General features: G+C 42.6%; 1 protein-coding gene, 1 long non-coding RNA gene and 1 pseudogene across 5 annotated transcripts in view; all 3 read left to right on the plus strand.

The window, feature by feature from the left end:
* Positions 1-11,099: 11,099 nt before the first annotated feature.
* LOC140611113 (uncharacterized) lies at positions 11,100-34,949 on the plus strand. 4 transcript variants are annotated; one of them, XR_012012452.1, is made up of 5 exons: positions 11,200-11,395; positions 15,718-15,922; positions 16,563-16,666; positions 33,392-34,110; positions 34,667-34,949. It is a non-coding gene; the product is annotated as an uncharacterized lncRNA (long non-coding RNA). The 4 variants fall into 4 exon arrangements; XR_012012451.1 differs by having other exon boundaries at positions 11,100-11,395; positions 33,392-34,949; XR_012012454.1 differs by lacking the exons at positions 11,200-11,395; positions 34,667-34,949 and adding an exon at positions 13,477-14,847 and having other exon boundaries at positions 16,560-16,666; positions 33,392-33,562.
* A 67-nt stretch (positions 34,950-35,016) lies between these two features.
* Positions 35,017-37,959, plus strand: LOC140611112 (uncharacterized; annotated as a pseudogene).
* Positions 37,960-69,830: 31,871 nt separating this feature from the next.
* The window catches only part of LOC140611114 (uncharacterized), a 9,534-nt gene continuing 7,275 nt past the window's right edge, over positions 69,831-72,089 (plus strand). The window contains exon 1 of the mRNA XM_072787925.1: positions 69,831-69,972. Within this exon, the coding sequence (XP_072644026.1) occupies positions 69,970-69,972 (3 nt within the window). The 5' untranslated portion in view covers positions 69,831-69,969. The remainder of the gene's footprint in view (positions 69,973-72,089) is intronic.

Raw genomic sequence — 72,089 nt, forward strand, 5'->3', positions numbered from 1 at the left:
TCGATCCCTGGACCCCAGGATCACGCCCTGGGCTGAAGGCGGCGCTAAACCACTGAGCCACCCGGGCTGCCCAAGAATGGTCTTCAGTGAGCAATAGGCTGATTTGAGAACCCGTAAGTACAGAGATTTTTTTTTTTTAATTTATGATAGGCACACAGTGAGAGAGAGAGAGAGGCAGAGACACAGGCAGAGGGAGAAGCAGGCTCCATGCACTGGGAGCCCGACATGGGATTCGATCCTGGGTCTCCAGGATCGCGCCCTGGGCCAAAGGCAGGCGCTAAACCGCTGCGCCACCCAGGGATCCCTAGAGAGATATTTTGATGTAGTCCTTCAGCCAGTGAAAAGTAAGAGACTGTCATTGGTTACAATGCATGTCATATTTAAGTATAATTCAGAAGACTTTCCTGGGAAACATGGGTAGCATCTTCTGCTTAAGTAAAATATCAGGGATATCAGTGGAAATAGGAAAGTGGAACAGTAACTTAATGATTTCAGGTAACACGGGAGGTTGATAGCAAAATTGATAAGATATACGCAGTACAGCCGTACACATCCTCTGGGTTCCGGATTGTCCCCCCAGATTTCATGCCCAATTGGAACCTCAGAATACAACCTCATCTAGAAGTAAGTTGTTTGGGATGTAATGAAGATGAGGCCATACCGGATTAGGGCAGGTCTTCGTCCAATGATGAGTATCCTTGTAAAACTGGAAAATTTGGGCACAGGGACCTTCCCTTCCAGCCTCCTCTACTCCGAGAAATTCAATGCCTCTCGTTTCCACCGTCCAGTGTGTGGCACTTTCTACTGGCAGCCCCAGGAGACGAATGCAGTTATCCAGGAGTGAGGGTGCCTGTGATACCCAAAGACAGCTGGAGGCCAGTGTGCCTGCAGCCCAGTGAGAGGGGGAGGAGGAACAGCAGAGGTGAGAGGACAGTCATGGGCTGGGTCGCATGTGCTGCACAGCAGAGATGACTGACTGGTGGCGGGTGGCCTGGACCATCAAGATGAGCTGATGAGGCAGCCGCACAGCATCCCTCTGTTACCATGACAACAGGCACTAGGTTGGGGACGTTGGCCAAGGTTGTGATCACACTGGGTTGGTAGCAGTGGCAATGATGTGGAGGTTGAAGCCTAGATACAACTGATGTTGGAGCCATCGGAATTTCCTGGCTTGGAGGCGGGCTGAGAGAGCGTCAAGGAAACATTCGCAGGATGTCAGTATTTACACCAAACAGCTGAAGCGTGTTAACAGAATCCATCAATACTATAACCATGTTTTTCCTGGAACCTTGCAAGTCCCACTTCAGAATTATATAAATAACAACAGATGTTCCCTAACAGCCATGCTTTTCTAAACAATGAGGTGCAGCGACTTACCCTAAAATGATCGGTCATCAAGAACTTATACGTTGGAAGCACAATGATGAAGGTCTGGAAGCATAAAAGTATATTCGCAGAGGAGTCTAAGGTCATCACTTAAAATAAAAACTTCCTTACCTTAACTTTCAAGGCCTTTCACATTAACCAATTATTTAGGGGTGTTTGTTATAGGAGAATCTCACTTCCAGACCTTGGAGACAGCTCTGCTGAGAACCCCCCAGCTCTGAAGACGCTGTCCTGGGTAAGCCAAGAGCGAAAAAAACACAGGGAGAAGTCTTCATGACCTTGCATTGAGTAAGGTTTCTTAAATGTGACCGGAAAATCACAACACAAGAAAAAGTAGGTGTATTAGGCTTCAGCAAGGTTAAAATCTTTTATGCATCAAAGGTCACTATTAAGAGAATAAAAGGACACAGCAACACTGGGAGATCATATAGGTGAGTCACATATGTAAGATTTATTATCCAGGATACACAGTGAACCCTTATATCTGAATATCAAAACTCCACCTCGTTAATGAACAAAACATTCAATAGATTTTTTGTTTTAAGGTGACACACAAATGGCTCATAAGTACATGAAAACGATCTTCAGGTTCAGGGGAAATGTAAGTCAAAACCAGGATGAGATACCACTTCCCACTCACTAGGGTCGCTAGAGTCCAGGATGCGGGAAATAAGTATCGGTGAGGATGTGGGGCAATAGGAACCCCTGTGCGTGGCTGGTGGGAACGGAAACTGAGGCAGCTGATGGGGGAAAGTTTGCTTGTTTCTCAGAAGGTTAAACACAGAATGACGGGGTTACCTGGGTCTTCCAGTGCTACCTCAACTGACTCACACACCCAGACAGGGCGTGGGAATGCTGGTGCGACCCCGTTCAAGATCCGCAGAAGAGGGAGCCGGCCCTGGGCCCCCAGGGCGTGGACGCGAGCAGAGGGCCGCTCACGCAGGGCGGAGGCTTATCGGGGCACACGAGGGGGTGAGGCGGGACACATGCTGCGTCCTGAATGAGTCTTGGAAATACACTACGTGAACCACCCAGACGCACAAGGCCATGTAGTGTGAGTCCTTAGATATACAGAAGAGGGACACCCGGGCTCAGCGGTGGAGCGTCTGCCTTGGGCTCAGGGCGTGACCCCGGGGTCCTGGGTTCGAGTCCCGCCTCGGGCTCCCTGCGTGGAGCCTGCTCCTCCCTCTGCCTGGGTCTCCGCCTCTCTGTCTCTCATGAATAAATAAATAAAATCTTAGGGATCCCTGGGTGGCGCAGCGGTTTAGCGCCTGCCTTTGGCCCAGGGCGCGATCCTGGAGACCCGGTATCGAATCCCACATCGGGCTCCCGGTGCATGGAGCCTGCTTCTCCCTCTGCCTGTGTCTCTGCCTCTCTCGCTCTCTCTGTGTGACTATCATAAATAAATAAAAATTAAAATAAATAAATAAATAAATAAATAAATAAATAAATAAATAAATAAATAAATAAAATCTTAAACACCATCCAATCAGGTCGCAGGGCCCACTTTATCGTCCAATCGGAGCGCGGAGGCCTGTAGCGCGGTGCAATTAGCTCGTCGTGCAGAAACCGTCCAGTCGGGCCCCGGGGCGGATTCCAACCTCGAGGTCGAGGCTCACCTGCCCGGCGCTGCCCCAGGTGTGGGGTGTGCGGGGCGTCCACCTGTCCCGGCTGCCAGTGGCCGCGGCCGGGTCTCGCAGACCCCGGGGTCCCGTCCGGAGCCTCGGCCCTTGGTCGTGGGGTGGGGTCCCGACGCCCTGTTCCCGCCCCGCGTGCCAGTGTCCCTGTGACCCCCCACCCAGGCCCTGGCTGCCGGAAGCTGGCGGGGCCCACCTCCCGCGGGGGCTGTGAAGTCGGGGAATTGGGGTCGGGGGACCCGTGGTGACCCGGGGGTTGACCTCGCTCAGAGCTTGGCCGAGGACACTTGATTGCAGAGAAGGCCCAGGGGCCGAGACCCCCCGGCGTGTCCAGGGACACACAGCCTGGGCTTTGCTCCTTGGGTGACGGGGGCGGGAAGCCCGTGTCGGGAGGGCTCGTGGCCCAGTCCCAGGGCCTGGCCGCCCAGCTCCGTGGGCCCGTGGGGAGGCCGGAGGCCTGGGGGAGTCGGTGACCCCGCGGGTGCGGCGAGCAGAGGAGCCGGCGCGGATCTGGGGGTCGGGGCGCGGCCCTGGTGGGGACGGGCCGCCTCCCTGGGGGTCGTGCCTCGGCCGGGGCCGGGCCCTCTCTGCAGCCTGCTGTTGTCCAGGCCCACGGGCCGCTCGCCTGCTGTGTGCCCAGCAGCACAGGCTCGGGGGGGACCCGCAGGCCCCCCGCCCCCGGTGGCAGCCTGGTCCCCGTCCAGCTGCCTCCCGGGCCAGCCTGGGCCTCAGCAGGTGGAGGTGGAGCGTGACCGACCCCTTCCTGCCTCCCCTCTTCCCCTCGGGGTGGAGGGCGGAGGGCGTCAGGTCTGCCCTCCTCCTGCTGACTGTGTGGCTCTGGGGCTTCTCCAGGGAACGTGCCCGGGGCGTGGGGGGCAGGTGTCCCGGTCCTGACACTGTCCCTGTGCACGAGGGTCGGGCGCGTGTGGGGGTCCCCGCCTTCGCAGGTGGCCCCAGGGCTCGCAGGCCCCGCCTCCGCCTGGTCCGGAGCAGCGCAGGGCCCGCTGCAGAGGGGCCGGGGGTCCTCGGCCTGACGCAGTCTCCCCCTTACCAGGGACAGGTCTGGCTTGTCATAGTGGAGGCCCAGCCTGTGGCAGTTTCCTGCCGTGTGCCCACCTGTGCTTTGTGTACCTACCCTGGACAGGCGTCCTCTGGCGTCCTCAGGTGTGCAGGCACTTTCTCCTGGAGGCTGGTTTCCCTTTTCAGTCTCTCTATTCAGTGCCACTGAGTGGACTCCTCTGAATTTTAAGAGCATCGTGATTGTCGCTGCTTTCCCTGGTAACCTGCTCTTTTCCACTTTACATTGGAAAACCCTGTAACACCAAGCCCTAGAACAGTTGTGTTTACCTCCTTCTGAACGTGTTCTACTTGTAAAATCTACATAAATTGGTTCTTCTGCATGAAGTTGGTATGAAGGACCTTCTGCACCCCCGTAGATAAGGTCTGGCAGCCCCTTCTGGGTTCAGGTGTCCAGCATTTCCACCCTGGGCACTGCCTGCTGTCGCCGAGCCTGTGCTTCAGGAGCAGCGGAGCTGTCTCAGGGCTTCCCTTCGTCCCCTGACCCCTGCCTCTGCTGTTTCACACTGTCCCAATTCTCTTGTGATTTACATACCTTGATTTAAAAAAAATTATTTATTTATTCATGAGAGACACAGAGAGAGGCAGAGACAGGCAGAGAGAGAAGCAGGCTCCCTGCAGGGAGCCCGACGTGGGACTTGATCCTGGAGTCCCATGATCAACCACTGAGCCACCCAGGCGTCCCCGTGCCTTGATGTGTTTTAGGGAGAGTCTCTTCCCCCTTGTTTTGTTTTGTAGAAAACTTGGCTGTTCATAGACCCTGCCTTCAATTTCAGTTTTTTGAAGCAGTTTTTCATAAATTCAAAACTAACAAACAGCCAGATGTAGAAGTACATAGGGGGAAGGTCCTGAGCACAGACAGAGAGCCTCAGTCCCTGTGGAGTTGGGGTGCATCATCCTCCTGGTGTGGATCAGATCACCTAGCTGGAGGCTTTCTGCACACCATACTATTGGGATTTTAGAGGCGTCCTCACCTAGGCATAGTCAGTGACTAACTATGATCCTAGACCCTCTCCTGAGATGGAGTGGTAGGGTGTGGGGCTGAAAAGTCTAAGCTTGCGGTCATGGCCTTATCTTTCTGGTGACCGGCCCCCACCCACGAGCCACCTAGAGTCACCTTATTCAGCACAAAAGATCCTCCTGGTGCTCTTATGACTTTATAATTTACGAAGACTTCAGGAGCTCAATGTTAACAACTGGGTGCAGAGACCAATATATATATTTTCTCTTACCTCACAGACATACTTTAGGACTTAAAAAAGGTGTAATAAGTTGAAAAGTTGTTAAAATTAGTTACATATATTCTAGAATAGACTCTAAAATTTATTACTTTTTAGTTTTAATCACCTGGTAGTCATCACAGGTGCCTCCTTAACCCCCATCCCGTATTTCCCCCAACCTCCCCCACCTCCCCTCTAGTAACCATCTGTTTGTTCTCTATGGTTAAAAGTCTGTTCTTGGTTTGTCTCTCTCTCTCCCCCCCACCTTTTGTTGGTCTTGTTTCTTGAATTCCACATGAGTGAGATCATATGGTATTTGTCTTTCTCTGACTGATCTCACTAAGCATAATAGCTTCTAGCTCATCCATGTTGTTGCAAATGGCAAGATTTCATTCCTTTTGATGGAAAATATTCCATTACACACGCACACGCGCACATATCTTCTTTATCCATTCATCAGTGGCTGGCCACTTGGGCTGTTTCTATATCTTGGCTATTGAAAATAATTCGGCAATAAATATTGGGTACATGTATCGCTTTGATTTAGTGTTTTTGTATTTTTGGGGTAAATACCTAGTAGTGCAGTTGCTGGATCATAGGGTAGCTCTATTTTTAACTTTTTGAGAAAACTCCATACTGTTTTCCAGAGTAGGTGTGCAAGTTTGCATTCCCACCAACAGGGCAAGAGGGCTCCCCTTTCTCCACATCCTCGCCAACACCTGTGAGGTGATATCTCATTTTGATTTGCACTTCCCTGATGATGAGGGATGTTGAGCCTCTTTTCAGGTGTCTGTGGGCCATCTGTATGTCTTCTCTGGAGAAATGTTTGTTCATGTCTTCTATGTTTTTTTTAAAAGATTTTATTTATTTATTCATGAGACAGAGGGGCGGGCAGAGACACAGGCAGAGGGAGAAGCAGGCTCCATGCAGGAAGCCCAATGCAGGACTCGATCTCAGGACCCGGGGACCATGCCCTGGGCCAAAGACAGAAACTCAACTGCTGAGCCACCCAGGCATCCCTCTGTCTTCTATTTTTTACTTAATTTAGTTTAATTTAATTTATGTATTTAGAGACAGAGAGGGTGAGTGGGGGTGGAGATGGGCACAGGGGGAGGGAGAGGGAATCTTAACCAGGCTCCTTGCACAAAGGTGATGTGGGGCTCAATCTCATGACCCTGAGAACATGACCTGAGCTGAAATCAAGACTCAGATGATTAACTGACTGAGCCACCCAGGTGCCCCTGCTCATTTTTTAATTAGATTTTTTTAATTGGATTTTTTTTGGGTGTAGTGTGTTATACATTCTTTTTTTATTTTTATTTATTTTATTTTTGTTTTATACATTCTTTATATATTTTAGATATTAACCTTTTTTATTGGATGTATCATTTGCAAATATATTCTCCCATTCTGTAGGTTGCCTTTTAGCTTGTTGGATTGTTTCCTTTCCTGTGCAGAAGCTTTTTTTTTTAAAGATTTTATTTATTATTTATTCATAGAGATACAGCTAGAGAGAGAGGCAGAGACACAGGCAGAGGGAGAAGCAGGCTCCATGCAGGGAGCCCGACGGGGGGCTCAATTCCGGGTCTCCAGGATCACGCCCTGGGCTGCAGGCGGCGCTAAACCGCTGCGCCACCGGGGCTGCCCTGTGCAGAAGCTTTTTATTTGGATGTAGTCACAATGGTTTATTTTTGCTTTTATTTCCCTTGCCAGCAGAGACATATCTAGAAAAAAAGTTGCTATGGCTGATGTCAGAGAAATTACTCTGTCCTCTTTTTTTTTTTTTAGGATTTTTATGGTTTCAGATCTCACATTTAGGTCTTTAATCCATTTTGAATTTATTTTTATGTATAGTGTAAGAAAGTGGTCCAGTTTCATTCTTTTGCATGTTGCCCAGTTTTCCCAACACCATTTGTTGAAGAGACTGTTCTTTTCCCATTGGATATTCTTTCCTGCTTTTCAAAGATTAATTCACCATATAGTTGCGGTTTTATTTCTGGATTTTTAAAAAATATTTTATTTTTTTATTCACGAGAGGCACAGAGACATAGGCAGAGACACAGGCAGAGGGAGAAGCAGACTCCATGGGGACTTCATCGAGTCCCGATGTGGGACTCGATCCCAGGGACTCACGCCCTGGGTCGAAGGCAGACGCTCAGCCGCTGAGCCACCCAGGCGCCCCTATTTCTGGATTTTCCATTGTGTTCCATCGATCTGTTTGTGTGTGGGTACTACCCTGTTTTGATTACTACAGCCTTGTGACATAACTTGAAGTTCAGAATTGTGATATTTCCTGCTTTTCTTTTTCTTTTTTAAAAAGATTTTATTTATTTGCTCATGGGAGAGGCAAGAGAGAGAGAGGCAGAGACACAGGCAAAGGGAGGAGCAGGTCCCCACAAGGAGCCCAATATGGGACTCGATCCTGGACCCCAGGATCACGCCCTGAGCCGAGGGCAGATGCTCAGCCACTGAGCCACCCAGGTGTCCCTGCTTTTCTTTTTAAAGATTGCTTTTGCTAATTGGGGTCTTTTGTGGTTCCACTGAAATTTTAGGGTTGTTGTTTCTAGTTCTATGAAAAATGCCATTGGTATTTTGATAGGGATTGCATTAAATGTGTAGATTGCTTTGGTTGGTATAGATATTGCAACAGTGTTTGTTCTTCCAGCCCATGAGCTTGGAATGTCTTTCCATTTCTTTGCATTGTCCTCAGTTTCTTTCATGTGTGTTTTATAGTTTTCACAGTGCAGGTCTTTCACCTCTTTGGGTAACTTTATTCCTATGTATCTTTTAAAAATTTTTTTATTTATTTGAAAGAGAACAAGAAAGTGCATGTGCAGGGTGGAGGGGCAGAGGGAGAGGAAGAAGCAGATTCCATGCTGAGCGGGACATAGGACTTGATCCTAGGACCCTGGGATCATGACCTAGCCAAAAGCAGACACCCAATCAACTGAGCCGCCCTAGTGCACCCCCATGTAGCTTATGTATCTTATTTGTTCCAAGTGTAAGTGGGATTGCTGTTTTGTTTTTATTATTTATTTATTTATTTATTTATTTATTTAGGGGATTGCTGTTTTAATTTCTCTTTCTGCTGTTTCATTTGTGGTGTATGAGAATGCAACAGATTTCTGTACATTGATTTCATATCTTGCCACTTCACCGAAATTGCTTACCAGATCTAGCAGTTCTTTGGTGGAGTCTTTTATAGGTTATAGTAATATAGAGTATCATGTCATTTAACAAATAGTGAAGGTTTTACTTTTTCCTTACTGATGGATGCCTTTTATTTCTTTCTCTTGTCTGATTACTGTGGCTGGGACTTCCAGTACTATGTTGAATCAAAGTGGGGAGAGTGGACATTCTTGTCATGTTCCTAACCTTAGGGAAAAGGCTCTTACTTTTTCCCCATTGAGGATGATATTAGCTGTGGGATTTTTATTTTTATTTTATTTTTAAAAAGATTTTATTTATTTATTCATGAGAGACAGAGAGAGAGAGGCAGAGACACAGGCTCCCTGTGGGGAGCCTGATGTGGAACTCGATCCCAGGACAGGGATCACACTCTGAGCTGAAGGCAGATGCTCAACCATTGAGCCACCCAGGCGTCCCAGCTGTGGGATTTTTAAAAAGATTTTATTTATTCATTTGAGAGAGAGACCATGAGAGCACTTGAGCACAAGTCGGGGGAGGGAAGGGAGAGCGAGAAGCAGACTCCCCAGTGAGCAGGGAACCCAATGAGGGGCTCAATCCCAGGACTTTGAGATCATGACCTGAGCTGAAGGCAGATGCCCAACTGACTGAGCCACCCAGGGTCTGTGGGTCTCTCATATATGGCCTTTATTATGTGGTGGTATGTTCCCTCTAAATTACCTCGTCGAGGCTTTTATCATGAATGGTCGTTGTACTTTGGTAAATGCTTTTTCTGCTTCCATGCAGATGATCATATGGTTCTTGTCCTTTCTCTTATTAATGTGATAGATCACGTTGATTGACTTGTGCATATTGAACCATCCCTGAAATCCCGGAGTAAGTCCCACTTGATCGTGGTGAGTGATTCCTTTAATGTACTGTGGGACATTTGCTAGTACTCTGTATCTGCATCCATGTTCATCAGAGATATTGACCTTTTAGTTCTCTTTTTTTTTTTTTTTTCTTTTAGTTCTCTTTATTTGTGGTGTCTTTATCTGGTTTTAATGTCAGGGTAATGGTGGCCTCATAGGGTGAAGTTTTCCTTCCTCTTCTATCTTTTGGAATAGTTTGAGAAGAATAGGTATTAAGTCTTCTTTAAATGTTGGGTTGAATTTGCCTGTGAAGCCATCTGGTCCTGGATTTTTGTTTGTTGAGACATTTTCTTAAAGATTTTATTTATTTATTCATGAGAGACACACACAGAGAGAGGCAGAGACACAGGCAGAGGGAGCAGGAGGCTCCATGAGGGGAGCCAGACGTGGGACTCGATCCCAGGTCTCCAGGATCACATCCTGGGCTGAAGGCGGCGCTAAACCACTGAGCCACCGGGGCTGCCCCTTTTGAGAGATTTTTTTTTTTTTTTGAGAGAGAGAGTTTTGATTACTGATTCAATGTCTTTGCTGGTTATGGGTCTGTTCAGTTTTCTGTTTCTTCTGTTTCAGTTTTGCTAGTTTCTATGTTTCTAGGAATTTATCATTTCTTCTAAGTCGTCCAATATGTTGGCATATAATTTTTCATAATACTCTCTTGTCATTGTATTTCTGTGGTGTTTGTTCCTTCTCTCATTTGGGATTTTATTTATTTGGGTCCTTTCTCTTTTCTGGACAATTCTGGCTAGAGGTTTATCAATTTTATTGATCTTTTCAAAGAACCTCCTGGTTTCATTAATGTGTTCTATTGTTTTTTAAGTTTGTATGTCATTTATTTCTGCTCTAATTTTTCCCCCTGCTCTAATCTTTATCATTTCCTTCCTTCTGCTGGCTTTAGGTTTTGCTTGTTCTTGTTTCTAGCTCCTTTAGTTGTAAAGTTAGGTTGTTTTTCTCTGAGATTTTTTTGTGCTTCTTGAGGTAGGCCTGTTTTGCTATAGACTTCCCTCTTGGAATCACTTTTGCTGTTTCCTAGAGATTTTGAAACATTGTGCTCTAATTTTCATTTGTTTCCATGTGCTTTAGTTCCTCTTTTATTTCCTATTTAACCCACTCATTGTTTACTAACAAGTTATTTAACCTCCACATATTTGTGGTCTTTCCAGGTTTTTTCTTGTGGTTGACTTCTAATTTCATAGCACTGTGGTCAGAAGACATGCATGGTATGACATCAGTCTTCTTGAATCTGTGGAGACTTGTTTTGTGGGCGACTATGTGATCTATTTTGGAGAATGTTCCATGTGCACTTGAAAATAACGTGTATTCTACTGTTTAAATATGGAATGTTCTTTTTTTAAAAAAAGATTTTATTTATTCATGAGAGAAACAGAGATAACCAGAGACATAGGCAGAGGGAGAAGTAGGTTCCCCACGAGGAGCCTGATGCAGAACTAGATCCCAGGATCCTGGGATCACCAGGATCAACCACTGAGCGACCCAGATACCCCTCCAGTGTGTCATTTGAACCCATTGTTTCCTTGTTGATTTTCTGTTTAGATGATCTATCCATTGATGTAAATGGTGTGTTAAAGTCCACTACAGGTATGGTTTTATTATCACTGGTTAGTTCCTTTATGTATGTTATTAACTGTTTTATATATTTGTGTGCTTCCACGTTGGGCGCATAAACATTTAAAATTGTTATATCTTGTTGTATTGTTCCCTTTATTATTATATAGTGTCCTTCTTTGTCTCTTATTACAGGCTTTGTTTTTTTTATATTTTGAAATAAATCCTTTCTGTTTTTATTTACTTATGATAGTCACAGAGAGAGAGAGAGAGAGAGAGAGAGAGAGGCAGAGACACAGGCAGAGGGAGAAGCAGGCTCCATGCACCGGGAGCCCGACGTGGGATTCGATCCTGGGTCTCCAGGATCGCGCCCTGGGCCAAAGGCAGGTGCTAAGCCGCTGCACCACCCAGGGATCCCCAGGCTTTGTTTTAAAGTCTATTTTGTCTCATACAAGTAAGTATTGCTGCTCTGGCTTTCTTTTGACGTCCATTGGCATAATGTTTTTCCATCCTCTGTCTTTCAATCTGTAGTTATCTTTAGGTCTAAAAACAAGATGAGGTGCCTGAATGGCTCAGTAAAGCATCTGCCTTTGGATCCCAGGATCCTGGGATCAAGCCCCACATTAGGCTCCCTGCTCAGTGAAGAGTATGCTTCTCTCTCTCTCTGCATGCCACCCCCCCGCCACAAGCACAAGCTTGTGCATGTGCTCTCCTGCTCTCTCTCAAATAAAATCAGAAAAAAAAACTTAGTCTCTTGTAGGCAGCATATAGAGGAGTGTTGTTTTTATCCATTCTGTCACCCTGTGTATTTTGATTGGGGCATTTAGTCCTTTGACATTCAAAGCAATTATTGATAGTATGTACTTATGCCATTTTATTGCTTGTTTTGTGGTTGTTTCTGAAGATTTTTTTTTTCCTGATCCTTTCTTTGTTTTGTGGTTTGCTGGTTTTCTTTAGTGATATATTTGGATTTTTTCTATTTATTCTTTGCATATTTATTAGTGGATTTTCATTTGTGGCTACCATTAGGTTTGTATATATCCTCTTCCTCTTAGTTTAAGTTTGGACCCACTCTTTTTTTTTTTTTAAGATTTTATTCATAGAAACACAGAGAGAGAATGAGAGGCAGAGACACAGGCAGAGGGAGAAGCAGGCTCCATGCAAAGAGCCTGACGTGGGACTCGATCCAGGGTCTCCAGGATCACGCCCTGGGTTGCAGGCGGCACTAAACCGCTGCGCCACTGGGGCTGCCCTGGACCCACTCTTTACTCCTCTTCTCCCCATGTTGGAGGTATATGGTGTCATAATTTATATCCTTTTATTTTGTTAGTTCCTTAACTGATGTTTTGCAGAAATACTCATTTTTTTATTGCTTTTGTGTTTCCCACCTTCATATTCTCATTTTTGGGCTTTCCTTTCCTGTCAGAGAGCCCCCTTTAATATTTCTTACAGGGCTGGTTTAGTGGTCATGAACTCTTTGAGTTCATCTGGGAAACTCTTTCTCTCTCCTCCTATTCTGAATGATAGCTTTGCTGGATAGAGCGTTCTTGGCTGCAGGTTCTTCCCTCTCAGCACTTTGAATATATCATGCCACTCCTTTCTAGCTTGGAAAGTTTCTGATGAAACAAAGGAAGACTTATGGGGTTTCCCTTCTGTGTAACTGTCTTTTGTCTTGCTGATTTTTTTAAATTTTTTTTAAATTTTTATTTATTTATGATAGTCACACAGAGAGAAAGAGAGAGAGGCAGAGACACAGGCAGAGGGAGAAGCAGGCTCCATGCACTAGGAGCCCGATGTGGGATTCGATCCCGGGTCTCCAGGATCGCGCCCTGGGCCAAAGGCAGGCGCCAAACCGCTGCGCCACCCAGGGATCCCTTTTTTTTTTTTAATTTTTTTTTAATGTCTTGCTGATTTTAATATTTTTTCTTTATCACTATATTTTGCCTGTTTAATTACAACATGTCTTGGTGTAGATTTGCTTTTGCTGATTTTGTTGGGGGTTTTCTGTGCCTCCTGGGTCTGGATATCTGTTTCCTTCCTCAGATGAGGGAAGTTTTAAGGTGTTATTTCTTCACATATACTCTCTGCCCCCTTCCTCTCTCTCTTTCTTCTGGGACGCCTATGATATGAGTGTTATTATATTTGATGGGTTGCCAAGTCTGTTCTCACTCTGCAAAATTCTTCTCTTTTGTTTAACTTGGTGACTTTCTGTTACTCTGTCTTCTAGGTCATGAGTTCATTCCTCTGCTTCTTCCAGCCATCAAGTGTGTTTGTTTTGTTTACTGAGCCCTGTATCTCTGCTATGTTATTCCTTATCTCTGTATTAACAGCCTCACTGATGTCCTTAACAATTTTTTCAAGTCCAGTGAGTATCTCTAGGATGAGTATCTTTATTTTTTTTTTTTTTTTTTTTTTTTAGGATGAGTATCTTTAAATTCTGTGTCAGACATGTTACTTTATATCTGTTTTGCCTAGATATCTGGCTATGGCCTTGTTCTGTTCTTTCATTTGGGACAGATCCCTGTGTCATCTCATTTTGTCTAAGTCTCTGTGCCTGCTTCTGTGTGTGAGGAATGTCAGCTACATCTCCTGTTCTTGATGGTAATGGCTTTATGAAGAGGAGATCCTGTAGTGCCCGCCATGTAGTGTCCTGTTCCCCAGGGCCTGGCGCTTCTAGGAGTGTCTCTGATGTGTGCTGCTTGTGCTCTGCTGTTTTGTCCTGGCTGCTCTATCCTTCAGGCCAGTCGTCTGCAAGGCTCTTTGACTTGTGGGCAGTGTTTGGTATCTTGCCTGAATGTGGTGAGTTTTAACTAGGTATGCTCTGCTTGTGAAATGAGCACCCATCACCACTGCTGTTGGAACCCAGGCTCCTCAAAACTCGTGAGTGGGGAGATGGGGTATGAGCAGGGGTTTGGGCCAGTCTTCCAGGTCAAGGGGCCCGCCTCACTGGAACTCAGGAAGTATTATTGTGAATGCTGGTTCCACCAGAGCACAGGGTGGGAGGCTTGGTGTAAGCACGTTAGGCGGCCACTGTCAGTGCTGTGCTGGTTCCCGCAGATGGCTCTATGCTTATGCTGAGGGGCAGGGAAGGAAATGGCATCAGCCAGTTCCTTTGTTCTTCGATGTGTTTCTCTGTGAACACGGCCTCTCTGGGACGTGCTCCAAGATGAGCACCTGACCTCCCCCTGTGTGTCCCCAGAGTTCTTCAGATCACTGTTTCCATGCTGTTTGTCTGCAGTCTGCCTGGCTTTTCTCCAAGAGCAGCACCCATGTCCTCTGAACTCTTGCCGAGCCAAGCATGCTGACCTTTAAAACCCAAGCTTTACGCCCCACTGGTTGCAAGAACTCATGAAATTTGGACCCACTCACTTTCCAAGCCAATTGCTATGGGGATTCTTCTTCCCTGTGCACTCTCCTGTGTACTGGTCTGTCTCTAGCTCTCCTCTGTGACAGCAACTCCCTCCCCCCTGTAGCGGCCACCATCTCTCCCAAACCACAGCTCCACACTTTCTGCCTCTTCCTATGTGGCCTCTTTTCTCCCTTTAGTTGTGGAGTTTTGCTAGTCTTCAGGTCAATTTCTGGGGTATTCAGGATGATTTGATAGTTATCTGGTTGTATTCCTGGTACAAGGTGAGCCTAGGGTCCTCCTACTCCACCACCATCTTCTAGTTTCTTTTTAAGTGCTGTTGCTTGCAATTTATTTATTTTTTAAAAGATTTTATTTATTTATGAGAGAGACAGAGAGAAAGAGAGAGGTGGAGACACAAGCAGAGGGAGAAGCAGGCTCCATGTAGGGAGCCCGATGCGGGACCCGATCCCAGGACCCCAAGATCACACCCCGAGCCGGAAGGCAGGCGCCCAACCGCTGAGCCACCCGGGCGTCCTTGTTGCTTGCAATTTAAATGGGTGAGATTTACTTTCATATTGTGCTTGCATTCTGGAAACTTAACAAAAATCTTACTCCCTGCTTATCTTCTAGTTCTTTATGGATCTTCCATAATACTTTTAGCTCTGAATAAAGGTAACTTTTTTCTTTATAATTCTGATTTTTTTTTTTTCTGGTGACTCTGGATGGGATGTCACCTAGAAGTGAGGTAATGGGATTCCTTTTCACCAAGATTAATTGGGAAAAGGTTCCACTTTGTATTCTTTGTATATTCTTTAATGAACATTCCTTTCTGATGTTTTCCTCATCAGGCTCTGCAAGTTTCCACCTATCCTTAAATTGCTAAGATTTTCTGTTTGGATTCATGTTGAATAGGATACATCTATTCAGATATTTTGACATTTTTCCTTTAACATGGTATTGTGATAAGTTATAACTGACTTCATGGAATTTAATCGTAAAATACAGTGTTTGTATAAAATGCATAGGTGGTTGCACAACCATCTAAATATTCTAAAGGACACCCAGGCCAAGACCTGGAGGAAGCCTTCATACCAGACATCCCACTTTAAATGACTCCAAAGGCAGGCCTCCTCTCTCTGGGTGAGTAACACTGTATGCATCTCTAAGTCAGCTGATTTTATTTTTGCATATTTTCTTTTGAGGAAAGCAGAAAAATTCAGGATCCAGTCATTTGTTGCTTTCAAATAACAAAGACAATTACTCAGAACTAGAATCTAACATCCACAAAGATGTGTTGCTGACACATAGCTACAGCAAGACTAATTAGTAAACCAGTAAACTTAGCCTGATTATTTACAGAAATGTAGAGAGCATAGTGACTGACCATATAAGCTTCTTTAAATCTGCCTTGCTAATCTTTTCTTCAGGAGTCTCCGATTGAAAATTTTAAAAGTTTCTCAAGGCTAAGAAGCCACGTCAAGGACATGCCATCACGCTTTACCTGCAGTACACAAAAATTCAGGTGAATTCCTCTCTTTCTGAGGTCCTCAAAATATCTTGAGATTTCTGCTCCTGCCAGGAAGTGGCCAACCTTACTGACCTGGGAAGGAAGCTGAGAACCCTGTAAGCAAGGTATCATTTCCAAGTGACCTCATTGACTCCATAAAGCCAATCCTAGTTGACTGGTCTGGTCATATCTGAATATATGCATCTCTCAAATATCTCAATTATGACATTCCATTCCAGCCTTAATAGTATAATGAATGTTTCCAGTTGTGCCCTGTTATAAGGAGAACAGATTCTTACTGAATTTATGCAAATAACTATATTGTCATGAAAATACAAACACAGTTGACGCTTTGAAAAACACAAGTTAGAACTGCTTGGGTCCAATTATGTGTGGATATTTAAAAAAAACAGATACAGTGCTATAAATTTTCTCTCCTCATGATTTTATTAAAAACATTTTCTTTAGCATACTTGCTATAAGAATACAGTATATAATATACACAACACACAAAATATATGTTAATTATTTGTTATTGGTAAGGCTTTGGGCCAATAGTAGGCTGTTAGTAGTTAAGTTTTAGGGGAGTCAAAAGATATACTTGGGTTTTTAACTGTGCAGAGGGTCGGTGCCCCTAATCCCTGCATTGTTCAAGGTCAACTATACTCGTTAAGTTTCCAAGTTCTGGAGGATTAGGTAGAGAGAAAAAAAATTTTTCCCCATAATCCAATGAGACCAACGTGAATCTTTCCCTGGTCCCAGCAGAAACCAGAGAACCAGAGGGCACAGCCTCAGGAGGACAACAGTCCCATCTCGGTCACCAAATTTACAGCTGAACCTTGGTGACTCACACATAGAAACCACGCCAGGTGAGTTGCTGCACAAAGCAGACATTATTTGTAGCAAATAAGATCACAGGGAATACCTTCTGAATCTGTACCCCCCTAAGCAAGGGTCAATATTTGGATAGGGACACCCTGTCACTGTATGGAGAGGCAGGCATGAGGTCATGTGTTCGCACTAAGGCCACAGGCCTGTACCTACATTCTATGTTATATAAATGAGGCTCTGCTCCTTCTTGGGTGGAGATTTTAGTATTCTAATGAGGTAAAGGTAATTGTTGGTCATTCCAGAGGTCACTCCTTGGTTCAACTGTGCAGGGGGAGTCCGGGGTTCAGCTCAAACTGGTCTGAGCCCGCTGGAGGTCTTGTCAGGGCAGTCACTAGCACCTGAGGGGTGGTTCTGGGTTTCATTTGCTTGAGTGAAGAGCTAAGCCAGAAAGAAGAACTTAAGGAAGGAAGTGAATACAAGCAGGTGGACAGTAGAGGTGTCAGGTCTGGGGTGTAGCTGGGACAGTATTTGTTTGCAAAGGTCTATATTTTTATTTTTTCAAATTAAAAAATATTTATTTATTCATGAGAGACAGAGAGAGGCTGAGAGAGAGAGAGGCAGAGACATAGGCAGAGGGAAGAGAAGCAGGCTCCATGCAAGGAGCCCGATGCGGGACTCGATCCCAGGACTCTGGGATCATGCCCTGAGCCCAAGGCGGACGCTCAACCACTGAGCCACCCAGGTGTCCTGCAAAGGTATATTTTGGTTTAAGAGAAAGTTCCTTTCTATCTGGAAGAGCAACATTAAACAATAGTGTTTCAAACAAGAGTCATAAAACTATAATGATCCTTCTCTGTTCATTCAGTTATTCTTGTTCTGTTTGAATCTGGTTTTCCTGCTAGTTTCAGGAATGCTCACACAGTTCAGTTCCATGATCCTAAGGTTATCAGGAACCTGTTTTGTCAAAACTCCTTTTCACGAATCTTGAAAATGAAATACTTTTGCAAAAGCATCAGAGGAAAACAATAGCTGTAAATGACAAGAGACTCAAAAGTGGCCATGGTTAAAGATCTGACGAGAGTTCACTGTAATGTAGTGGACACAGAGATTTGGTTATTTCTGTGAAACTAAACACTTCAGTAACTAGAATTGCAAGTGATAACATACCAGGACATTTCTATTTCAGATTTCTAGGAGTTTCATATAATTTCTAGAACATTTATGTATCTACACAAATACAACCTAAAGAAAGCTTAGTATTCCTTCTTTCTTTTTAAAAGATTTTTAAAAAATTTATTTATTCATGAGAGAGAGAGAGAGGCAGAGAGAGAAGCAGGCTCTATGTCAGGAGCCCGACGCGGGACCCGATCCCGGGACTCCAGGATTGCGCCCTGGGCCAAAGGCAGGCGAAACCGCCGAGCCAGGGATCCCCTTAGTATTCCTTCTTGTTTGACAGAGTTTTCCGTGTAGTTTAACATATTTAGTAAGCCTAATTAGCTACATAACAAATCCTCTGGAATGTTCTAGGGATCCTTCTAGGAGAAATCCCAAATTCCTTTCCAGGTCAAGAAGACTTCATTTAGAATTTGATTTTGGGAAGTTTGTCAGAAAAATCAAAAGGAGTTTTAAAGCACTTGGTCAAATAGGACCATAGGTCACTGTGAAACAACACTTTGGTTATGAACCAAAGTGACAATAAGAGTTTTGAAAGGTAAATATAACAGGTTACATGGTTGTTGGCAAAACTTAACTTTTGATATTGAACAGATTCAGTTTTCATAAGTAATCAAAGGCCTGATAAACACAGGTAATTATGTTGGCAAAACAGAATCCTGTTTTTCTAGGCATAGACCATTAAAAGAGCATACCAACAGTTCAACTTTATCCTTTTAACAGATGAAAGAAAATTAAGTTCCATTTTTACCTAAGTACACTATTGATATTAAAACTTATTTTAAAATCCTTATAAGCTTATTTTTAAAAACACTTTAAGAAACACATTCTCGGGGATCCCTGGATGGCTCAGCGGTTTGGTGCCTGCCTTTGGTCCAGGGCGTGGTCCTGGGATCTGGGATCAAGTCCTGCGTCGGGCTCCCAGCATGGAGCCTGCTTCTCCCTCTGCCTGTGTCTCTGCCTCTCTCTCTCATGAATAAATTAAGAAAAAGAAATCCATTCCTTATCTCTTGATCACACATAAAATTCCTTTCCCAAGATTCCTTTTTCATAAACCTACAACTTTCTCTATTTTAGTTTGCCCCTTGTTCTCTTTCCCATTCAGAAATAATCAGCTTTACTTTGAAGTAAAATTACCTTGTTTTCTCTCAATAAAAATGGATCTCCATTCCTCATACTTTTTATCACCAAAATATCCTTTCCTTATATACGGAATTGATGCTGTTATTATTTGTAGAAGCTTTTTTTTTTAAAGATTTTATTTATTTATTCATGAGAGACATAGGCAGAGGGAGAAGCAGGCCTCCCTGCAGGGAGCCTGATGTGGGAGTCGATCCTGGGACTCGAGGATTGTGCTCTGAGCCAACTCAACTGCTGAGCCATCCAGGCGTCCCATATATGTAGAAGCTCTAATTGTATATGCTAATTATAATTTTTAACTTTTAGATATTCCAGTTTCTAGTGAAAACTAAGTAGTCAGCACTTGTGAGCTGCTTATTACATTGTATTCTTTAAATTGACAAACTTATGAATACATTTCATAATTTCTAGAAGCATGGTCCTTCTTAACAGTATGGTCCTTCAGTGAAGCACAAGATGTGTTTACCAACAGACCTAAATTTATCTTTTTGTAATATGTCAAAAGTAGGTAAACTTGGATTTGTTTAGCAATTAAATGCTTCAGTATTTAGTTTATTTGCATTTATGTGTTATTCAGTGAACTCGTCATTTAACTTAACATAGCAAAATTATTAACTTCCTTAATTCATTTATTATTTATTTATTTAATATGGCTAAATTCTAAGAATAGGAGTTACCAAAGAAATTTGGGAAGCTATTTAAGTGGACATACTATAAAATTACTAAAAAGTTCACATAAAAACTGTTATTTACATCTATCTAGATAATTTGCTTCTGGCAATTATGTTTAGATATCTCAGGAATTCTTCACGAAACATTAGCAAGAATTAGCCATCATTCTAAGTTAGTTTTGCTGGCAAATTTTGCAACAGACTGAACATGAATTTATTTGATTATTAAACCTGGGTAGGATAAAAGCTTTATATTTATTTATTTTTTATTTATGATAGTCACACAGAGAGAGAGAGAGAGAGAGAGAGAGAGATTGGCAGAGACACAGGCAGAGGGAGAAGCAGGCTCCATGCACCGGGAGCCCGACGTGGGATTCGATCCCGGATCTCCAGGATCGCGCCCTGGGCCAAAGGCAGGCGCCAAACCGCTGCGCCACCCAGGGATCCCAAAAGCTTTATATTTAATACTGTCAGCTAAAGACATGCCTATTTCAATTAGCAAACTTCAACTAGCTTTTATGTATTAAAGGTTAAGTCTGTATCATATGAAGCTGAAAAACATTTGGGTCAATTTTTATATTTCTGAAAGTTTTAGAACAGCCAGCCCTTACTAGTGCTTGCCTTCAAACCAGATAAACAGAGCTCTTCCACAAATTAATTTCAGCAATACCAGCCAGAGGTAGAAAAATACCATACAACACCTATATAGACATATATGAGGAGATGCAAACAGAGACTTTCTTTACAGTCACCAAGATTTGTGGAGATTTGTCCAATTTCCAATTACTTCCTCTCCTCTCCTTTTTTGTGATAAGAAACATCTCCCTAAAGTTTGTATTTCAAGGAATGGCTCTTATATCCTAGAGAAGATGTGGGTGGGAAGTCTACATTACAGAGGCACAGAGAAGGTATCCAAGTTTCTCCAAGGACTTGGGTTTCTCAGGACAATACTCTACAAGCCTTTTGAGATAGAGGGGGAGGTTTTGAGGTTTGTCAGAAGGACAAACTGAAAAACCCTGATTTGTTTCTGGATAATTCTGGGGCCATATTTCTAGTTTTGCAAAGATTTTTAAAGATAAAGATAGTTGCTCCCAATTCTTCAAAGCAATTCTTCAAAGAATTGACATCATAGGGTTATCTATTCAACCAACTGAATTATCCTCAATTTATTTCTTTCCCTTCGTGTACCTAGTTTTATTTTATTTTTAAATATTTTATTTATTAAAAAATAAATAAATAAATAAATATTTTATTTATTCATGAGACACACACACACACACATAGAGACAGAGAGAGAGAGAGGCAGAGACACAGGCAGAGAGAGAAGCAGGCTCCATGCAGGGAGCCTGATGTGGGACTCCATCCCAGGACTCCAGAATCATGCCCTGGGCCGAAGGCAGGTGCCAAACCACTGAGCCACCCAGGGATCCCCACTAGTTTTATTTTAGCGTAGGAGAGAAACCCCCTACATTCATTCCTATCAGGCTCAAAATATCAGCTTCTGATATGGCCAAACTTGACTACAGAGCTGCTTAAAAACAAAATTCTTTTGACTATTTTGTCAGTTTTCAGCCAAGAGAAACAGGTCAAACTGCTGGAAGTACTGAATAACCTACCCCCCTCCCAAGGAGGGGGCAAGGATACTACCTTCCCAAGATACAGAGTCACTCCCAAGGATAGCTTTGAGGAAGACCTGACAAGCTGCATGTCCCCGGCAGGCAGACAAGATGAGCCAAGCAAGAAAGCAACAGGGAGAGTAAAGATCAATAACTAGTGACTCTGGATTTGGAAAGGAGGGGGCGTCATGGAATTTCATTTTCCTCTTCTATCTGCCCCTGAACATCAGCCTTCAGCCAGGCATTTGTGGGACAGCCTAGGAGAAATTCTGGTTATCTGTTTCCTCTGTGATGCAGGGGAGGGGACTTGTGAATGGCCACTGATCTTTCTAATTCTTTAAATTTGGTATAATTTGCTGAAAAGATCTGCTGTCCATGGGACAAGAATTCTTTGGCTGGGGACCTAGGATAGATCTACAAAGAACATTACACAATGGGCACCTGGGTGGCTCACCTGAGTGTCTGCCTTTGGCTCAGGTCGTGATCCAGGGGTCCTGGGATCAAGTTCCGCATCAGGCTCCTGCAGGGAGCCCGCTTCTCCCTCTGCCCTATGTGCCTGCCTCTCTCTCTGTGTCTCTTGTGAAATAAGAGATAAATAAATAAAAATTAAAAAAAAGAACATTACACAGGAAGACCAGAAGCTGGCAAGCCCTGCCTGTCCCAGGTACTTCTGACTTCCTGCATTTACATGAGTAATCCCTAGGCCTAGAGAATGAAAGGAAGCTAAAACAGGCAGATGGGGCCAGATTTTGAGAAGGGAAATTTATACTGAATTGAAATTTTGTTCTAATCTCCCTTCTTTCATCTTATTAAAGGGAGTCCCTAAGGCTAATCATTACATTTCTTTTTTTTTATTTATTTATGATAGTCACACAGAGAGAAAGAGAGAGAGGCAGAGACACAGGCAGAGGGAGAAGCAGGCTCCATGCACCGGGAGCCCGACGTGGGATTCGATCCCGGGTCTCCAGGATCGCGCCCTGGGCCAAAGGCAGGTGCTAAACCTCTGTGCCACCCAGGGATCCCCTAATCATTACATTTCTTTGTACTAGGTGCCAAGAAATCAATTGTTTAGAATGACAACTCTCTAAACTTTTAAAAAAGATTTTATTTGAGAGAGAGAGTGGGGGAGGAGCAGAGGGAAAAGCAGGCTCTCCGATGAACAGGGAGCCTGACATGTGGCTTGATTGCAGGACTCCGGGATCGTGACCCAAGCCAAAGGCAGATGCTCCACCAACTGAGCCACCTAGGTGCCCCTAAATTTTTTTATTCTTTTCTCAAATATAGCCAATTCAGAGGATCCATCATCTGGCCAGAGAGTGGGGACCAGACAGAATGTTTTCACTGGTCACAAAGCCATGTTCTCAGGATATAGAACAAGACAAGAGTTTTTCTTATGTGCACATGAACGGCTTTAGCTAAGCCTTGGGTCTCTCAGAGCCAAACAAATACCCCCTTGTACGCATCAATTTTGTGGCTTTGGCTTCCACCTGTCCCTTAGCCAGTAGCCTTTACCTCATGTGCATGTTAACCCAAAGCAAAATTTGTCTAAAAAAATACTGGTCTGCTGAGAGCTGTGAACTCACCAGTCTGTGAATCTGGCTTGAACGACAGGCGTATACGTGGTGTTCTGCACTATGGTTTCCGTTTTTATGACAACACAACACAACAAAGAAAAAGTATGGCCGTCTCTGAGAGAAAAAGGACCACTAGAGTTGCTAAACCCAGGGAACTAGTTCTACTAATATTTTCTCCTGCTAATCTAAATTTAGAGAAGGGATGCCTGGGTGGCTCAGCGGTTGAGCGTTTGCTCAGGGCGCGATCCTGGAGTCCCGGAATCGAGTCCCACGTTGGGTTCCCCGCATGGAGCCTGCTTCTCCCTCTGCCTGTGTCTCTGCCTCTCTCTCTTTGTGTCTCTCATGAATAAATCAATAAAATCTTTTTTAAAATAAAAAAATAAATTTAGAGTAGAGAAAAAAAGGGCAGGAGTACTCATCACTGCTTCCACTGGACTGTGCAGGTAGACATGCAAGGCTCTGATGTAGGAATTCTTACTTTTTGCCAGCTCTTGTTAAAAATCCCAGAATCTTTCCACTGCAACAGCTTTGGGGCAAGCAGTGCCCAACTAGTGAGGTCTCATTGCTGGCTTGCCAAAAGTCTCAGGGTGGAAAAATTTTCCTGTATCTTTCAAAGGTTCTTCTGGATGATCTAAAAATTACATTGACATAAGACCGATGAATAGGAAGAAATCAAATTTAATTGTGTTAACATAATAATGAAAGGGAATAGAGGGAAGGGAGAAGAAACAGGTAGGAAATATCAGAAAGGGAGATAGAACATAAAGACTCCTAACTCTGGGAAACGAACTAGGGGTGGTGGAAGGGGAGGAGGGTGGGAGGAGAGGGTGAATGGGTGACGGGCACTGAGGGGGGCATTTGACCGGATGAGCACTGGGTGTTATTCTGTATGTTGGCAAATTGAACACCAATAAAAAATAAATTTATTATTAAAAAATAATAATAAAAAATTGTAACATATTGGAACCCAACATACAAGAGAAGTTCAAAGACCAGTAAAATGAGGCATTTATGCCATCTGGAGCATAGGAACGGGATAGGGACCTGGGGCTTCAAAGGAGAGGAGGGCAGTTCACAAGGCAATAAGAAGAGCAGATGTTTGGTAATCAGACGTTGGCCCTGCTATACACATGGGTCACTCAGATAAAATTTATCTCTGGTAGTAACTCTTATTCTGGGAAAGACCCCCAACTTGGATTTTCCTAGGTAGTTAAAGGAGGGACAAAAAGTTTCTCTTGAATCCACTCAGTCGCCTTCAGTTCAAAATAGTCCACATGCCAAAGTGGCATGTTTTGGGGTGGTTTGATCAGAACCCCTTCAGGAGTAAAACATGTTGGGTAAACCTAGGACAGCAAAATAGGGGCCCTGAACCTCTGAGATGCCATCTATCATCTCTGTCACATTGGGAATAGGATAATTAATGGCAAGAACCCATGCATCTAAAATTCCATAGTTAATGTTGAAGTCTCCTCGTGGCCACCCAGTTTTAACCTGGCAGCTAGGCTATTACAGGGTGGGTGGAGGGGTAATGACCCCAGGATTAAGCATATTTCTAATGATGGGTGAAGGTCCTCTGTACCTTGCTCCCGCTGGCACCACACTGCACTTACTGTTTATACTAGCTGAGGCAGTTGTAAGGCCATTTGGCATCACCAATGGATGATTAGAAGCAGGACCCAATCCATCCTGTTCGTGGTGCCAACTGTGATACTGTTAAGTCAGCATTTGTAACGTAGAGCCTCAGGGTTTCTAACAAGGAGTCCTAGTTCTGCAAAAGTCCACAGGGGAACTGAAGTAGGATTTATCACTCACAGTTCTGGAAGAGGTGCATGGATGGCATGCCTGAGGGGCCCGGTGGGAGGTCACTGCAGGTGCAAAGCAGAGTGTCTCCAGGAGAGAGAATTTAGTTAGGTCATGTTTCACGATACACTCTGACCACCTCTGCCGTTTGTTGGGTTGTGTGATCCACTGACACTTAGTGTCATCATCATTCATTGTGGTTGTCCCGTGTCCCCATTCACTCTTGCTGTCTTCTGCCTTTGTTCCTCTACTACTTTGTTTTGCATTAATATTTCCCAGGAGAGCATTTTAATTGGTTTAATTACATTTTTTTTTCAGTTTTTAGTTTTTAAAAAATTGGTTGCTTTAGGGTTACCATATACACCTAATCAGATCAGCTTCAGATTTATGATTGCTTAATTCCTGAGGTACAGAAATGTTGCTCCTAAGTAGTTCTGTTCCTCTGCATTATAAGGCATTATTTCTCTATATGTTGCAACTATTAATGTTACAAAGCCAACAGGGTGTGTTTTAATGAATGGTTTATCATCTCTAATCATTTCTGTCCCTTTTCCATTATAGTTTTGCTCCTGCCCACCTCCTCTGTGCTGTTATTGGGAATTAGATTACACATATTTTACATCATATGTATTGTATACTCAACAATACATTATAAACATTTTACACCCCGGGCTTTGAAGTCGGTATATACACACCCCATCTTCTTTGCCCATTCATCAGGTGATGGATATTTATGCCCTTTCCATAATTTGGATATTGTTGATAATGCTGCTATAAACATCAGGGGCATGTATCCTTCAAATGAGTATTTTTGTATCCTTTGGGTAAATACCTAGTAGTGCAATTGTGAGGTTGTAGGGTACTTCTATTTTTAATTTTTTGAGGACCCTCCACACTGTGTTCCAGAGTGGCTGCACCAGTTTGCATTCCCACCAACAGTGTAAGAGGGCTCTCCTTTCTCCACATCTTTGTCAACACCTGTTTCCTGTGTTAATTTTAGCCATTCTGACAGCGGTGAGGTGATACATCATTATAGTTTTGATTTGCACTTCCCTGATGATGAGGGATGTTGAGCATCTTCTCATGTCTCTGTTGGCCACCTGGACATCTTCTTTGGGAAAATGTCTATTCATGTCTTCTGCCCATCTTTTAAATTGCATTATTTATTTTCTGGGTGGTAAGCTTTATAAGTTCTTTATATACTTTGGATACCAGCCCCCCCCTTTTTTTTTATCAGCTATATCATTTGCAAGTATCTTCTCCCATTCCAAAGGTTGCCTGTTAGTTTTGTTGACTGTTTCCTTTATTGTGCAGAAGCTTTTTATCTAAATGGATTTCCAATAGTTTATTTTTGTTTATGTTTCCCTGGCCTCAGCAGACATATCTAGTAAGAAGTTGCTGTGGCTGTGGTCAAAGAAGTTGCTGCCTGTGTTCTCTAGGATTTTGATGGTTTCCCGTCTCACCTTTAGGTTTTTAATCCACTTTGAATGTATTTTTGTGTATAGTGTAAGAAAGTGGTCCATTTTAATTTTTTGGCATGTGGCTGTCCAATTTTCCCAACGCCACTTGTTGAAGAGACTTTTTTCCATTCGATATTTCTTTCCTGCTTTGTTGATTAGTTGACCAGATAGCTGTGGGTTCATTTCTGGGTTTTCCATTCTGTTAATTGATCTATGTGTCTGTTTTTGTGCCAGTACCATACTGTTGTGATGACTATAGTTTTGCAATATAGCTTAAAGTCTGGAATTGTGATGCCTCCAGCTTTTCTTTTCTTTTTCAGGATTGTGTTGGCTATTTGGGATCTTTTGTGGTTCTGTAAAAATTTTAGCATTGTTTGGTTTAGCTCTGTGAAAAGTGCTGGTGGTTTTTTGATAGGGATTGAATTAAATGTGTAGATTGCTTTGGGTAGCATAGATATTTTAACATGTTTGTTCTTCCAATCCATGTTCCATTTCTTTTTTCTTAAAGATTTTATTTATTTATTTATGAGAGACACAGAGAGAGAGACAGAGACATAGAAGGAGAAGCAGGCTCCTTGCAGGGAGCCTGATGTGGGACTCGATCCCAGGACCCAGGATCTCGCCCTGGGCTGAAGGCAGACACCCAACTGCTGAGCCACCCAGGCGTCCCCCATGTTCCATTTCTTTGTACCATCTTCAATTTCTTTCATAACTTTTATAGTTTTCAGAATACAGATCTTTTACCTCTTTGGTTAGGTGTATTCCTTAGTATCTTATGGTTTTTTGGTGCAGTAGTAAATGGGATACATTCCTTGATTTCTCTTTCTGATGCTTCATTATTGATATATAGAAATGCAAAGGTTTCAGTATGTTGACTTTGTTTCCTGTGATTTTAATGAATTCATGTATCAGTTCTAGCAGGTTTTTTGGTGGGGTTTTTTTGGTTTTCTTTTTTTTTAAGATTTTATTTATTTATTCATGAGAGACACAGAAGAGAGGTAGAGACACAGGCAGAGGGAGAAGCAGGCTCCAGGCAGGGAGCCCGACATGGGACTTGATCCCGGGTCTCCTGGATCACACCCCTGGGCCAAAGGCAGGCGCTAAACCACTGAGCCACCCAGGGATCCCCTTTTTGGGAGTATCATGTCATCTGCAAATAGTGAAAATTTTAGTTCTTTCTTGCTAACTTGGATGCCTTTTATTTTTTAATTTTTTTTGATGTCTGACTGCTGAGGCTAGAACTTCCAACACTATGTTAAATAACAGTGGTAAGAGTAGACATCCCTGTCTTGTTCACAACTGTAGAGGAAAAGCTCTCCGACTTTTGAGGATGATATTGGCTGTGGGTTTTTCATATATGGCCTTTGTTAGTTACGGTATGTTCCCTCTAACCCTACTTTGTTGAAGGATTTTATCTTGGATGAATTATGTACTTTGTCAAATGCCTTTTCTGCATCTATTGAGAGGATCATATGGTTCTTCTTTCTTGAATTAATGTGGTGTATCACACTGATTGATGTGCGAATAGTGAACTACTCTTACAGCCAAGGGATGAATCTCAATTGCAGTGAATGATTCTTTTAGGGTACTGTTGGATTTGATTTGCTAAGTATTTTGTTAAGAATTTTTGCATCCTTGTTCATCAGGGATATTGGCCTGTAGTTTCCTTTCTAGCAGAATCTTTGGTTTTGGAATCAGGGTAACATTGGCCTTGTAGAATGAGTTAGGAAGTTTCCCTTCCATTTCTGTTTTTTGGAACAGTTGGGAAGAATAACTATTAACTCTTCTTTTTAAAAAGATTTTATTTATTTGAGAGAGAAAGTGCATGAGCAAAGGGCAGAGGCAGAAAGAGAGAGGGAGAAGCAGGCTCCCCTGCTGAACAGGAAGCCCAATGGGGCACCATCCCAGGACCCTGGGATCATGACCTGAGCCAAAGGCAGATGCTTAACCTACTGGGCCACCCAGGTGTCCTGGTATTAACTCTTCTTTAAATGTTTGGCAGAACTCAACTGAGAAGCCATCCGGCCCTGGACTTTTGTCTGTTATGAGATTTTTGATTAGTGATTCAATTTCTTTGCTGGTTATGGGTCTGTTCAAGTTTTCTGTTTTTTTTCCTGTTTCAGTTTTGGTAGTTTATATGTTTCTAGGAATTTACTCATTTCTTCCAGATTGCTCAATTTAGTGACATACACTTTGTCATAATATTCCTTATAATTGTTTGTACTTTTGTGGTGTTCTTTTGTCTCATTTGTGATTTTACTTTTTGAGTTCTTTCTCTTTCCTTTTTGATAAATCTGGCTAGGGGCTCTGTCAATTTTATTAAAATTTTTTCAGAGGTCCAGCTCCTGGTTTCATTGTTCTGTTCCACTATTTTTTTTTTTTAGTTTCTATATCATTTATTTCTGCTCTAAACTTTATTATTTCCCTTCTCTTGCTAGCTTTAGGTTTCATTTGTAGTTCTTTTTCTAGCTCCTTTAGGTGTAAGATTAGGTTGTTTTTCTCTGAGATTTTCCTTGATTCTTGAGGTAGGTCTGTATTGCTATATACTCTCCTCTTACCTCTTTTGCTGCATCCCAATGATTTTGGACTGTAGTATTTTCATTTTGTTTCCATGTATTTAAAAAATTTCTTCTTTAATTTCCTGGTTGGCTCATTCATTTTTGACTCATTCATTCTGAACATCCTAGTAGGATGTTCTTTAACCTCTATGTATTTGTGGTCTTTCCAATTTTTTTCTTGTGATTGACTTCAAGTTTCATACATAGTGTTGTGTTTGGAAAATATGCATGGTATGATCTCAATCTTTTTTACTTCTCAAGGCCTGGTTTGTGACCCAGTATGTGATCTACTCTGGAGAATGTTCCATGTACACTGAAAAGAATGTGCTACTTTGGGATGAAATGTTCTGAATATACCCATTAAATCCATCTGATCCAGTGTGTCATTCAAAGCCCTTGTTTCCTTGTTGATTTTCTGTTTAGATAACCTATCTGTCCACTTCTATAAGTGGGGTGTTAAAGTCCCCTACTATCAATATATTATTATTGATGAGTTTCTTTATGTCTGTTATTGTTTTATATATTTGAATGCTCCCAAGTTGCAGTCATAAATATTTATAATTATTATAGATCTTCTTGTTGGACGTTACCCTTTATTATGACATAGTTCCCTTCTTTATCTCTTGTTACAGTCTTTGGTTTAAATCCTAGTTTGTCAGGGTACCTGGTTGAGCATCTGCCTTTGGCTCAGGGCATGATCCTGGGGTCCTAGAATTGAGTCCCACATCAGCCTCACTGCAGGGAGTCTGCTTCTCCCTCTGCCTGTGTCTCTGCCTCTCTGTGTGTATCTCTCATGAATAAATAAAATATTAAAAACAAAACCTAGTTTGTCTGGTATAGGTATATTGCTGCTCTGGTTTTATTTTGATGTTGTTAGCATGATAAATGTTTCTCCCTCCCCTCACTTTCAATCTGCAGGTCTCTTTAGGTCTAAAATTAGTCTCTCGTAGGGAGGATGTATATATAAATGGGTCTTTTTATTTATTTTTATTTATTTTTAAATTTTTATTTATTTATTTTTGAAATATTTTATTTATTTATTCATGAGAGACACACAGAGACATGCAGAGAGATTGGCAGAGGGAGAAGCAGGCTCCATGCCTGAAGCCCGATGTGGGACTCGATCCCAGGACTCCGGGATCATGCCCTGAGTCAAAGGCAGATGCTCAACCACTGAGCCACCCAGGCGTCCCTAAATGGGTCTTTTAAAAAAATCTTCTGAATCCTATGTCTTTTTTTTTTCTATGTCTTTTGATTGCAGCATTTAGTCCACTTACATTCAGGATTATTACTGATAGATATGTACTTAATGTCATTTTTTTTTTAAATATGGATTTTTTTTTAAATTTTTATTTACTTATGATAGTCACACAGAGAGAGAGAGGCAGAGACACAGGCAGAAAGAGAAACAGGCTCCATGCACCGGGAGCCCGACGTGGGATTCGATCCCAGGTCTCCAGGATCGCGCCCTGGGCCAAAGGCAGGCGCCAAACCGCTGCGCCACCCAGGGATCCCCTTAATGTCATTTTATTACTAGTTTTATCATTGTTTCTGAAGATTTTTCTCTGTTCCTTTCTAGTCTTTGTCACTTTGGGCCTTTTTATCCCCACTCAGAAAGTCCCCTTTAATATTTCTTGCAAGGCTAGTTTAGTGGTAATAAACTCCTGTTGTTTTTGTTTGTCTGAAAAACTCTTTATCTCTCCTATTCTGAATTATAGTGTTGCTGGATAGAATATTCTGGGCTGCAGATTTTTCCCATTCACCACATTGAATACATCATGCCGCTTTCTTCTGGCTTGTCAAGTTTCTGTGGGGGGATCTGCTGCTAACCTTATTTGTCTTCCCTTGTAAGTTAGAGGCCTCCTTTGTCTTGCTGCTTTTAGGATTTTTTCTTTATCAATGTATTTTTTTTTTTTGCAAACTTAAATACAGTATGTCTTGATATTGGCCTGTTTTTGTTGATTTTGATGGGAGTTCCTGGATTTGGATGTCTGTTTCCTTCCCCAGCTAAGGAAGTTTTCAGCTATTATTTCTTCACATAAATTCTCTGCCCCCTTTTCTGTCTCTTCTTCCAGAACTCCTATGATATGAATGTTATTATGTTTGATGGAGTCACTGAGTTACCTAAGTCTACTTTAATTATCCATCATTCGTTCTCTATTTTGTACAACTTCATTATTTTCCATAAATTTATCTAGGTCAATTAGTCATTCCTCTGCTTCTTCCATATTTGTGGTCATTACATCCAGTTGGTTTCAGGCTGAAACCAACTTTTATATCTGTGGTAAGTGTCTCCCTGATGTCTTCATGCTTTTCTCAAGCCCAGCTAGTATCCTTAGGATTGTTGCTTTAAGTTCAGCATCAGGCATATTACTTGTATCTTTTTCAATTAGATCCCTGGCCCATGACCTTTTCTTGTTCTTTCTTTCAGGATGGATTCCTCTGTATTGACATTTTGTCTAGGTGTCTGTCTTCTTCTGTGTATTAGGAAAGCCTGTTATGTTTCCTCTCCTGAGAGTAATGGTTTTATAAAGAAGAGGTCATATAATGTTTAGGGCCTGATGCTTTAGGAATTACCTCTGGTATGTGCTGCATGCACTTGCTGTTGTGTTTTGGCAGCTCCCTCCCTCAGTTCAGTCATCTACAGAGGTTATCCTTGCTGCAACGGGGCAGTTTGGACCTTTGCCAGAGTTGGGTGAGATTTAACTAGGTGTGCTCTTGTCTGCTTGTTAAATGAGACCTGATGCTATTTTTCAAAATAACTGAGGCTTTGCAGAAACTATTGTCAGTAGACACAGTGTGTGTGGAGTTTTGTGCTGGTCTTCTGGGGAAGGGGCCCACTGTGCTGGTCCTTAGGCACACCTGCCTGAGAAAAGCAGTACTGCAGAGTGCAGGGAAGTTGGGCTTGATGTAAGCAGGTTAGGCAGTCAGTGTTGGTGCTGTGCCGTTTACTGAAGTTGGTTTATGCTGAGAGGTGGGGTAGGGAAATGGCACCAGCCAGCTCCTCTGTCCCCTGAGAGGGGAGTCCATGCTTGCTGCTCTCAGGGAAGCCCTCCCAGAAAAGCAAACAGTTTCCCCTCTTGTATCCTAGGTGTTTTCATTTTTTTCTAGGTGTTTTCAGATTGCTATTCTCACACTTGTGTCTGTTTTGACTGCCTGGAGTAGTGCAATACACTTTGGGCTCTACCCCAGCCAAGCTGTCTGACTTTCAAAACTCCAAACCTCAGGGACCTGGTGTTGCAGGGACTTGTGCTGGTCCTCTGGGAAAGGATCTCACCATGTTGAGATTGATGCAGGTTTGATTCAGAAGGGCAGTCACACCAGATCACAGGGGTGCAGGATTTTGAGCTAGCAGGCTAACGAGCCAGCGTCTGACTTAAGCTGCCCTCAGCAGGTGTCTCTGCACCTGTGCTAAGAAGCCAAGGAGGGAAATGGCACTTGCAGACTCTTCTGTCTCCTGAGAGGCGACTCTGTGAATGTCACCTCTCACAGATGTGTTCCAAGAAGAGCAAATGGTCTCTCACTGTGCCCCTTAGATGATCTTCCGATCATGCTGTCTGCCCTGGGATTGTCTGCATGCCTTCAGTCCAGTACACGAAATGGTACCATGCATATCTTCTATCTTCATTTTATTCTCACGGTTCTTAGAATTGCATAACCAGTCTGTCTTTGTGTTCACTAATTCTTTTTTTTTTAATTTTTATTTATTTATGATAGTCACAGAGAGAGAGAGAGAGGCAGAGACACAGGCAGAGAGAGAAGCAGGCTCCATGCACCGGGAGCCTGACGTGGGACTCGATCCCGGGTCTCCAGGATCGCGCCCTGGGCCAAAGGCAGGCGCCAAACCACTGCGCCACCCAGGGATCCCCTGTGTTCACTAATTCTTTATCTTGGCAATTTCAATCTACTGCTAGGCCCTGTACTGAATTACTTTATAACCCAGGGAGTTGATAGTTCTCTGTGTCAGTGGTCTCCAAGACCAACTTAGGTGTGAGGACTTGCTACAAGGGCTCACAGAAATATTTATTACACAGAAGGGCTTATTTCAGAAAAGCTGTTACAGTGTTTGGGTTTATTCAAAAAGGTCTGTATTAAAATTAGTAAATGGAAAAGGAACATGAGACAGAATCCGGGAGGAGCCAGGATCAAGCTCCAAGTCATCAGCTCTCAATGCAGTTGAACAGATCTTAATGTGTGACAACATTTATGAAATATTTCCAGCCAGGAGAGCTCACTCAGGTCTTGGACTGTGGGGTTTTTATTGAGAGTTAGTCATGGGCACATCCATGTGACTCGTCTTAGCTTTTCAGCATCCAGCTACACTAGAAATCTGATACAGTGTGTCCCAAGGCCCCAGATGGACAAAAGCAGGCATGTATCAGAAGTCACACTGTTGGCAAGAGCTTTGCCATGGCCCAAGGCCCCATTTACATATACAGATACTCTTATCATTCCATGTATTCTGAAGGCTTGCAGATTTCCTCCCAGGAGCTCATCAAAGGCTAGTCCTAAAGAATATTTTGGGTTTGGACTGTTGAGATCTGCTACCCTTTTACTGCATAATTTGCAACAGAAGCATTTATTTCGTGTGCACAGCATATCTCTCTGGGTCCTGGTGATAGAAAAATGTAGTGTTAAGGTTGACTCTTTAGTGGTGCAGGAGCACATACTGTGAGACCAGAGGATCTGTTCTGAACTTCCTATGAATTAAGTTCAGTTCCCCAGGGCTTTCAGATTCACCCTTCCTCTTGCATATATTCGTATGTTTCAGGACTCAGTGATCTTTGAGGATGTGGGGGTGGACTTCACCCTGGAGGAGTGGACTTTGCTGCATTCTAGGCAGAAGAATCTCTACAGAGATGTGATGCTGGAAACTTTCCAGAACCTGGTCTCAGTGGGTAAGGATGGATTCAGGCCTTCACTTGGATCTCTTGTCAGTGCTCTTCCATGATTTAAAGTGTGGAAGGACACTTCAAAGGAAGACAGACATGGTTACAGCCATCATGGACTTAGAATCTGATAATGTCTCATGACAGTGAAAATGAGTGCATTAAACTGAAGTTTTATTTTTGTTTTGGTTCAGAAGACTTGAAGCTCCTTAAAGTTCAGTAGTGGGAGACTGGCTTCATAAGTTGTTTTGGTTCACAGTTTTCTTGGAAAACTTGTTATAGTCATTAGTAAATTGCCTACCATTTTGACCTCTCCTGCCTGCCATTGATGAAGTCCTGAAAACCCTAAAGCCCTCAGTCTTTCTTTGCTCACAAGTTACTTCTTCAAGATGTTCATTCACATTTTTATTTGTTTAAGATTATGAAACACTGTTTAAACCCAGTGAGTTGGTTTCTAAACACGATATGCATGAGGAAAAAAATCTAATGAAGAGAAAATGGCAAAGTGCACAAGAAATCATTCTTGTGCCTACATATTAGAAAAAAATTGGGAAGACCATAGCATTGAAGATCAGCATGGAAACCATGCAATACATCTGAGGTGAGTTGTGCTGACAACATAAAGCAGTAGTAATCCCAGGACAGAGTTTCAGCATATCATGAAATTTTAAAAACAAAAAACCCAGCTCCAAATCAGAGAGAGCGTGAGAGCAAGCAAGCACACAAGTTGGGGAGGGTACAGGGTGGGACAGAGGGAGAGGGAGAAGCGGACTCCCTGCTGAGTGATGTGGGGCTTGATCTCAGGGCCCGGAGATCATGACCTGAGCTAAAGGCAGATGCTTAACCAACTGAGCCACCCACATGCCCCCAAATATATTTAGAATTTTAAGAAAGTTTTCAAAAACTTGACTGAGACATTGAGTGAAGCATCATTCACTTTTCTAGGAAGATCCTGTACATTATAAACAGTATGAACAGTGAATATGATAGAGGTCACTTCAAGGGCATTTAGTTAACTCTAAGACCATCCACAAAGAGTAGAAAAACTTCCTGCATACTAAAATGCAGTTAGTCATCTGGTTCCAATAGCTATTACTTGCTAATAACAAACCATTAATAAACATAACATTGATGAAAATGTTTCTGACTTTTAACAGCAATCCTATGACAGATCCTATGAAAGTAATAAAGGAAATCAACATAGAGAAATGTGCAGCCAGTTTCCCCATTTTAATTTCTGCAAGAATATTTCTACCAGAGTAAAACTCTATGAATACACCAAGTGTGGGAAAGGCTTCATGCATCTTTCTTCCCTTAAGAGGCATGTGAGATCTCACTGTGGACAGAGACTACATCCGTGTCAGGAATGCAAGCAGGCCTGCATTTGTCACACACACCTAAGAACTCACACTGGAGAGAAACCTTATGGATGTAAATTATGTGGGAAAACCTTTCCTTATTTCTATTCCCTCACTCAATATATCAGGATTCACACTACAGAGAAAAACTGAATGCACACAGTGTGGGAAAACCTTCAATGAGTTCTCCAGTCTTACTAGACACATGAGAACTCACACTGGGGAGAAGCCATATAAGTGTAAGAAATATGGGAAAGCTTTCATTTATCCCTCAATCTTTCAAAGACACACAATAACACACACTGAGGAGAAGCCCTATGAATATAAATTATGTGGGAAAGCCTTCCACCATTCTTCCTCACTCAACATATGAAGATTCATACTTCAGAGAAAACCTATGAATGCAAGCAGTACAGGCAAGCCTTCTGTGAGTTCCCAAGCTTTACTGAGCATGTGTGAACTCACACTGGGGAAAAGCCATATAAGTGTAAGGAATGTGGGAAAGTCTTGACTTATCCCTCAGTCTTTCAAAGGCACACGGTAACACACACTGGGGAGAAGCCCTATGAATGTGAGTTATGTGGGAAAACTTTTCGACATCTCTACTCCCTTGCTAAACATAGAAAGAGTCACACAGCAGAGAAAACCTGTGAATGCAAGCAGTGCAGTACAGCCTTCTGCGAGCTTCCCAGTCTTACTAGACATGTGAGAACACACATGGGGGAGAAGCCTTTTAAGTGTAAGGAATGTGGGAAAGCCTTCATTTATTCCTCCACTTTTTGAAGACACATGATAACACACCCTGGAGAGAAGCCCTATAGGTGTAAACAGTGTGGGAAGACCTTCAGTTACCAAAGACATGAAAAGACTCCGACTGGAAAGAAGCCCTATGAATGTAAGGAACGTGGGAAAGCCTTCAGCTGGCCTGAGACCTTCCAAGTCCATGTGAGGCTGTGCACGGGGGAGCAGCTCTCTATCTGTGAGCACTGTGGGAAAGCCTTCAGTTCTGCCAAGTCCCCCCAGGGCCACCTGAGAACCGATACTGGAGAGAAACCTTACGAATGTAAACAATGTGGAAAAGCCTTCAGTTGGTGCTCAACCTTTCAAGAGAACATGTGAGAATTCACGCTGAAGAGAAACTGTACAAATGTGAGGACTGTAGGAGAGCCTTCGCTTCTTCCAGATCCTTCCAGGGCCAGGTGTGGACCCACACCGGAGAGAAGCCTTATGAATGTGTACAATGTGGGAAAGCCTTTAGCTGATCCTCATCCTTACAAAAGCACGCAAGGATGCACACTGGAGAGAAACCCCATACATGCAAACAATGATCCTTTTGAAACCACGTGAGGATGCACACTGGGTAGCAGAGCCAGAATTGCATATCATATTTGATAAATTTTAGTTAGACCCTGCCTTCTAGAGAGAAATTCCATAATTGTAAGTAATGTTGGAAAATCTTGCACTAATTCATGTATAATGCTCCAGGAAGGAAATGTTGGAGGTAATAAATATGGTATTGTGTTTGTCATTACCTCATTTAAAAATGGACCCCTAAACAGTGAATTTCTAGTTCTTTCACGAATATGTGTTCATGTGAGAAATAATTTTTTTAAGTCCTCAAGTTTGAAAGGTTTTTTTTTTCCTGATTTTTCACTGAATACAGTTTTCTTTCTTGGTAGTTTATTTGAGCCACAGTGATTTGAAGTGTGCTTTTAAAGTGACAGAAAGTTTAACTGGTATGAAGTGTATTATAGTGTAACTGCCTTAGAGGGAGCTCCTGATTATAACGTAGGGGCCTGACAACATTTGACTGCTGACTATAAAATACAGCTGCCAGTAGAACTAGATTCAGAACCAGGCCACTCTCCACCAATGAAGTTCCTAATAAAGAATCAACCTACAAAACCCCAGGCACCCACCCTTGACCCCAACACATGCCGAACACCAGGTCTGCATTCTCTCTCTACTTACAAACTTGCTGTGTGGCCCTGCTAGTGTACCGTGTCCTTTCTTTTTTTTTTTTTTAAGAGACTTTTGTGTTTTTTTTTTAATTTTTATTTATTTATGATAGTCACACAGAGAGAGAGAGAGAGGCAGAGACACAGGCAGAGGGAGAAGCAGGTTTCATGCACCGGGAGCCTGACGTGGGATTCGATCCTGGGTCTCCAGGATCGCGCCCTGGGCCAAAGGCAGGCGCCAAACCGCTGCGCCACCCAGGGATCCCTGTACCGTGTCCTTTCAAATTCCATTATGGGTGTTGCTAATGTGTGTCTTACAATATATAATAAGAACCACAGGGACTGGTCCAGTCACATCACTGGGTCTGGATGGTGCATGTCTGTGGGGCTCACTACAAGCAATATGGCCTAGGTGAGCACCCCTAGGCTTTCCTGCTGACAGCATCACTACTGACAGGGTGAGATGAACAGAAGAGCAGGTTTTCATATCATTAGAATAACAGAACTTTGGTAATTTAGCAATTTCCTTACTGTCCTAGTATGGCACATAGTGGATATCACTTACTTATGGATTTCTTTTTTCTTACTGAAATACTCGTTTAATGCCAAAAATTCTAAGTATGCAAAACTCTACAAAGAGCGATCTTTATCGCCTGCAATTTGTGCTTTTCCTTCTGCATGTGAACTGGACAGCAAGCTTTGAATTAAGAATAGAAATCAGTGATATAATGAAATGTAGATAGAGATGGTTATGCTGGATTCCATTAGGGAAATGTGGGTAGAGCTGGGAATTCTATTTCCTTAAATATCTTCTAGGTTAACCATCATTAATTGCCAAATTTACATGACATAGAAAGCAGAATGGATGCTAACTTCCAGATCGTTATACTGATTCCTGCCCCCTTTAATCAAGAGTCCTCTCACGGGCAGACAGCAAGCACTTGACTTTCATTCTCTCCAACCTAACCTGTCATTATCTCCACGTGCTCCCTCAGCGTAGGTACTGAGAAATGTTTTTTACTTTTCACTCTGGGGATATGTTAAAATATCCCACTGCAGTTATGGAGTGTGAAATCAATGTAATTCTGCCAATTTATGCACCATTTATTCTGAGTCTGTGTTACCAGGTTTATACAAATCCATGTACTTTCTTTGTGGTAAGTCTTTTTTTTAATGTAGTTAAAACTTCTGACATTAACATGATTTCATATTCTTTTTTTAAAAAAGATTTTATTTATTCGTGGGACACACACACACACAGAGGGAGAGGCAGAGACACAGGAGGAGGGAGAAGCAGGCCCCATGCTGGGAGCCCAACGCGGACTCGACCCCCGGGTCTCCAGGATCACGCCCTGGGCTGCAGGCAGGTGCTAAATCGCTGCACCACCAGGGCTGCCCAGTGGGGCCGCTTAAAAATCTCCACAGGTTCCTGTTCCTGAGCCTACTCCTGTTGTTAGGCCTTTTGAGAGATACTCATCCTCTTCTCCTTAGCTATTTCTCCTCTCTCCATGTGTGCAGCGGACAGTTCTTAGAAAAGTATCATGCGAGTATTTGACTCCCTCAAAACAGCAAATAATTCTAGAATTTGGCAGTAGTAATAAAAATGGCCAACGACCACATGGCCTCTTTTGTACACTCTGTCTCTGATGGCACGATAGCAGAATCTAGGAACACTAGTCATTTGTTCCTATTGGATCAGCTACCATGTTTCTTATGGGCAACATGCTCAACTGATCCCAACAGAATCGTCAGTGTACCTCCCTGAAGATGAAATTATATTTTTCAAAATCTATGGTAGAACAAGACAATACTCTACCAAGAAGCCTGTCAGGGCACTACACCCATGATAGAAGATTAAAAGCCTCAGTGTCTCACGATCCTCTGGCACTATTCCCTGTGACACCTCTGTTTCCCTGGTGAGAAAACCCAATGGCTGATGAGGGATATCTGACCAAGACCTCTCAGCAATGAATCACATTTTCATCCCTCCACACTCTGGTGTCCCTAACCCCCATTGGCTACTGATATCCATTGCCATTGTAATTCATCTATGCAGTGGATTTAATATTCCTGTTGGTAAATGTAGCCAGTTTTTGCTTTCACTTGGAAGCACAGAAATACCCCTGGACAGTCATGCTGCAGGGAATCACAAAGAGTCTTTCATCATTTCCACAAACCCATAGGCTATTCTGGATGACAAAGAGTTCTCTGCATCTCTCCTTCATTACGCTATGGAGATAATTTCATTCTCTGCTTGCCTTCAATGGAAACCATCATCTACTTGTTAAAGCTTTTGGCTTTAAAGGGACATAAAGTCCCCCAAAAATTGCAGTTTGCTGAAACTCAGGATCAATACTTAGGGCATCTAATCTTGGAACCAGACCACACTGGGATCCACACAAAACCCCTCATGACTCCTTAATGCTGATATATCATGTTTTGAATCCCTGTGGCATTTTACATGTCACTTCTCTAAAGAAGAAAGGTTTTTCATAGTTTACAAGTGGGTCATTCAAAAGGATGAAAATGGTAAATATTAGCTTGGATATGTATTGCAAATCCCTTTTCGTTTTAGATTTTATTTTGATTATTTTTTTAAATGATCTCTACATAAAATGTGGGACTCAAACCCACAACTCCAAGACCAAGAGTTGCATGTCCCACTGCCTGAGTCATCTAAAACCCTGCAAATTCTTTTAAAGGTACTGAGACAGCAATCCTTTTCCCTTTGACATTCAACCCAATAGGATGAATCCCACACTCTTATTTGGCCATATACCTCTGCCAAAAGTAAAACCAGAAACGTTTAGTCCAATTGGTATGCGCTTGGTGTACCTCAGGACTGTAGGACATTATGGAAACCGTGAAAGTTTGTATGTCCAAAGTGGATAAAAATTTACCATATGCCATATTTTGACCAGGAGTTCTGGTTGATATTAGTGGTACTGTGCACACCAGAATTGATCTCCTGGGGACCAGAAAAAAGCACCACATTGGTATTTCCACCACAGTCACTAACCCCAGAAACAAAAAGCAATCCTGTGACACAGAAGTATGTTCTTCCAAGTCACATTTGGAACAAAATCAACCAAAGACACAAAAAAATTACTCTCAAAAAAGATAAACCAATATTGCAAACTTAACAATTGTTATCTCAATAAAGAGAGAAAAATAATGTGAAAACCTATCTTTCAATAATAAGGACTGAAAAGAAGAGGTGATACAGAGTTGGGAAATTCCAGGACCAGCAACAGAAAACAAAAAGAACTTTCAACAATAAGTCTCATGGGAGGATCATAGACTAGTAATATTTGGGAGTGTGAAATTAAGAAAGTCTCTTAATAAAATTATATAAAGTCACACACACACAGCCCTCCTACAGATACATTCTTTTCATCCTGGGTCCAAGAGACATAGTGGAAAAGAGACCTGTTTTACATAACCATGTGATTGCTTAAAGCCTAAGATAACAAAGCATTCTGTTGTACAGATGTAGAGGACAAAGGACATCATTACTGTTCATATCAGTGATGTGGACCAGGAATTAATACACTTTGGATTCCTATGAAGGAAGAAACACTCACAAAGACAAAGCCACGTTTAAAACAATGAAAATATTTCTGTCCCACAGGAATATTCATGAATAAAATAACAAGTCTTTGCTAAAATATTTCCCAAAATTTTGTCCATTCAGAAGACTTAAAGGAAAAAAAAAAGAAGACTTAAAGGCCTTCCTGCACTGCTGACATTCATAGGGTCTTTCCTCAGTGTGTGTCCTCACATGGACTTGCAGGTCTATAATACCTGAAAGCTCTGCCACACTCCTTACACTCATAGGGTTTCAGTACATCTGTGTGGCCATGTGACCTTCAAAAGGTCGATGCTTCCTGAAAGTTTCACCACACTCCTTACGCTCCAAGTATCCACCCTCTGTGTGCCTTCTCACAGTATGTACTATGAGGGTGTGGTGATGAATGAAGACTTTTCCACATGACTGACATTTATAGGGTCTCTCTCCAGTGTGTTTCTTTCAGGCTTCTGCAGGTCTTTCCACACTGCTGACATGCATAGGGTCTTTCCCCAGTGTGTGTTGTCATATGTTCTCAGATTTCCAAGATATCTGAAGGTCTTCCCACATTGCTGACATTCATAGAGTCTATTCCCATTATGTGCCTTCATACGTACTCCCAGGGCTGTGTGATACCTGAAGGTTCTGCTACACACCTTACATTCTTAGAGTTTCACTACACTGTGCGTGGTCATGTGACATTGAAAAGGCAAATGCTTCTTGAAACTTTTCCCACACTCTTTACATTCCAAGGTTTCATACTCTGCGTGTTTTCTCACATGTACTGCAAGGGAGTAGTGACCAGGGAAGGCTTTCCCACACTGCTGACATTTGTGGGTTTTTTCCCAAGCATGTGTCCTCACATGTCTTTGCAGTCTTGAAGGATATCTGAAGGCTTTCCCACACTCCATTCATATGGTCTCCCTGCAGTGTGAGTTCTCGCATGACTTGTGAGATCGGAATTATACATAAAGGTTTTCCCACACACGTCACATACATGGACTCTCTGTTGACAGTGACCTTGCATATGACCCTGAAAGGATGAACGTTTTTCCACATTTCCCACACTTTAAAGATTTTTGACTACCAAGACCACTCAAGTATTTCTAAGTTGCTCTTCCAGTGTCCAGAGGTTCATAAGGTTTCCCCACAAGGTCTGTGTCCACCTGAGTACTGAGTTTTGAGATACAGCTGCAGGCTAGCCCACCTTCCTCACAGGGACTAGGCTTGTGTCCAGGGTGAGATATCTGTGGATTCTCAAGGAAAGAACCATCTCTGTACTTAGCACATTCACAGGATTTATCTCCAGTAGGATAATCCTCAAGCACAGTAAGACCTGTAATCTGGTTTATGGTTTCTCCACCTTCATTGCTCTCACAGACACACTCCAGCAAATGACTTCTGTTCAAAACAGGAAGGCACACTGTTAGGAAAAAATGATTATAACCAATCTCTTTTTTAAAGATTTTATTTATTCATTCATGATAGACAGAGAGAGAGAGGCAGAGACACAGGCAGAGGGAGAAGCAGGCCCCACTCCAGGAGCCCAACGCGAGACTTGATCCCGGGACTCCAGGAGCCCAACGCGAGACTTGATCCCGGGACTCCAGGATCACGCCCTGGGCCAAAGGCAGGCGCTAAACCGCTGAGCCACCCAAGGATCCCCAATAACCAATCTCTTAATTAAAGATCTACTGGTGTTTGTTAATCATTATTTGACTACTTACTGGCCATTTTCAATGAATGGTCACATTTTTGGTGCTGCCTGCATGGTAACAAAGGGGAACAAGCTTAATGCACTGGCTGAAGACTCATATATAGTCCCAGCACTCTGGGGTTCTTACATATGGTTTTTCTCACCATTGCTTCCAACTGAAGTAGTTTTCAGATGATAAATGTCTAGAATGCATTCATTAAAATTTCGCCTTGTGAAAATTCCAATTATACAATTGTTAAGGTGTGCTTTCAGCTGTTCTTTAATTTCAAGTTAGTATCACAATCTGCCCAGATCCCCACCTCCTCCTGTACAAGTGTCATTCAAATGCCCTTCCTGGATCTGGGTCTGATCTCCATCGCTATGAAATTTTGGGTTTTCTCCAAAAACAGAACACGAATCATTTCTTGTAAATCTTACTATTTTCTCTTCCCTGGGTAGCTCATTCTGCAAAATATTTTGCTGAATCTCTGATGCACTCCTTTTATCTTGACTGGGACACACTGCAAAGATTAGTAACATAATCTAATTTCTTGGGAAAGATCTGACGTTTGAAGGTAAGAAAATAGACCATATGATGATTCTATTCATATACTGATCCCAAAATATAAATGAAGTTTATAGGGAAGAATAGACAAGTGACTAAAGAAAAATTCTGAGGACCCTAGTGATTTGGGACTTTGGCAAGAAGACGAAAAGTGTAGGAAAGGCAGCCTATTTACTCAGAAATACTTCAAAATAGATAGAAGCTAATGTGGAGTAAGTATTATCAGAAAAGCAAAGGAGGAAGGACCTTGGCAAGATTCACACATCTACATGCTACCCTTTATAAGACAAATACAGAAAGGCTCACCATGTGGGCAAGAATGGGTGAAAAGTCCAACAGGGAATCCAAGTAAATGACAAACATCACCCTTCTCCAACAAAGTTGAGTCCAAATGCCATTCCCTTCTCCAGAACCTGGTCCAATCGAGGGTTCCTGGACTGTCCTGAAGGCACAGAGGCCCTCAGTGAAGCCTGCCTGTGCTGCACCAGCTGCCACTGGGAGGTCAGATGGTGTGTGTGCCTACTGCCCTGCCCTGGAGAACAGCTCAGCATGAGGGAGGATTTGAAGGGCAACAAGCAACCTGGAAGATGGATTCTTACTTTAGTGTTCAAGTTCATTGATGAGGGCTGAGTGTGGGCTTTTTTTTTTTTCTTCAGTAGAAGCAGAGTGACCTATAATATTAGTGTCAGGTGTACAAAATAGTGATTTGACAATTATATACATTATGATGCTCACCACACTAACTATAATTACCACCTGTCACTATAAAAAGCTGCTACAATATTATCGACCATGTTCCTTCTGCCGTACTTTTCATTCCCATTACTTAAGATTTCTTGATTTATTATTTTGAGAAAGATTGAGAAAGTGTGTGTGGGAGGCGGGGAGGGAGAGAGAGAATCTTCAAGCAGACTCCCCACTAAGTGCTGAGCCTGAAGGGGCTCAATCTCACACTCTGAGATCATGACCTGCGCTGTAATCAAGAATCAGATGCTTTAACAGACTGATCCATCCACGCAACTGCCCATGACTTATTTAATAAGTGCAAATCTAGGGCAGCCCTGGTGGCTCAGTGGTTTAGCGCCGCCTTCAGCCCAGGGTGTGATCCTGGAGGCCCGGGATCAAGTCCCACGTCGGGCTCCCTGCGTGGAGCCTGCTTCTCCCTCTGCCTGTGTTTCTGACTCTCTCTCTCTCTCTCTCTTTCTCAATCTTTGTGTGTGTGTGTGTGTGTGTGTGTGTGTCTAATAAATAAATAAAATCTTTAAAAAAAATAAGTGCAACTCTGGGGATGCATGGGTGGCTCAGTGAAGGTTAATCATCTGCTTTCAGCTCAGGGCATGATCCTGGAGTCCTGGGTCCCTCATCAGGCTCCCTGCATGGAGCCTACTTCTCCCTCTGCCTGTGTCTCTGCCTCTCTCCCTCTGTGTGTCTCTCATGAATAAACAAATCTTCAAAAAATATGTGCAACTCTGTACAACTCAATCCCCTTCTTTTTTAAAAAAGATTTTTATTTATTCGAGAGAGAGCAGTGAGAGAGAGAGAGAACGCACAAGTGGAGTGAGGGGCAGAGGGAGAAGCAGACTCCCCACTGAGTAGGAAGCTTGATCCTGGGACGCTGGGATCATGACCTGAGACAAAGGCAGACACTTCCCCGACTGAGCCACCCAGGTGCCCCTCAATCCTATTTCATCTATTTCACCTATCCCTCCATCGCCTTCCAATCTCACAAACACCCAATTTTTTCCTCTATGGCTTTAAGTTTGTTTCTGTTTTCATTTTATTTGTTCATTACTTTGTTACTTAGGTTTTACATATAAGTAAAATATGGCATTTGTCTTTCTGTCTGACTTATTTACTTGGAAGAACACCCTCCAGGTCCATGCATGTTGTCACAAAGGACTTTTTATATAGCTTTATATAAAACTATATCCTTTTTATATGGCTTTATCCTTTTTATATGGCTGAGTAATAATCCCTTATATGTAGATACCACATCTTCATCATCCACTCATCTGTGGATGGACATGGGGGTTGCTTCCATACGTTGAGCATTGTAACTAAAGCCACAGTGAACGTGGTAGTGCACAGATCTTTCTGTGTTTGTTCTTTCCTATGGTGAACTCAGAAGTGGAATTATGGACCATATGGTCCTTTTGTGTTTACTGTTTTGTGCAAACTTCATAATGTTTTCCACGGTGGCTGCACCAACGTACCTTCCCACAGCAAAGATGAGTTTCCTTTTCTCCACATCCTCACCAACACTTGTTGTATCTTGTCTTTTTGATACCAGCCGTTCTGGCTGCTGTGAGGTGATATCTCATTATGGTTCTGATTTGTGCTTCCCTGATGATTAGTGAGATTGAGCAGCTCTTTCATGTGCCTAATGGCCATCTGAGAATCTTCTTTGGGGAAAACATCTATTACATTCTTCTGAGTAGTTTTTAATTTTTTCTTTTGTTTCCTTGCCTGAGGGAATACTTCCACAAAAACACCACTAAGGCTGATGTCCGTAAGTTTAGCACCTCTGTTTTGTCTTAAGAGGTGTATGCTTTCAAGTCTTACACTTAGGTATGTGATCCATAATGAGTTTGGACATATTTTTGTGTCCAGTTTCATCCTTTTGCAGGTAGTTGTCTCATTTTCATAACACCAGTTATTAAGAGACAGTCTTTCCCCATTGTATATTCTCAGCTCCTTTTGTGGTAGGTAGTTTCATGATATAAGCATGGGTTTATTTCCAGACTATTCTGTTCTCTTGATCTATGTGTTTTTGTGGCGGTACTATGCTGTTTTGATTAGCATCGTCTTGTAGTATACTGTAAAATCTGGGATTGTTATGTCTTCAACTTTAGTATGCTTTCTTGACATTGATTTGGTTATTTGGAATCTTTTCTGTTTCCATACAAATTTTAGAGTTTTTTTGCTCTAATCTTTGAAAAATACTATTACTATTGTTGATAAGGGCTGCATTGAATATGTAGAGTGCTTTTCACAGTATGGGCATTATTAACAATATTAATCCTTACAATGCATAACAAAGGTATATCTTTCCATTTATTATGTCATCTTCAATTTTGTTCATTAAATATCTTATAGCTTTCAGCATAGAGGTCTTTCAACTTCCTTGGTTACATTTATTCACAGTATTTTATGGTTTTGAAAGAACTGAACATGGAACTGTTTTCCTAATTTCTCTGATACTTTGTTATTAGTTACAGAAATGCAACAGAAGGGTGCTTGGATGGCTCAGTTGGTTAAGCATCTGACTCCTGATCTCAGTTCAGGTCTTGATCTCAGGGTCATGAGTTCAAGCCCCATGTTGGGCTCATGTTGGGCATGGAGACTACGGAAGGAAAGGAAAGAAGGAAAGGAAAGGAAAGGAAAAAGGAAAGGAAAAAGGAAAGGAAAAAGGAAAGGAAAAGAAGGAAGGAAGGCAGGCACCAGATTCTGGTAGACTCATTTTGTGTTCTGCAAGTTGCAGAAATTCTAAGTTGCAGAAGTTCTAAATTCATTTGTTAGTTCTAATACTATGTGGTGAAGTCTTAAGGATTTATTTATTTTTTAGAGAGAGAAAGAGAGAGGAATTTAGTAGGGATATTTGTCTGTAATTTTTGTTGTGTCGTTCTCTGGTTTTGGAATCAGGGTAATGCTGGCCTCATGGAATGAATTTGGAAGTATTCCCCCTCCTCCTCCTCCTTCTTCTTCTTCTTTTTTTTTTTGGAATAGTTTGGAGTAGAATAGGTATTAATTCTTCTTTTTCTGTTTAATAGAATGTCCCTGTGAGGCCATCTGGATGGTCCTGGATTTTTCTGGAAGTGTTTTGATGAGTAATTCAATTTTGCTTCTAGTAATGGATCTGTTTACATTTTCTATTTCTTTTTGATTTAGTCTTGGCATATTAAGGTTTCTAAAAATGTATCTATTTCTTTGAGGTTGTGTAATTTGTTGGCATCCAATTTCTCATGGTAATCTCTTACAATCCAATTTGTGCTGTTGATTATAACTTTTCTTTCATTTCTGAATTTGAGTCTTCTCTTGTTTTCTTGATTAGTTTTGACAGATTTTTTTAAAAAAATCAATTTTGCCTTTTCAAGGAACATGCTCTTAGTTGCATTAATCTTTTCTATTTTTTATTTTATAGATATTATTTATTTATTCATGAGAGACACAGAGAGAGGCAGAGACACAGGCAGAGGGAGAAGCAGGCTCCCTGTGGGGAGCCCGATGCAGGGCTAGATCCCAGGACCCCGGGGTCACGCCCTGGGCTGAAGGCTGATGCTCAACCACTGAGCCACCCAGGTGCCCCTGATCTTTTCTATTTTTTTAAAAAAGATTTTATTTATTTATTCATGAGAGAGAGAGACAGAGAGAGGCAGAGACACAGGCAGAGGGAGAAGCAGGCTCCATGCAGGGAGCCTGATGTGGGACTCGATCCCGGGACTCCAGGATCACACCCTCAGCCAAAGGCAGGTTCCAAACCGCTGAGCCACCCAGGGATCCCCCTCTTTTCTATTTTTTAATCTCCATTTAATTTATTTCTGCTCTGCAGAAAGGTTGGTGTAAGGTTAGATTGAGATTTTTCTTGATTCCTGAGGCAGGCCTGTTTCATTACACACTCCCTCTTAGAGCTGCCTGCGCTGCACAAACCAAAAATATTCCATCATGCGTTCATTCATTTTTCTTTGGCTCCAGGTATTTAATGATTCCTCTTTGACTTCTTTGTTGATGCATTGGTTTTAGTAGCATGCTGTTTAGCCTCCATGCATTTGAGTTTCTAGTTATTTTCTTGTTATTGACTTGTCATTTCATACTGCTGTGCACAGAAAACATGCTTGATACACGTTTCAGATTTCTTAAATTTAAAACCCAACTGCCTTTCTGAATAGGATAAAAGAGGCTTTTAAAGAATATACTAATCTTTACTTAAATTCCTAGGGAGGCCAAGTAATTCTAAAGGACAAATTGCCAAACAGCCCCAGACTTTACAAAACACTGATGCAAGAACCTGGGGCTACCTGAGATGAAATGTTGGCCATGGCCTCCACAGTCTTCTATAACGGTGGCCAGGAAACAGAGGTTATGGCTAAGGAGATGGAAAGATGAAAGGAAGTCAGGCATGCCTAAATACTAGTCACCTTACAAGGCCAGGCAACCTCCAAAGTACCCTGGCCAGAAAAAAGAAGTAAATGCCATATTTGCTGACAACATGGGCACAGGGCTGCTCTCTGTCCCTTGACCCAAAGGGGCAGGGGCTACCAGCAGACTCCCAGATGATTGCCCAAGAATGAGGAAGCTCCTTCCAGCCGGTGCCAACTTCAAGGGTCCACATCTGTGGACTGGAGGTGAGTGTGCAAATGGATGTAGCAGGTAGGGCAACTATTTTCCTACTTGATTCTGGGGCTACCTATTACATCTTGACTTCCTTCTCCAGACGTCCTCTAAAACCTGCACCATCATAGAAGTGTATGGCCTATTAGCCATTAGACATTTCATTGATTCCCCTGTTCAGGATTTCGGAGGGACAAATATTTACCATAGTTTTCTGATTATGCCTGAATGTCCCAACCCATTATTAGATAGAGATTTCTTACAAAAATGGAAGGGTGGAATCTTTTTCAGGCCTCATCCTGAAAATTATCTATGGAACATGCTAGGGGCTCTCTTAACATCACCTTCACCCATTCCAACACAAATATTAAAAACCTGGGATTCCCCAGTCAACCCTGCTGTCTGGGATCAGGGAATCCCTGAAAGGGCAAAATGGACCCTGCCCATTATAACTCAACTTAAGGACCACCATTACTACCCTCATAAAACAAAATATCCTCTCAGGTCTGACACTAGAGAGGGGCTATAGCCCACAATCACCAACTTTTTAAAACATTAGCTTCTTATCCCCACAACTTCACCCTACAACATTCCCATCCTAGCAGTTAAAAAAAGGACAACAGCTATCATCTAATCCAAGAGTTGTGAGCCATTAACGAGGCTATTACACCCCTACACCCAACCATGTCAAATCTGTTTGTCATCCTTGGCACCATTTCTCCCAACAGCCTCTGGTTTAGGATCCTGAACCTTAAAGATGCTTTTAAGGTCCAAGACCTTTTGTATCCCATTAGCTCCAAAATCCCAATTTCTGTTTGCCTTTGAATGGGAACCCCCATCTGGGGCTACCCAACAACTAACCTGGACAGTAGTCCCACAGGGATTCAGAGACAGCTCCCATCTGTTTGGCCATGCCCTCTCTAAGGATTCACAAAACTTATAACTTGAGGGGAGGAACCATCATCCAATAGGTGGGCAGTTTGCTCTTTTGCTCCCCCACTCAAGAGTTAGCCATTCCTCAAAATTGTCAATAGAAACTAATTAAAACCCTTCATAACTCCACTCATTTAGGACAAGATGCCTTACAAACTGTCATTTCCAAAATGCTTCAATGTAAAGAGCTTTCCCAGATGGTTCAAATAACCTCCTCCTGCCCTGCACATGTACCTGCACATATACCAACCCCCAGGGTATCCATCAGTCTCAATTAATCCAACCAATACAGAGGAAGGGATCCCATCCTGGGGAAGACTGGCAGATTTTACTCAGATGCCATCCTACAGAGGATACAATACCTCTTCGTGCTTGTTGACACCTTCAAAGGGTGGACAGAGGCATACCCCACGTGCACTGAATGGGCAATTGGGTGGTCAACAAACTTCAGCATGAAATTATCCCCTGATTTGGCCTCCAAAAACCACTTCAGAGTTACACTGGACTCTCCCTTGTGGTGACTATAGTTCAATGTGTCTCCAAAGCACTGGATATCAAATACCATGTCCATTGTGTTTGGAAACCACAATCCTTTGGGAAAGTGGAAAGGGCCAACCACTACCTAAAAGGTACTATTAAAAAACTCACACAAAAGACATCACTGAACTAGAAAGAATTCAAGGGTAATTGCCAATTACCCTTCTCTGTAGTCGTGTAGCTCCCAAGGAGGCCCTGGGTTTGAGTCCTTTAGAGGTCTTCTATGAGAGAACCTTCCTCTTTACAGGCCTCTTGGTAGATCCAGAGACTCTAGGGATACAAACTCATACTTTCTCTCTATCCAAATTTCAACATGTTTTTTAAAATACAGCCTAACCAAACAAGAGGCCCTTCTCTATATGAACCTGACGATCAAGATCTAATGAGGGTCTGGAGAGAGGGCTTTTCTAAGTCTCAACTAGAACCTACATGGAAAGGGCTTTTCCTGGTTCTTTTATCTTCCCCAACAGCCATCAAGGTACCAAGAATCCTCAGCTGAATCCATCACTCCAGAGTCAAACCCTGGAATCAACTCCTAACAGATACCATGATGCCTACTCCTAAGAACTCCTCAAAGATCAAGTATTATGCTTCAAAAAGATTCTATGAAAGAGAAGTCTTCTCTCTTTTTCTGTGTCATCTTATTAGATATAGGGCTTGCCATAGCCATCTTTTCCTTTTTATAACTCAATTGTCTTCTTCCCCCATTGGCCCAATCTTTACTAATCTCTACATTCAAGGTCTTCATTTCCCTCTCTGCCTTAAAAAAAAAATACCAAGGGAAAATCTATCTTTCTGGGATTTCTGGGTAATCCACAAGTATTTACAATCACATCCTTACTCCCTTTATTCTTCTCACTCTAAAAGCTCTCTTAATGTTACCCTTTGGACCAAAACTAATCAATATGTTAGTATTATTTGTCTCCTTGAGGCTATAGGCCATCAAATTCCACATGGTCTTCAACCAAGGATATCAACCTCTACATGCCTAAACTTTTTCCCTTTCAGAAGTCCCTTGGAAGGACACCAAGAGCCACCATCACTTTCTCTTTTCTATAATCAGCAAGTGATGGACTCCCAAAATCTTCACAATACTCCCTAACAGTTTGAAGAAGCCAGAGTGGTCATCGCCACAATTCCCAATGATTTGGGGTCCAATCTCTTGAGGGGGGAATGTTAGGCAGTTAGTTAGAATAGAGCAAGGAGGGATAAAGCAGATACTGGCCACACCTTCAGAGCCACCTCTAAGGGCTAACAGAATAGGAAATGCCTCACCACGGAGCTGGCTCAAAAGCCACAAAGGGACTCCCAAGAGCTGAGCATGCTCAGAAAAGGTGTAACTTGCCCGGTCACAGCAAAATCTTATTAGAAACTTATAAACAGGGGTACCTGGGTGGCTCAGTGGTTGAGCGTCTGCCTTCGGCTCAGATCATGATCCCACGGTCCTGGGATGGAGTCCCACATCGGGTTCCCCACAGGGAGCCTGCTTCTCCCTCTGCCTGTGTCTCTGGCTCTCTCTCTGTGTCTCTGAATAAATAAATAATTTTTATAAGAAACTTATAAATATACAATACATAAATACAATTATAACAGAATGCATCATGGGTAGGCACACGCGCAGAGGCCAAAATGTTATATAACCACCAGCTGTCAATCAAAATATCAATTGAAGCCAAATTTACATATACACAAAGCAAGCTTGAAAGGATGCAGCTAGAGCTTCTCAGTGTCACACTTGTGTGGGAAGTGACAACATGCGAGGGGATCCACTGCGGTGCCCTCAGTGATGGGATGGGGGCTGGGAACCCAAAGCAGAGGGTGATGACAGCAGCTGATACTTACACACACCCAAATACTGGTGTGGGGAGGGGACCCCAGAGGGTTGTCCTTGGAGTTTTTAAGTTTAGGGGGTTTTAGGAGCTCTTTTGCAGAAATATCTTAAGCAACCAGGGTGTGCTGAGTCGTGCCAATCTGGGCTTTGGTTATGCAGTTGTCTACCCATTAGGTTAATGTCCACGTGCTGATGGTCTTTTTTGGGCTAATACCTGCCCAAGATATGTTTTAACTGCCCCTTGCTCGTAATAGTGACAAATGCTCTGTGGTGAATTGCTTTATTTCAGGAGGTTTTGCAGAAGTCACTCCTGCAAAGGCTGCAGAATAGAATGCTAGTGTGATCCCGTGTAAGCTGCAAAACAGGATGTTAGTGTGGTTTTGTCATAAGTGTTCTGACTCCCTCCCTCTCTTCTTGTGGGGGATCCTGGCCCTGATTACCTAACCGACCAGCTAACTCCTGACATTCCCCCCTCTTAAGAAGTGACCCTAACTGCCATTAGGGAAAGAGGGCAATGACGGATCTAACTGCTTCCTGGTGGTTGGGGGCTTCGGTGAAGAATGGCAGTCAGGGTTTCATCCCCAGAGGTCTGTGTAAGGGTCCCTAGTAGAAGTTGGTAGGGGCTGTCTGCATCTGTGGCTGCACAGACACGACCATCTGTAGCCTGATGGACTCTAAACGAGAAGAGACAAATCAGATAAGGGCATTTTTTAGAATACAGGGTCTGAAAAGCAGCAGGAGGAAGATGACTAAAAATGGGGCCATTAATGGCCATCACCAGCCTAACAGCTGTGCCCTGAGAGACATCCAGCAAGAGGAGAGGTCCTCTATTTGGGCCACTAGGTTATCTGAGAAATCCCAGTGAGAGGCCACTTAACCTGTGTTGTTGATATAGGAGCCCCAATCTTCCTGGAGGAAGGTGCATGTTCCCCCTGCAAGAGATGTTAGGGGGTCCAGGGCACTGCGGTTTTGCAGGGGTCACTCCTGCCAAGGAATTTACCTGCTATCTTGGGCACAGGACAGCCAGCTATGTGACCAGGACAGCTGCCAATCTGGACTCCTGTGCAAGGTTCCCCCCTCATTGGTCTAATGTGATCCCCTCCACATCTCTGGTGTAGCCGCTTCTGGCCACAAGATCTCCACTTGGAAGCTGCCGAAACAGGTACCCCATTGAATTAAAATAAAACCCAACTGGGGATGGTTTCCTAGGGAAGTTGGCTGTTGAGACTACATGTGTGGGAGCATTGCTTAGACTACAGTGGATTTCTATCTTTACTATTTTTCATCAGTGCCCCCTACTGACTACTTAGATGATAACATTGGGTAATTCCCCCTTGTAAAACTTTTCTAGTATTTTCCATAGGTTAAAAACAACAGGTTTGGGACCCATGCGTGGCTCAGCAGTTAGTGCCTTCCTTTGGCCCAGGGCGTGATCCTGGGGTCCCAGGATCGAGTCCCACATCAGGCTCCCTGCATGGAATGGAGCCTGCTTCTCCCTCTGCCTGTGTCTCTGCCTCTGTCTCTCTCTCTCTGTCTCTCATTAATAAATAAATAATATCTTAAAAAAAATAAAAACAACAGGTTCTTCATGGCAGGGTCTTAGGTCTGCTCACCAGCACCCACCCTGTGGTCTAGAATGCAATGGAGAAGCAGAGGGACACCAGCATCTCTCCTACAGGGTAAGGCGGTGTTCACGGGGACTTCTTAGAGGGACGCTTCTGGTCACTCTGACACTAGGAACCTCTGACATATCTTGCATGGGATGCCACTCGGGATTCAGGGGAGATTTTCTTGATAATGGATCTTTCCTCAGTTCCCAAGGATCTCCCTTGAAATGCCTTTTAACCCACTGGAAACAACTCAGATTGCAAGAAAGGACTGATCTTCGGTAATACTGCATGGCTTCAGTACTCCTTATGAGACCAGGAAAAACGGCCCAATAATGGGATGTTAAACTTCAATATGATCTATCAGATCTCTTCTGCAGGAAACAGGGCAAATGGATAGAGGTACCCCATGTCCAGCCCAGCATGGCCCTAAATCCAGGCCCCGAACTTTGGGCCTCTTGCAGAATTTGTCTGTTTGCTAACCAGGCTTGTAAACCCTTTCCTGATATTTTGGATTATGGTCTAAACATGTCAGGGAATTCTCTTTCTCTGCCCTGTGGGCTTTTAGGTGCCTCACCTCTTCTGACTCCAGCCTTTGCCTTCTGTGGAGGCCAAGAAAAATCAAGGCCATTCCACCTCAAGTTTAGCATTAGCACAATACAGCCATCTTAGGCCCCTGTGAATAAGAGCTGAACTTTACAGGAAAAACTGCAGAATGTCCTCGGCAGGGAATCCCATATCAGAAAGACAACAAAGCTCAGAATTGTCCTCGGCAGAGAATCCCATATCAGAAAGACAACAGAGCCCACGCCCATGGTAGAAAGTTCCATATGAGAATGAGAACAGAACTCAATGCCCTTGAAAGCCCCATATCAGAATGTAAACAGAACTTGAGAAATTCTTCCACCCCTTCTGAAAATCCCCTAGACCAGCCTATAAAAAACCCAGCTGTAACCCACTTGGGGGTCCAAGTCCCTGCTCCGCTGTGTCGGGTATACTTGGACCCAAGCTCGAGCTTGCTAATAAACCCTCATGCACTTGCATCGGTGTCGGCTCCTTGGTGGTTTCTTGGATTCGCAATCTTGGGCGCAACACCCTCCTGTTTCTGCACCACCTTAGTTGCAGTCAAATAACTGGTTCTGGTATCAGCTCAGTGATTCCTGTACCGTTGGCTCCTGCTCCTCTCCTCGCCATCTAGAGCACCCTCTAGAGCCTAGAGCACCCCTCCCTGGACCTACATCCCCCAATTCAGATTCCCCCAGTGGTGCCCCAGGTAAAAAAATTGACCTTGGGGAACAACAGACTGATTGACTTTTAAGTGGACCCGTGTGCAATACATCTGGTATTTAAGCTGATTTAGGTTCCTTAGGTTATCAGCATTAACCATAAAACTTATTCTACCAAGGTTTACTAAAGGTCAGATAAGCTCATGGTATCTCTGTTGCAATTTGTCAGCAAAAAAGATGACTTAATGGTTAATTTTGTCTGTCTCATAAAGTTCTCATGGGTAATAACGTTAAGATAGATTTAAAAGTGTTTGGTAACCTGAAACCTAGAAGTTTTGCTAAGTTAGATGACAAATTGGGTTAAATTGACTGGATATCTGCCTTTTCCAAATAAGATAAAGTAGTTATTTTTAAATCTTATCTTAATTAGTATCAGCACTGATTAATGAACATAGGTTTGTGCATTTAGCTTCTTATTGCAGAGAAAATGAGTATACTTAGGTCTGTTAGTGAATATGCTTTGTGCTTGATTAAAATACTGTACTATGGAAAAAATGTATGTTTTTAGAAATTAGAAATATATTTATAAACTTCTCATCCAAAGAATTCTGGTGTAACCAACTGTTCACAATTGGTTAGTTTTCAGCAGGGACTAAGGTTTCGGAGAGTTAAAATTCTAATAAATGTAATTAAGCCTGATGGAAATGATGAGGAAAACAACTCTGTATGTAGGAAAGTAGATGTGTAGGAAAGGTATAAGAAACTGGAATACACTTTGTGGAGGGAAAAAGAAAGCAATTTTGCCCTAAAATGAGACTAGTTGTTTAGAGAGAAAAGGCATAGGACATAATCTGATTGAAAAAGAAAGTTGTAGGTTTGTGAAAGGAAAGCTTTGGAAAAGAATTTTATGTGTAGTCAGGACTAAGGTTGAAACGAATGGATATTAAAAGTACACTGGTATAAGATTGACATTCTGCTTTTCTCTCAGTTAATAAGACAAAGATTTCTTTGATTGTTGGTCTTCTCTTGAAAAGCAATTTTTTTTTCTCTTCTCTTTATCTGCCCAGAAAACCAAAGCTTCTATGCTTTGTCTTTATCAGGTCTTTAGTTACTTAAAAAAGTTAAAGCATCTCAATGTTAAAGGAGCTACATTTTGCCAACAATTAAATAGCTTCCTGTAAAATCCATATCTCCACCTTGGTTAAATATAAATATTAAATTTATAATGATCTGTAATCCTATTTAGGCATGTGCTTTAAAATTTTGGGGGGTTTTAAACAAATATCCCAAGATTCAAATGGTAAATTAAGTTAATTAGGTTTGTCTATTTTGTATGTTTATTTATTTTTATTTTTTATTTTTTATTTTTTTATTTTGTATGTTTAGTTACTTGGAAAGTGCTGTGAAGCAAATGATGATAAGCCATAGGCTGCATTGTATGGATAAATGCTATAACTATTCTAGAAAATATATGAAGTTCCTGAAGTTTTAATATGTCCTGGTATAAGATCATTACTTGAATTATTGAAATGTTGTGTGTCACAGAAATAACCAGATTTCCTTGGCAATTGCATTATAATGAACTCTCCCATCAGATTTTTAATCATGGCCATGGGTTTTTGTGTGTGTGTGTGTGTGTGTCATTTATAGTTATTGTTCTGATGTTCTCACAAAATGTGTTTCATCTTCAAGGGGATTCATAAAAAGGACTTTTGACAAATGCAGGTTTCTGATATCTTTAAAATCATAAAACTAAGCTGAATGAAAATATCCAGAATTAACAGAAAAAGCTGCAAACAGAACAAAAATTAATAACATAGGACTGAATGAAATGAGGAAAATGATAAAATATTCCTTTGTGAACAAATTAAAATGTCTTAATTTTCTCCCTACCCAAACCCTCTAGGATTCAGAAACTCTCAAGTTCAGAAAGAAAGTATTCTTTCTTTCTTGGCAGTTATAATCATTTGCATCAGTTCAATGAGTATCTGTTCTCCTTCTAACAGGACATCCTTGAAAACTTTGGTTATCCTACCAGCGCTTTGACTGGAATGTCATATTTGAGAGAGATGTGGCCAGATAGCTTTGAGAAATTAAGGTTGACTTTATGGAGCCAATGAAGCCCCTTGGAAATGTTGGTCTGATACTTTGCTGACAGAGTTCCCAGCAGCCTTACCAGGAGAGTAAAGAATGTTGCTTCCTGCCAGGTGCAGGAAACCTCAGGATATATTGGGGACCTCAAGAAGAGGAATTCCCCCCAAATCTACAGGTGTTGCAGCCAAGTCTGACAAGCATTTGGCTTCTGGCCTCGAGAGGCTATTAAAAGTTCACTCTAGAGATTCCTTATAAAAAGTTCCAGCAGAACAAGTTTTAAAAAATAACTTATATGGCCAATCACTGAGCTTATTCTTGCTGAGCTTATGCAAATAATTGGGCCAAGTTTGTTAACACTGGGCTTGTTTTTTTTTTTTTTTTTTTTTTATGATAGTCACAGAGAGAGAGAGAGAGGAAGAGACATAGGCAGAGGGAGAAGCAGGCTCCATGCACCGGGAGCCCGACATGGGATTCGATCCCGGGTCTCCAGGATCGCGCCCTGGGCCAAAGGCAGGTGCCAAACCGCTGCGCCACGCAGGGATCCCAACACTGGGCTTGTTTTGCAACTAAATTAGTCTTGATTTGGCTATCTCTGGAAATAAGGATGAAAATAGAGAGGAAAAATTGTTTCAATAACATATCTTTGAGGTGCCCGGGTGGCTCAGTCAGTTAAGTGTCTGCCTTAGGCTCAGGTCATGATCCCAGGGTCCCAAGATCAAGCCCCAAGTCAGGCTCCCTGCTCAGGGGAGAGTCTGCTTCTCCCTCTCCCTCTGTCTCTCTACTCCTGCTCTCACTCTCTCATATAATTTTTTTTTAAAGCATTAACATTAAGGCAGTTGTGAGTTCCTTGAGGAGTGTCAGTTACTCTGCCGGCCTCAAGTATTTGTTGATAGGCTGCAAGCTGTAAGAACGTGTAATCTTCTCTACATTTCTTTTGCAATTGTTCTCCTCATCAATAACCACCAGCCTCATACAGCAAAAGCTCACTTCTTCCTGCCCACGGTTCCTGTCCCTCTGCTATAATAAAAGCACCTTTTTTTGCACCAAAAATGTCTCAAGAATTCTTTCTTGGGACGCCTGGGTGGCTCAGTGGTCGAGCGTCTGCCTTCGGCTCAGGTCATGACCCTGGGGTCCTGGGATCAAGTCCCTGCATGGAGCCTGCTTCTCCCTCCGCCTGTGTCTCTGCCTCTCTCACTTTGTGTCTCTCATGAATTAATAAATTTTTTTTAAATTTTTTTTATTTTTTATTTATGATAGGCACACAGTGAGAGAGAGAGAGGCAGAGACATAGGCAGAGGGAGAAGCAGGCTCCATGCACTGGGAGCCTGACATGGGATTCGATCCCGGGTCCCCAGGATCGCGCCCTGGGCCAAAGGCAGGTGCCAAACCGCTGCGCCACCCAGGGATCCCGAATTAATAAAATTAAAAAAAAAAGAATTATTTCTTGATCATCCGCTGGTGGCCCCACATCAGTGTTTCCCCCCCTGACCCCATCTCCCTCCTGCCCCTACAGATAAGCACTCCCTTGCAAGTGGTGTTTATTTGTTATACCCTCACTGATGTGGGAAAGATGTTAAGGTTCAAAGCCAGAAGGAAAGGAAGAATTCTTGATGCAGAAAGAGCTGCACTGGGGTCAGGAGGAGTGGCCCATTATATACTTTCAAGTTGGGAGGGGGGTAGGGGGAGTCTAAGTCTCTAAGGAATTTTGGAAGCAAGGTTTTCAGGACCTTAAGGGGCTAGCAGCTATTGTTGGGAAAAGGCAATTTATTAGTGTCTAATAAAACTTGAATCATGAGACCCTTCAGATGTACGTTGGTGGGTCATGTGCTTGGGGGATGATTGCCAGCACATATCTTGTGGGGGGTAGGTAGAGATAAAGGAAATTTATAAAATAGTTTTTATACTTAGAGTGGATGCACAAGGTCCTGGGGATCAGGCCAAGATCGCCTGTTGCCCTTAGTAAAGTATCAACATTGAGGCAGTTGAGTCCCTAGAGGGAGGTCACTCTGCCTGTTGCAAGGACTTGTCAATGGGCTGTAGGTAGGAAGGGAATTTAATAATTTCTCTTCTGCCTTTGTTTCCCACATCATTTACCACCTATTGATTATCAGGAAGTGGGGTTTGGTTTAATTTTGACTCTTAAGCTCTCAGGAAAAGAGTCAAATTACACAAAGAAACCTGTTCTGTGGCCCCTCAGCCCTGGTCTGTCTTGCTGGTACCTGAGGCCCCGGTCACCACTGAACTCCTCCACCCTAGCTTTTATGTAGCATGTGCTCCTTCAAGACTATTTTCACTCCTGTTGACACTTGCTGCGACAATCATTCTTGGTTTTGTCTCCAAGTGCAAACGATTTGTGTGTGTGTGTGTGTGCAAACGATTTTTAAATTTTCCACATCCTGGAAAAAACCTGCTGTGTTGTAAGTTATAATTGGTGAGGGGACAGAAGGCAAGCTAAGGGCAAAGATCAAGCGGACACCCCACAACAACCATCCCCCACCCCCACTCCAACTCCCAACTCCTGGGTGAGATAAATGTGACATTCCTCAGACACTCCTGGCTGCCCTAAAACTAAGGTAAGGGAAAAAACACATGGTTCACTGATAAGAGATCACAGTCCTGCAAGACAGGAGTCTCCATCAGTTCACCAACGTCTTAGTGACGTACAAGGAAAAAGTGTCCTTATTAATAGCCTAACTTCTAGAGACACATAGACTTCATTTTCTGGAGCTCTAAGATCACCCTCCCCTCCATAGTGATGTGGAAAACAAAAGCAGAAGGTATGTAAGTAAAATTAAATTTCTTTATACCCTGCAGCCCACTGACAAATACTTGGGCTAGGCAGATTACAGCATTCCTCCTGGAAGCTCCCACCTGCCTCATGTTAATCCCTTACTAGAAGGAAAAACAACCAGGCCTCCAGTATCTGGTGAGTCTTCTTTAGCATATCAGAAAGAGAGGTTTTGGAAACCTCTCTTTCTCCTTACCTCCACCAGCTCCCAGGTATATAATCAGTCACCCCCCACACTTATAATGCAGCTCTTTCTGCCCATAGGTCCTGTCTCTGTGCTTTAATAAGATCACCTTTTTGCACCAAAGACATCTCAAAAATTCTTTCTTGTCCATTAGTTCCAGACCCCAATGATACCACAAGCCACAACAATAATGTTCATATTTACTAAGAAATGCCAATAGAATGTCTGATTTGACCCCCTACCATTATGTATATGTCTTCATTAGCTTCCTATGGTTGTCCACTTGCAGAATTACCTAATTTGTGAATTTTTGCCTATGGAGCAAGTGAAGAAGGATCTCTGTTGATGTGGGAAACAAAGGCAGAAGAATAATTATTAAATTCCCTTACTACTCACAGCCCATTGACAAGTCCTTGAAACAGGCAGAGTGACATTTCTCCAGGGACTTAACTGCCTCGATGTTAATACTTTGCTAAGGGCAAAAGGCAATCTTGGGCTGATCCCGAGGACCCTGTGCCTCTACTCTAAGTATAAAAATTCCTTTGGAAATTTCCTTTAACTCTACACTCCTCAAGGTACATGTTGGCAATCATCCCCCAAGCATATGACCCACCAATATAAATCTGAAGGGTCTCATGACTCAGGTTTTATTAGAAGGTAATTAATGGCCTTTTTCTAACAATAGCTAGCCCCTTCAAGGTCCTAGAAACCTTGCTTCCAAAATCCCTGAGAGTCTTAAGCTATCCCTAACCCCCTCCCAACTTGTAAGCATATAATGGGCGACTTCTCATGACACCAATGCAGCTCTGCCTCCGTGCTTTACCAAAATCACTGTTTTGCACCAAAGATACCTCAAGAATTCTTTCTTGGCCTTCGAACCCTAACAGTCTTTTCCTATATCATCTGTGATTTTATACTGTTTTTAACTAATTACTAAAAAGATCAAGCATTTTTCCTATGTTGTCTTTCATCATCTGTTAAAGTTTTCAGTCATCTTTTCACCTTCATACTGTGCTTACTCTGGATGTGGATCCTTTTTCATTCATGGATTCTGCAAATATCTCCTCTGAAATTGTGGCTTATCTTGTCATTCCTTTTATTCTACATACTGATGGACTGGTCTTAACTTTTTCTTTCTTTCTTTCTTTCTTTCTTTCTTTCTTTCTTTCTTTCTTTCTTTCTTTCTTTTCTTTCTTTCCTTTCTTCTCTTTCTTTCTCTTTCTCTCGTTCTCTCTTTCTCTCTCTCTTTCTTCTTTCTTTCTTCTTTCTTTCTTTCTCTTTCTTTCTTTCTTTCTTTCTTTCTTTCTTTCTTTCTTTCTTTCTTTCTTTCTTCTTTCTTTCTTTCTTCTTTCTATTTCTTTTCTTCTTTCTTTTTTTCCTGAACTTTAATAGTATTGAGTTGACCAATCCCTTTGTGGCTTACACTTTTTCTTCTTATAAGAAAGAACTGAACTCCGAACTCGTTATAAAAGTGTTTCTTGTAACTTCTGAAACTATTCTGCTTTTGTCTATCAAAGTTAAATCTGCAATGAAATGATTATCTACAGAAAGTGATGATAGGAAGATTCCCTATTCCCCTGTAGATAATCAGTCCTTACTGTCCTCATGTAAAATATTATTTCTATCACTGCCTGGCAATGTCTGCTCTGGCATAGGTTCATTTTCCAAATATAGGTGGGTCTTCTAAAATTTTAGGGCTTTCTGTTCTAGTCCACTAGTCTATTTGTCCATCCTTCTGTCAATATCATTCTGTCCTAATTACAGCATTTTAAAAAGAATTGATGTGTGTTAGGGAAAGTCTTGCTACCTTGCTCTTTAGAAACTTCTGGGTATTCCTGGGTACTGTACAGCCATGTACATTTTAGAGAGTTTTTGTAAAGTTCAAAAACTCCCTGCTGAGGTTTTGATGCAATTTAATGAAAACTATAGATCTATTTGTTTAGAACTGATATTTTGTTCTCCTTTTTAAAAACATTATTCATGTTCTCTCTCTCTCTCTCTCTCTGTCTCTCTCTTTTCCCAGTTGGCTTTTACGTCACTCATGAAAGTTTTTATTATCCCATTAGGGTTTTTTTTTTTAATGCTTTGTTAGAATATGTTATGGACTGAATGTGTTTGTCTCAAAAAATGTGAAACTTTGACCCCCAGACCCTTAGAATGTGACTGTACCTGGAGATAGGGCCTTGAATGAGGGAATTGCATTAAAATGAGGCCATTAGGGTGGGTAGGCTCTAATTCAATGTGACTTGTCTCCTTATAAGAAGAGGAGATTGGGACATACACAGAGAGATAACCATGTAAAGATACAGGATGACAGCCATCTGCAAGTCAAGGAGAGGCCTCAGAAGAAACAAGCTGTAGGGCAGCCCCCCGTGGCACAGCGGTTTAGCGCTGCCTGCAACCTGAGGTGTGATCCTGGAGACCCAGGATCAAGTCCCATGTCAGGTTCCCTGCATGGAGCCTGCTTCTCCCTCTGCCTCTCTCTGTGTGTGTCTCTATGAATTAATAAATAAAATCTTAAAAAAAAAAAAGAGAAAAAGAAACAAGCTCTATGGATACTCTGGTCTTGGACTTCCACCTCCAGGACTGTAAGGAAGTAAATTTGTTTTTATGCCACCTACAATTAATTGTGTTATTTTGTTATTGAAGAAGCCCTAACAAACTAATACAGAGTATGTTTAGCATTTAATTATATATAGGCATACCTCATTTTATTTTGTTTTGCATTATTGCACTTGGCAGATATTATGTTTTTAAAAATTGAAGTTTTGTGACAATTCTGTGTCCAGCAAGTCTGTTGGTGACATTTTTCTTCTTTTTTTCTAATATTTTATTTTTTTATTCATGAGAGACACACAGAGAGAGAGAGAGAGAGAGAGAGAGGCAGAGACACAGGCAGAGGGAGAAGCAGGCTCCATGCAGGGAGCCTGACACAGGACTCGATCCTGGGTCTCCAGGATCATGCCCAGGGCCAAAGGCAGGCACTCAACCACCAAGCCACCCAGGCATCCCGGTGCCATTTTTCTAACAGCATTTGCTCAGTTCATGTCTCTGTGTCATATTTTGGTAATACAGTATTTCAAACTTTTTCATTACTGTTATATTTGAATTGCTGCAATCTCTCTCTCTTTTTAAATATTTTATGTATTTATTTGACACAGAAAGAGAGGGATCCCTGGGTGGTGCAGCGGTTTAGCGCCTGCCTTTGGCCCAGGGTGCGATCCTGGAGACCCGGGATGGAATCCCACATCGGGCTCCCGGTGCATGGAGCCTGCTTCTCCCTCTGCCTATGTCTCTGCCTCTCTCTCTCTCTCTCTCTGTGTGACTATCATAAATAAATTTAAAAAAAAAAAGAAAGAAAGAAAAGAAAAGAAAGAGAGCACAAGCAGGGGGGAGTGGCAGCCAGAGGGAGAAAGAGAAGCAGGCTCCCTGCTTGACAAGGGGCTTGATCCCAGGATCCTGGGATCATAACCTGAGCCAAAGGCAGGTGCTTAACTGACTTAGCCACCAGGTACCCCTGAATTGCTCCAATCTCATGATAAAACTTGAATGGATGAGGAGTTGTTTCTTATGGATGAGCAAGAAAGTGGTTTCTTGAGATGGAATGTGCTCCTGATGAAGATGCTGTGAAGACTGTTGAAGTGACAACAAAGGACTTAGAATATTACATAAACTTAATAAAGCAGCACTAGGGTTTGAGAAGATGGATTCCAATCTTGAAAGTTCTACTGTAGGTAAAATGCTATCAAACAGCATTGCCTGTAGGGATCCCTGGCTGGCTCAGTGGTTTAGCGCCTGCTTTTGGCCCAGGGCGTGATCCTGGAGTCCTGGGATCGAGTCCCACATTGGGCTCCCTGCATGGAGCCTGCTTCTCCCTCTGCCTGTGTCTCTGCCTCTGTCTCTCACGAATAAATAAATAAAATCTTAAAAAAACAAACCCAGCATTGCCTGCTACAGAGAACGGAAGGCAGAGCCAATTGATGTGGCAACTTCACTGTCTCCTAGTAAATTGCCACAGCACCCCCACCACCAGCAGTCACCCCTCTGCTCGGTCGGCAGCCGCCAACATCAGGAAAAGACTCTCCAGCAGCAAAATGATGATGATTTGCTGAAAGCTCATATTATGGTTAGCATTTTTAGCAATAAAGTATTTTAAATTAAGATATATATATATATAATTTTAGACATAATGCTATTGCACACTTAACAGACTACAGTATAGTGTAAACATAACTTCTATATGTACTGTGAAGCCAAAACATTCATTTAGCTCACTTTATTGCAGTATTTTCTTTGTTGTAGTGATCTGCAGTATCTTTGAACCTGCAATATCTTTGAGGTATGCCTGAATAGTTATTTCCTAACTACTTCTGCTAGTTATAAGAAATTTAAAAAATTAAAAAAAATTTTAATAAAGATTTTATTTATTTATTAATGACAGATACACACACAGCGAGAGAGAGAGAGAGGCAGAGACACAGGCAGAGGGAGTAGCAGGCTCCATGCAGGGGACCCGACCTGGACTCGATCCTGGGTCTCCAGGATCACACCCCGGGCTGAAGGCGGTACCAAACCGCTGGGCCATCGGGGCTGCCCTTAAAAAATGTGTTTTTTTTTTTAAATCATGTATTTTTATTTTGAATTTTTAAAAGATTATTTATTTATTTATTTATTTATTTATTTATTTATTTATTTATGATAGACAGAGAGAGAGAGAGAGAGAGAGAGAGGCAGAGACACAGGCAGAGGGAGAACCAGGCTCCATGCAGGAATCCCGATGTGGGACTCGATCCCAGGACTCCAGGATCGCGCCCTGGGCCAAAAGCAGGCGCCAAACCGCTGAGCCAGCAAGGGATCCCCCTATTTTTATTTTTTAAAAGATTTTTATTTATTTATGATAGACACAGAGAGAGAGAGAGGCAGAGACACAGGCAGAGGGAGAAGCAGGCTCCATGCAGGGAGCCCGACGCGGGACTCGATCCCGGGACTCCAGGATCGCGCCCTGGGCCAAAGGCAGGCGCCAAACCGCTGAGCCACCCAGGGATCCCTAAAAAGTTTTTTTAAGTAAAGTCTATGCCCAATGTGGGGCTTGAACTCACAACTCTAAGATTAAGAGTCACATGATCTATAGACTGAGCCAGTTAGATACCCCAAAAATAGTTTTTATTTCTATTTCAAAAACTATTTTGAAAGGGCTCTCAATGGGAAGATTTGCAAAATTCTGAGTGTTGAGTGAGATTCAATAATGAAAGCAACAGCCCACTGAACAATATTAGAAACCAGGAGCCAAAAACCAATATGAATAAACAAATAGGGGGAAAGGAAGGTCTTCTACACACAGAAAGCAAACTAAAGAATGGGAAAAAATTATGGTGTTTAGGGCAGCCCTGGTGGCGCAGCGGTTTAGTGCTGCCTGCAGCCTGGGGTGTGATTCTGGAGACCTGGGATCGGGTCCCATGTTGGGCTCCCTGCATGGAGCCTGCTTCTCCCTCTGCCTGTGTGTCTCTGCCTCTCTCTCTCATGAATAAATAAATAAAATCTTTAAAATTAATTAATTAATAAAAAAATTAATTAATTAATTAATTTAAAAAAAACAGTGAAAATAAATGTGAGCCAAGGATTCTATATCCAGCCAAGATGTCCTTCAAATACCAAGGCTACAGAAAAACATTTTAACATACAAAGAACTTAGGAAAATCTGTCCCCTTCATCACCTCTTGTAACCCACTAGAGCATGAACTTCATCTAAGCAAGTGATATCTGAGAAAATTCAGCCAAGGTACTGATGGGGAGTGTTTTTAAAATATATAAATATACATCTAATAATAGAGCAAAGGTGGAAAGAGGGTAGAAGACTATGTGCAAATGTTATGGATCATGAGAAAGTAGAAAGAATGCAACTAAAATGGGACAAGGGAGATGAGAAAAGGAAGTAACAGAACTCATTGATGTACAGGCAGTGGGAAGGCATTAAGTATACAAAAGCAACCCTGATAAACCAGACAGTAAAAGATAAAGAAAAAAAAATACAGAACTAAGTGCTTTAAAAATGTATAAGTACAAAGACAACAGCCAGCACAAGACTACAAACATTATTAAATAGCAAAGAAAGGAGTATAAGAGAGCAAAATATAGCTTCCTGATAGAGGAAGAAACAGCAAATGATACAAAATATATATAATTATAAACACTTACAATAGCCTAGAACCAATGGCATGCCAATAGCAATGAGCACACCCAGTGTCCAGATCGTGGTTTCTCAAACCATTCTCCAACAGAATCAGGGTTCCCTGGAGAAATTAGTGATTCCAGGACTAGGGCAAGAAAGGAAATGTGATTTTTACATCAGATGAGGAGAGCCTGGAGCAGCATGTACAGCCAGAAATTACAGAAGTGCTAAAAACAAAACAAAAACAAAAAATCCCCCACAAGGTTAGAAGCGTGTCAGAAGGATATGAGAGTCAAACAAAAGAGGTCTCCTTGGCCAAAGCTAGAAAAACTTGAGCAACAAAATACATAATGTAGTTTTGGATTATAACCTAAAATATAAAATATCCATGAGTTCATAGTGATATAAATAACTGATTGCATAAATACATAAATGTGGTAAATAGGTAAAACTCCTATGCAGAAGAATTCAAGAAAACTCATGTAGACAGCCTTCAGGGAGATGGAGCACAACTCCCCACTCCTAAGTGAAGGCTGCACATAATGACTTCCTTCCAAAGAGTACAGGATGGAAGTGCTTAAAGTTTACAATGGAGACATCTGACAAACACACCTCAGCCAGGTGACCAGGGTCAACAATGACAGTGATAAATCATGTTGGTAGCAGGTACGGTTGATATGATGGGATGAAAATAGCTAAAACTTGACCTCTTAGTTTTCCTCCTCAAACCCCACTGCTCTACTCTAATCATAAAGAAAAATATTGGTCATATTCAATCGAGGGACGCTCTTCAAGACACCTGCTCAGTTCTCCTCAAAACAAAGTTATCCAAAACAAGTAAAGTCTGGGGGATCCCTGGGTGGCGCAGCGGTTTGGCGCCTGCCTTTGGCCCAGGGCGCGGTCCTGGAGACCTGGGATCGAGTCCCACGTCGGGCTCCCGGTGCATGGAGCCTGCTTGTCCCTCTGCCTGTGTCTCTGCCTCTCTCTCTCACTGTGTGCCTATCATAAATAAATAAAAAGTTTAAAAAAAAAAAAAAAAAAAAAAAAACAAAAAAAAACAAGTAAAGTCTGGGAAATTGTCACAGCCCAGAGGAACCTAGGAAGACAGGATTACTAAGAGTCATGTGGGGTCTTAGATGGGGTCTTGTGACAGAAAAAGGACATCAGGTGGAAACCAGGGAAATATAAATAAAGTATGGACTTTAGTTAACAACTATGTGTCAACGTTGTCCAGTAACTGTAACAAACATGTCAAAATAACATAAAATATTAATCATAGGGCAAACTATATATGGGATATGTGGGACAATTCAATAACAATAGGCTCACAAGCTTTCCCTGCAATTCCCCTGCATTCCCACTGTCAGATAGGCATGTGTCTGTACTCTAGCTGGACAAAGACCAGGACTATTGATCTAGCATAGAGACAGTACAGACAAGTACACTGAAGGGCCTACCAAAAAAAGGGAAATTGATCCTCACTGTATCTACTAGCAGAATGGGCAGAAAGCATTTGCTAAACCAATAGCTGCCTGTCAGATGCCAGGAGCCTGATTTGTCTGCACCAACAAAGGTGCCGTATTTGAAATAAAGCTGTGGTAAGTAAACCAACCTGCATTTCTGAGTATCTGGATGGCAGTACTAATATCCAAAACCCCTCCATCAATGAGGTGCTACTTCAGGTTTAGGATCTTAAGGAGTAACTACAGAAGCATTCCTTTGACCCTCCCCTAGGTTATAAGCCTCAACTAATGAGTTTGGAAATCAAAACTGCTATTTTGCTGGTTAATAAGTACATCTATTCCCATTATCCATTCTGGGCCCAAGAAACTAACCTCTTCTCACATCTTTATTAGGCATTTGTAATTTATAATTTTTCTAACTTTCCGTGCATAGCTTTTGCACATTTTATTGGATTTCTACATTTCACATTTGATTTAGAAGAGCTCTTAAAAATATTAATGATATTGCCTTTTTTTTGCTATAATGTTATTAAAAACACTTCCCAGTTGGTATTTCTTTATTTTTTTAAGATTTTATTTATTTATTCATGAGAGACAGAGAGAGAGGCAGAGACACATACAGAGGGAGAAGCAGGCTCCCTGCAGGGAGCCCAACACAGGATTCGATTCTGGGACTCCAGGATCATTCCCTGGGCTAAAGGCAGACACTCAGCTGGGGAGCCACCCAGGCATCCCTCTTTTGTCTTTTACTATTAGACATTTTAACTTTTTGTTTTTCAAATAATCATTATATTTTTTCTTTGGATGTCATGAATTTCACTTACGCATCTAGAAACACTGATGTTTTCTTGTAGGATTTTTGTTGTCTTTTCTTAGGTCTACATCTTTAATCCATCTGGAAATTATTTCGTTGTACTAGAAGAGAGGACCATAGATTGAATCAGCTCTTGCCATAAGTTATATATTTTATTCTATTCTTGTGTCTGTTAATACATTTCCAAGGGCTTCTCTATCTGTTGCAGAATTTCTCAACACTGGCGTCATTCACATTTTGGGTAAAATTCTTCTTCTGAGGGGCTGATCCTGTGTATTTTAAGATGTTACAGCATCCCTGGTGTCTACTAAAGATGGCTTTATACTCTCTTCATATCCCCATCAATGAACCAAAAACACCTCCAGATATTTCCATATGTCCCCGAGGTGCAAAGTCAGGGAACTGACTGGGAACTACTGGTCTCTTCTTATAATGGCAACAGACCGGTTCAATTATTTGTGCATGTGATCAGAAAATTCTTCATTCTTCATTTAGAATATTTGCCTTGCTACTCCTTGCACTACTTTTCAGAGACTCTTTTTTATTTATTTATTTATTTATTTATTTATTTATTTATTTATTTATTTATTTATGATAGGCACACAGTGAGAGAGAGAGAGAGGCAGAGACACAGGCAGAGGGAGAAGCAGGCTCCATGCACCGGGAGCCCGACGTGGGATTCGATCCCGGGTCTCCAGGATCGCGCCCTGGGCCAAAGGCAGGCGCCAAACCGCTGCGCCACCCAGGGATCCCCTAGAATTATTTCATTATGATGCCCAGAGAAGTTCCTGATGAAAATTTCATTGGAAATTTCACTAAACTTTATGGCTGTGTCTAGAGAGATGTGGTTCTTTGCATTGAGAAATCTTCAATCCCACCAAGTTGCTTATGTATCATGAAAGTGACACCTGTTACTCCATCAGGAAACACTTGTAATTGCTGTCACGCAGATCCTACATTTGGTGTTAAGCCTATTCCTCAACATTTTATACATACACTTCAATGCCTTTGTATATATATATATTATGAAAATGCAATTTTAGTCCAATTATATATATATATATTTAAGTTTTATTTATTTGAGATAGAGCAAGCAGGAGCAGGGGGGATGGACAGGTAGAGAGGGAGAAGCAGCCCCCCCATCCTCGTGCTGAGCAGGGAGCCCAACATGGGGCTCAATTCCAGGACCCCAGGATCACAACTAAGCCGAGGGCAGACACCCTACTGACTGAGCCACCCAGGGACTCCTACATTACATATTATAAAATATTTAATGGTATCTGGTAAATGGACTCTTTCCATCAGTTCTAACAGTTTATATTTTTGTCTTTAGCTCCCTCAAGAAAGCAAAGCTACCACCTCTAACCATCACACCTACTTCTTTCCTATTCTTTTTTTTTTTCTTTAGATTTTATTTATTTAAGAGGGAGAGAGAACGCGCAGGGGAAGGGCAGAAGGAGGGGGAGAAGCAGAGTCCCCGGGCAGAGAGCCCGCCCCACTCCATCCCAGGACCCAGGGACCAAGACCTGAGCCGAAGACAGATGCGTAACGGGCCGAGCCTCCCAGGCGCCCGTCCGGGTCTTTATTGGATGAATCGGTGCCCCCTACACAGAGCCAAGGAGACCACGAGGGAAGGACACAGAATATACACGCAACAGCAGCAGGAAAAGCCCCGGGCACCCATTAAAACACATTAAAACGACATAAATGAAATCTTAAGGCAGTAAATCAGAGTCAGATCTGTTTTAAGTGCACGTAACACAAACTTTAAAGAATCAATACGTTTCGAGATCCAACCAGCACAATGTGCATCCCTGAAAATGCAGCCGGGAAGGCGCTGAGACCCTCGACGTGGCGGCGCGGGGACCCGCCTCCGGAGCCCCGGCCTCCCGGCCCGTGCCCACCGGCTCCCGGCAGGGGGCGCCCCGCGGGAACGCAGACCCCCGACTTCCGGCCGCAGGGCGGGGCGCCGCGCGGGGGGCGGGCTCGGCTCCAACCGCACTTCCGGCAGCGGAGGCCCCGCGGGGAAAAGGGCTGAGGGGGACGACGGCGTTTCCGCCCGGCTCGGCCACGTGACTCCGCGCCCCGCGCGTCACTCAGACGGGGGCGGTGCAGACGGGCACACCGCCCAATCGGAGACGCTGGGACAGGAGCCGCGTCGAATCAGGAACCGCGGGAGAGGGAGAGCCCGGACCACTGTCCAATCAGGGCAGGGGGCGGGCCACATCGCAGCCTGGGCACCTGCCCCGCGCAGCCCCAGGTGCCCCGTGCGCGCCGCTCTCACCTGCCGAGCCGCGGAGGCGCGGGGAGGGCCCCCGGGAGCCCGGAGCGGGGCCGCGAGATGGTGAGTGCGCGCGGCCCGGGCCGAGATGCGGGGGTCTGGCTCGAGCCGGCTGCAGGCGGCCGCGGGCCCGCGTGTGCCCGCCCTCGGGGTCCCGACCCGAGTGTCCGCCCCCGGCTGTGGGGGGGTCCCCGGCGCCCTGTCACGTTCTCTCCACGGCCGGTGTCACAGACACGGAGACAGGGTGTGGCAGAGAAGGTACCCAAGAGAGGTGCGGTGATGCAGTGGATGTGTTCTGGTGCCCGGGGGACCGAGTTTCTCAAACGCAGAAAGCGAGGGTTAGGGTCAGCACAGCCGGACAGACTCCAGGACAAGGAGTTGGGACCACGTCGAATCGGTAGATGAAGTCGAGGACGGACGGACATCCACCCGGTCCTGAGCTTTCCAATCCATGGACTTGCTGTGTTTCTCCATTTGGACTGAAAACAAAACCTCCAGTACTGGTGCTGATTTAAAAGGTGTCTTTTAAAATACTGTTCCAAAAATTTTAAATAATTAATAAATAAATAAATAAATAAATAAATAAATAAATAAATAAATATTAAAATAAAATAAAATACTGTTCCTGGTTAGAAGTAAATTCACGTTTGAGCATTATTCGTCGAGCCAGTGTCCTTGTTAAGTGCACGGATTTTAATTGACCATCTGTAAATTCTTTGAGTCTTTATATGCAGAAATCTTATCTACAAGTAATGATGTCTCAACCCTTTTCTCGTATTATTTTGCTTTTCATTTATGATTCACCAGGGCCTCCAGTTCATTGTACAATAGAGGACGCTATGTGTCTTGCCTTCTTGACAAGGGAACTGTTTTACTCTTTCAAAATTCTTAACATTGCAGTAGGTGTTTCCATGCACCATCTTCCACAATCAGCCAACTAGCACGTCCTTCTGGTTCCAGAGTATTAAATGCTGCTATACATGAATAATGGTAATGCTCATTGCTTTCTATGGAAGGACATGAAATTTTTTCTGTATTTTCTTTTTTTTAAAGATTTTATTCATGTGAGACACACAGAGAGGCAGAGACACAGGCAGAGGCAGAAACAGGCTCCCAACGGGGAGCCTGATGCAGGACTCGATCCTGGGACCCCAGGATCATGACCTGAGCCAAAGACAGATGATCAACCACTGAGCCACACAGGCATCCCTGAGTTTTCTGTATTTTCTATTAATGGAGCAAAATTAATATTAATTTATGGTCAGTCTTTAGACATTCTTGCATTCCTGAAATAAAATGAGCTTGGTTGTAATTTATTATGCACATTATTTCTCTATATGGTAGTAATACATTTATCTTTTTTTAAAAAGATTGATTATCCATCTATCTATATCTATTTATTGGGAGACTGTGGTAGTGCACAAGCCAGGGGGAGGAGAAGGAGAGGGACAAGCAGACTGCACTGAGTATGGAGCTCAATATGGCGCTTGATTTCACAATCCTGACATCATGACCTGAGCTGAAATCCAGAGCTGTATGCTTAATGGACTGAGCCCCTGGAAGTACTCAGAATTCCCCTCTGGCAGTCATCAGTCTGTTCTGTTTTTATGGATCTGTGGCTACTTTTACTGTTTTTATTTTATCTTGCCCTAGTTTGGCTTGCTTGCCTTCTCATTCCATATGCTTTCACTGTCTCTATTTTATTTACAGCACTTACCCTTCACCTAGATTATATCAGATTTCCTTATTTTCCTCCCACATGAGAATTTAAGACACAAGTGGTTCAGAATTCTCTTTTTTAAAGCACTATACCCTGTAGCTGCATGTAGTGGGAATTATCACCTAAACCAATTTTTAGCAAATGAATGAATGAGAGTTACAGATGTATAGAGAAGTAAGGGCTGAGACAAGGGCTTTACCAGAAGGAGCCCAAAAATGCGTGAAATAAGAATGTTTCATGTTTCTAGTCTTCACAGATCTGCACTGCACAGTCTACTACAGTAGCCTCTGACCACATGAGGCTGTTGCATTTTCGAAATACAGCTAGTCAAAACTGAGTTGGGCTGTATGTGTGAAATCCATACCAGATTTGTAGCACTATGACAAAAATACAGAATATCTCAATAATTGGGTACATGTTGAAATGGGCAAAATAAAAGTTTAATGGGCAAAATAAAAAA

The sequence above is a fragment of the Canis lupus genome, chromosome 19, assembly GCF_048164855.1.
Source record: "Canis lupus baileyi chromosome 19, mCanLup2.hap1, whole genome shotgun sequence".
Classification (NCBI taxonomy): domain Eukaryota; kingdom Metazoa; phylum Chordata; class Mammalia; order Carnivora; family Canidae; genus Canis; species Canis lupus.